Source organism: Eptesicus fuscus, chromosome 2 (assembly GCF_027574615.1).
Source record: "Eptesicus fuscus isolate TK198812 chromosome 2, DD_ASM_mEF_20220401, whole genome shotgun sequence".
Lineage (NCBI taxonomy): Eukaryota > Metazoa > Chordata > Mammalia > Chiroptera > Vespertilionidae > Eptesicus > Eptesicus fuscus.
In genome coordinates this window covers 112799424-112871512 of record NC_072474.1, presented here as the reverse complement: position 1 = coordinate 112871512, position 72089 = coordinate 112799424, and the positions used below count along the sequence as shown (strand labels likewise).

At 46.5% G+C, this 72089-nt stretch overlaps 1 protein-coding gene across 1 annotated transcript; it reads right to left on the bottom strand.

Moving 5' to 3' along the window:
* Positions 1-11770: 11770 nt before the first annotated feature.
* Positions 11771-41213, bottom strand: HS3ST1 (heparan sulfate-glucosamine 3-sulfotransferase 1). The gene is made up of 2 exons (XM_008150876.3): positions 40800-41213; positions 11771-13128 (listed from the first exon to the last, which is right to left on the bottom strand). Exon 2 carries the CDS (start codon positions 13017-13019, stop codon positions 12084-12086), a length of 936 nt encoding a protein of 311 aa, XP_008149098.2. The 5' UTR covers positions 13020-13128; positions 40800-41213; the 3' UTR covers positions 11771-12083.
* Positions 41214-72089: the final 30876 nt, after the last annotated feature.

The window sequence follows — 72089 nt, the reverse complement described above, 5'->3', positions numbered from 1 at the left end:
CTATCACATCTTCCCAGCTCAGGCCTCACACTCACTCCTCTCTCTGGTAAGAAGCATCTTCCCCACCATTAACAGATCTGGCCCCTTCTCATCACGCAGACCTTGGCTCACCATGTGAGAATCAGGGGAAGTCAAATTCCAGAGGAGGTGTACCAGCTGGGCTCTGAGAGTTACACTGGCCACCACTGAGTAGAAAAGGGAGGAAAATGTTTTGAGCAAGTCATAGAGGCATAAAAAATTATGACCTGTTTGGGAATCCAGGCTACTGTGTCCGGCACTTCTGTGGCTTGAAATGTGGCCCAAAATGTAGAAGAGTAGAAAAGGAGGGCAGGGAAGTAAAGTTGGCCCAGCTTGCAAAATCCAAAACCCAAAAAGCAAAATTGCCTGCCATCAATGGGGCAGCCATCCAAGCACGAATGGGGTGATTTCCCTGTGAAGGTCACAGCCAGCGCAGCAAACCTGAACTCGGTGCACACACTGTCCAGCTACCACTGCGGAGCAGGGCTCCAGCTTCATTCACCTGCCTTCCATATGGGAGTTCCTGTCTTTTATGAACTGCCATTTATCTTAACCTAAAAAGCCATTCATGTTTATTAATGACTCTCTATAGCACATTGCAAGTGTGACATTTCAAAACTTGAGGTTTGAATTACAAGATTGCCAAAACCACAAAAATTCCTCTGCATTTGACACCCTTTCAAGTCTACCAGCCCCTTCCCCAGCTTCCGAGCAAGAGCTTAAGGGTTTTCAAACTCCAAAGGTTCTTCATAGGAAGAGAAGCAAGCATGAAATATTCCAAATACTAGTTATTGTTTAGCACACGATGAATGTGGCAAGGCCTTCAGCAGGAAAGACCCGCTAGCTCTCGTGAAGGGAGAGCCAAGTACAGAATGTGGCAGGATTGTGCGGGTGTTAAAAGGCTGCACCAGGGCAAGAGCAGAGCAAACTGGAAGACAGAGTCAGTGCCTTGTGATGGGGAGAACATTGGCCACCACATGAGACGGTCCTTTGCTCAAACCCCAGCCTCAGTTTGCCCTCCGCTAAGGAATCGTTGTCACAGTTCCAGGAGACAGAGTGCACCAAAGACATTAAGTCTGTGTCTAAACAAGGTCACATGTACAATTAATAAAAAATGGTAGTGCCATTGAACCCCCCAGCCTGATGACAAGGCCTCAGCTTCTCTCATCCTCTCAGTTCCAATTCTTTCCTGGGTCCCCAAAAGGCATATATCGTGTGCCCACAATTATCAGCTTATTGTCACCACCTGTCAATTGTTAATCTGGTTAAGTTTGGGTTGCTTCATACAACTTAAGGTTTCTGCCATAGCTACACCCCAGAATCTCAAAGACTTCGTAACCCCAAATTTGTCTCCAGCTCACACAAAGTCCATGGAGAGACAGGTGACTTTGGCACAGGTGTCCCTCATTCCACTTGTTCCCAGTCTGTGTGGCTGCTTCCCCTGGAATTCCATCAAACCCCTCCCAAAACCAGCGCCCTCGGCTTCCCACTTCCATGCTTTCTCTCCTCTACGAAATCTCAGAAAACAAACTTTTAAACACTATCTTTGCTTCTACAATGATAAGGCACAGTTTTCAAAACATCCTAAATCAATGTTGTCTCTAGCAGCCCCTTGCCAGGCCCCAGCGCAAGACCCTGGCAACCTGACGTAGCCACACCCCACACACACATCACTGATCAGTGTCACGTGGGGAGTGGAAAATGGGTCTGTGTTGCTGAACCCCTCTGCCTAACCTGTCAGGGTGCAGGGGTGGACGGTCCAAGACCTGAGACTGGTAAATAGACGGCTCTTGGGACAGAGGAAACATGTCCACAGAGGAACTCTCAGTTTTCTCCTCTGATAACATCACCAAATGGTTACAGCTCAGAAGAGATTATTTTTCTGGCTTCTGCCCAGAACAACTTCAGACATTTAAGGTATTCATTTCAGTTAGAACAGCCAGTTACTTAAAATCTTGGCACATGAAAAAGAGAAGAAAAAGGGAAAAGACAGAGAGGAAAATAGAAGAAGAGAGGGAGGGAGAGGAGAAAAACATGGAGAGAAGAAAAGACAAAACTTTCCTTTATTTTTTTTTTTTTTTTTTTTACTTAGGAAAAGTTAAAATGCATTAGAACTTGCCAGGAACTTAAAGATCATCTAATTCTGTGACCTTCGTCAGAGAAGGGAATCTGAGGCTCAGAGAGGGCAAGATATTTGTTTAAAGCCACAGAGCCAGCAAATAGATGGACTGAAATGTTGTGCAGCAGATTCACAAGCCTGTGTTGTCTAAACAACAGCTTTGATGAGAGGAAGATCTTGCTGGGCTTTATGGCTCCCAGTGTTAAACCAGAGAATCCAGCTGCCCACCTGTATAAATTGACTGCATTTCTGTGAAAAGAGAATAATGTTTGTTTAAACATCTGGCCACCTTCCAAAGAATTGGGGCTCGGGAAAGGATTTGGGAGGGGAGGGTGGCAATGAATGGGAGAGGGGTGGGAGAGGATCTTGGCTCTCCACTGAGGAATGCGTAGGAATCTTTTACAAGGAACTATTGAGAAATCCTTCCAGGATGGTCAAAAACAGCAAGTGCCCAATTGTTGGCCAAGGATAACATACAGAGGTGAGCAAAAAGCCAATTAAATGCCCTACTTTGTTCCTTTCTTCTTTCCCCCAACCTTTTTCCCTTTCTTTCATAAGCCCCAAGGTGACTTATTTTTTCAGGTAAACCCAGAAATCCAAGCACCTATTTTACATGGAGTGTGTGGTGGAGCCCGCAGTGCAGAGACTTTGTGTGTAACTGAGGTCTTTACCGACCCTTTCGTATGTCTTCTGGTCACTAACTGGTAAGTGTGTGCTGTTCTGAACAGATGCAGTAGATAGAGCATGGAGCCGCTGGACTGGGATTCAGACTCTGACCTCTCTGGCTGTGTGTCTCTGAGGAAGGTATTTGATGTCTCTGAGTCTCACTTTCCACAGATGGCCATAGGGAATCCTGAGGATGAAATGTGAGATGCATTCCATCACCATTTCTCTGTCAGTAAGAGATCTTCAAGGCTGGTCCTCCTTTTCTCCCTGGTGTCAATTTCTGACACCAAATAAAAAGATGATCTTTCCATTCACTTGCTAAATTTTGATAGGATGGGCCAGAAACTGTTCTAGGCTCTGGGGATTCAGGAATGAACTGAAGACAGAACTCTCATGGAAATGGGATTCTAGCAGGGAAGAGCAAAAAAGTCAACACCAGAATAAAAGCTTCATGACAGAAAGAACTCTGTCCTTTGATTTAATGCTTCAATACCAGTCCCATGAGCAGTGGCTGGCACATAGTAGTTGCTCAGTTAATACCCATATTGTAATTGAACAATTTACATTTGGCACAATCAAATTGGAATAAGGGAGAACATTTAAAGAAAAACATTTAATCTACAAATGAATATAGATCATTGATCATAATCAGTTGTTTGAAGAAAATATAGTAGAGTAAAAGAAGTAGAAGGTTATATGAGTTATGGGGTAGGGGAAGTCCCTGTTAGGGTGGTGGTATTTGAGTTGATCTCTAAGTTAAAGTGAGGTAGCAATCATAGTGAATATTTACTAACCACGTAATTAAGCAAGTCCAGTTCTTAGAGTTTTCCACGTGTTCAATTATTCAGCTCTCAAATTGCCCAGTGAAGAGGTATCATTATCACTGTCTTTTAAAAAAAATTTTTTTCTATTGATTTCAGAGATAGGAGAGAGAGATAGAAACATCAATGATGAGAGAGATTCATTGATCATCTACCTTCTGCATGCCCTTATCTATTGGGGATCAAGCCTGCAACCTAGGCATGTGCCCTGACCAGGATTCAAACTGTGACCTCCTGGTTCATGGGTCAACACTCAACCACTGAGCCACACTGTGGGCTCCTCCAGGACTGTCTGAGTCACTTGTCCCCACTTTATATACATCAGATGCCTTGTGCAATTTATTAAAAGAACGTCCAAGAGTACATATTCTAGGATTTTGGGATACGGCCCAGAAGACACAAACTATGAAAAGGAAAGACAGGATAGAATGATTTGGGTAGGAAAGAAACTGAGAGAAGACAAGCCCAACCCCATCTCTCAGAAACTTTGTGCTTACTGACCACTATTCTTCACTGCTCTCTCCCTCTCTGGCCCCTGATAACCTCTGACTTACTCGTTGTCTCTGTGATTTTCCCATTCTAAATATGCCATATAATTGGAATCATATAATATCCACCCTTTTGTGTCTGGTTTATTTCAGTTAGCATAAGGTTTTAAAGAGCATCCATGTGGTGGCATGCATCAGAACAGCATTCCTTTTCATGTGAAGAACACTTCATTGCATGGATGGATGGCGTTTGTCTCCTCAGTCATCTATTGAAGGACACTGGCCATGCTTCTACCTTTTGAAGATTGTGAATGAGAATAAGTTTGAATTTTAATAAATAGATGGGCATGGCTAAAATATTTCTTGAATTTGAAAACTTGTTTAAATTCAAGAGATATTTTAGCCATGCCCATCTATTTTTCTTTTTCCAAAGTTGCCATAACCCCCATGGTAGGGAAGGGAATCTATGTAGGACATACATTGGGGGAGGGGAGAAACTGAATTTTAAAGGCATAATTTTGTAAAAAAATGAGAGAAATGATAGCTGATTGAAAAATAGTCATTTTATGTACTTATAGAACAAAAGCTTTCTTTCCAAAATGGGTACATTTCCAAATGATTAGTAAATTTTTTTTTTCTGTTCAAATTACCTCTGTTCTGTATCTGTCATGTGCAGAGAAGAAAGGAACAAAGAAACCATTCAACCTCCCTTCTCCTTCTCCTTCTTCTCCTCCTCCTTCTCCTTCTTTTCCTCCTTCTTCTCCTTCTTCTTCTTCTTCTTCTTCTTCTTCTTCTTCTTCTTCTTCTTCTTCTTCTTCTTCTTCATTTGAATATTTCAGAAAAACATAAAGATCTTTATCACCCAGACAATTGTCTCAAAAGTTGTGTTTGTTGATGGCTTGGATTTATATGAAAGTTTGTTTGGAGGTACACACACATAAAATCTCATTGATTTTGAATGTGTTGGCCTTGACATTCACAATGAACAGTGATAGCTGAAGAACTGCTCTAATACCTTTAGTGAATTCCTATTCACAGACCCTCCAGATGTGTCCACAGAAAGTGCATTAAAAGAACAATGAGTGCACATGTACCAGTATTGCACGACTGTGTGCCTGGCTGTGCTCAGAGCCTTTATGATGCACAATAACTCCTTAAATATTGTCTTATTCCCATTTAATATATGAGCCAACTGACTCTCTGAAATGGTTAATCAAGTGTGTCCAGTGTTACCCACATTTTAAGTGATAATGTCAAGATTCAAAGCCCAGCATTCTCACTGGGAAGCAGATAAACAGATAAATAGAGAAAAAATGCAAATCACAGCTGAATTGGATACTTGAAGTGTAAATTAGAATAGGTACAGTCTTTAATTGTGTGGAAAATGTAAATTGCTACTAAAGATAGAACTTCCAAATTACGGGAAGTGGAAATGGAATCTGCCACGCTTCCTTTTTTGAGCGCTGTATTCAGCTTTTATCATGCAGTGTGAAAAGTCTCAGCAACACTCTTTCATGTTTGACAAATTATCTAAGAGGTTTGTAGGTCTGCCAGGGTTTGTGCCTGCACAAGACAAAGTCTGCCAAGCTGACCTCAGTCTACAGTTTGTTCCAAGTGTACCTTTTTCTCAGATGGTTTGGTTGGGCTATAACAAAATACAGGGAAAGCATCACATTGTCCGTGGCAGTATTCTACTTTTGGGACAAAAGGTGTTGGCAAAATCACTTACTGCCACATGTTATCAAATGATTGGACTGAATATAGTCAAATGCCTTAGGTCAAAATAGTTGAAATTACATAGTAGGCCCAAGGACTTATAATAATGACAGCTTACATTAGTATAATGGACTCATGAGAGCGTACACCTGTATTAATCTCCTTTTTAAGTATGATCAAAGGTCCATTCAGCAGGTGTTCTGTCCATTTTATTTGTAAAGGAACAATCAAGTGTAGCACCTAGTCTCTAAAGAGGGCCCAACCGTGAACCACCCCTCCTGTGGTGGTTCAGCTCCTCATGTGGTTCTTTCCTACCCTGAATCTGGGCTGGCACCACTGAAACAATAGAATGTGGCAGTAGTCTCACATTGCACCACTTGCAACTTCTGCTTTGGTCTTTGGGGGCATTCACCCTGGAGAAAGCCAGCTGCCATATCCAAAGTCCCACTAATGACACCAAATCTGCCATGCTGTGAGGAAGCCCAAGTGGCCACATGGAGAGAGAAAGAGAGGATGATGCCTAGGCAGTCCCCAGGTTTTTCAGTCACCCCACCTGAGGCATCTAACATGTAATCAGAGGAGCCATCTTGGATCCCCAACCCTCTCCAACCTTCAGACAACTTCAGTACTAGCCACCATTTGGCTACAACCAGGTGAGCAGCCAAACAAGACCTGCCCAGCTGTGCTAAGCTCCCCACAGAAAACTATGAAAGATACTAGACTGTTACATTAAATCACCAAATTTTGGGATGGTTTCTTACACAGCCACAACTAACTGGAAACCAAGTCTACCTAGCTTTTATCATTTTTCCCACTGCACTGGTAAGTGAGGAATATGACTTCAATCAACACTATCAACTGGTATCTTCTGCAAGTAAAGAACTGTGAAGCCACTGGTTTCTACCTGGAGAGCAAACTGTCTGGTGGGGAGTTAGACAGTAATTAGACAACAAAAAATGCAATGTAGAAAGTATTAGGAAGTAAATTCAGAGTTCTCATCTCTGAAATTCATGGAGAATAAAACAGTTTTGCAAGTTGACTATCTTAGATCAGATGCCCTAGAAGCAAAGCCTGAGATGCAGATTTCTATATTCTTGGGCAAGTCATTTGCTGGGAAGGGAATTACAGAAGATATGGGCAAGGGAGTAGGGACACAGGATAAATGAGAGTTCAGGCCTCACCCTGATCCATGAGGATCTCTGGAACATGGGTTTATGGGTTGTATAACAGAGATCATCCTGCCCAGAGACTAGGATGCTGGGCTGCTACCCCACAGCCCAACCCTTCATCTCACATCAGTCATTAGTCACAGGCAACCCTAAGGAAAATGGAGAACATGGTGAGCCTAACTTCTTAGGCACCTCCAGGTAAGGCAACTTCTGCCGACTAAAGGAAATTCCCCAGAAAAGAGTGCAGGGTGAGCTATTAGCTGCAAACTCTCCTGGTGGTGGGGTGGGAATACTTCCCTGGTAAATGGGATCTGGATGGGACACTCCTAGTGATGGCTACAGTCCCATAGTGGAAGTGGATGGGGAAACAGAGGTAGTAGGTGCCTGCTCTCTGGTTTAAAACCAGTTTGGGTTTGTCTGCCAAAGTCCGAAACACTCTTAGGCACTAAGCCACATATCCAACGAATTTATAGTTTCTACCTACTGGAATGTATTTAATTGCCCCCCCCCCCTGCCCCAAACACAGTTAAGTAAATACCAGCCCATTAAGATTGACAAGAAAATTGTGATTCTGAGAATGTGAACCTTAAGGCCACATGGTCTATAATAAATCAGTAGAGTCGGGACTCACCCCCAGGTCTCCTGGCTTAACTGCTTTTTCTCTCAAGTTACCTAACTGGGAAATTGGGGAGAAATGGATCTTGATATGAGAGTGAGGAACCAAGACCATTTCCTACATCAAAAACTTCAGTAAAGCAAATCAATCAGAGTGTCTGTAGCTTGGTCCTGTTTGTTGGCTATTTGAAGAGATGTGTTGCTTTGTTCCCTAGCTCAAGTCCAGGCTTCCTCCATGAACTTCTTCCAGTAAGGAACATGTTTTGTCAGGCACCAGTTATAGCCAGTCCCAGCCAGTCTTTTGCTTGAAGATGTTGTGATCTGGTATAAACCTTTCTGTGCATCCCCACATCCTGGATGTCCATCACTTCCCTTATAGGCTTTGCCTAATAGGCAGATGCTCATGTAATACTTCTTCCCCTTACCTACAACTGCTTAGACTTTATTGCAGCAGGGAAAGGATGCTGGAGACGAAATTCCAGTTCTAACTATCAGTGTCTCCTCCATCATGGGCAAAACCTTTAATCTCAGAGTTTGAGTTTCTGCCTCTAAAATTAGTACCATGCCATTTCCTATTTAGAACTGTCATGAGGATTAGAAGCAATATATTTAAAATACCAAGCACATAGCTGGTGTGCAATAAATGATAGTTATTTTTATGTGACAGACACACCTGCACAGGAGACAGAATGCACGGGTGCTTGCTAAGTAAGCTACCACCATTTGGAAAGCAGATGTCAAGGCCACAAATGTCTGATGGGTAGTGAGTTCTCAGTGCGTTTAACCTATTTGCATGTCAGGTAGACAGGTCTCTTGCCTGCATGTCCCCTAGCTCCTTCCCCTTTCCCATCACCACTGTCTTGATTCCTCTAGCTGTCCTTGTCCAGAATGTCCTGCTCTGGTTCCATCCACCACCCTCCATGCTCTGACTCACTAGCACATCTTTCAAGAAGCTTCCGCATGGAAAGAGCAGGGTCCCTGTAGCTCATCAGGTCATAGCTCTGCCAGGCAACCTTTGGGAAGATTGTTCATTTGTCACTACTCCTAAATAATGGCATTATAAGTGACATCTCTGCCATTTCTCACCTGCTGCTTATGATCCTCAATGCCACCATTCCACATCTCTGGGATAACTATTCCTCTGGCATGAGTAGCAGGCCTATCTTTCTTTGGAAGCAATAAGGGAGGTCCATTTCTTATACCTCACTTTCCTCCTCTCTATAATGGGACTAGTTATTCCTAAATTAAATGAGAAAGTACTGGCCAATTAACATTTATCACACCTTCATACCTTCATGATTCGTGCGCACGTGTGTGTGTGTGTGTGTGTGTGTGTGTGTGTGTGTGTGTTTAATTTAAACCCAAAACAGTTAATAAGTATCAGTTCCTGTTGCTGCATTTTCCTTTATTTTTTTAAGGGCTTAATAACACATTAAGTGCAGAGTGGGGGCTCCAAAGAAAAATACAATTTTAATGAACGTTTGAACTCTTAGTCGTGATTTCTGATTCCTCTGTAAGCAGTAGGCACCCTGGGCATTGGCCTCCTCTTCCTACTCCTCCCTTTAGTCTCCCGGGACAGATGGAGCAAGCACCCTGCACTCAGAGGCGCAGCATCATTTTTGCTGAATGAGGAAATGTTCAGGCTGTGAGCTGATAACAACTTAACAGGATTTCAGCTCTATCTGAATCCTGGAGAGAGGGTGGGCAGGAGCTGTCTTGACTCAGAAGCTTCAAGCACCATGAATATTCTAAGTATAATAGCTGAGGCTCCATTCAGCTGCTCTCAGCCACCTCTCCCAAAGGACCCCACCTGGAGGCCCTAGGTTGCCCTGGGCCTGATCGGTTCAGACAGGAACCTCACTCTGTCCAGTTGGCATCTCTCTCTTTGTTAATAGAATTGGTATTAGGTGTGTTTGGGAAGGCACCAGGTTTCTGAGTCATGGCATTTGGCAGGCACAGGTCAAGTGCAGGGCATCCTCTGAATTGGACAGTGTTCAGATGAGATATAAGTGCCTGGGTTAGGTCTGCAGCCACGGCTCTGAATCCTTGTACCTTCCAAACAGACATAGCCAGTAAGACTCCAACCCCTTTCCCATGGTCCACCTCCATGAAAACATCCTTAGTTAAGACCAATTATTGAATTTATACCCACTGACCATTTTACACTGGACCACCCCCACCATCAGCTGTGCCAGCCCCATGTTCCTGGTGCTCGGTCCTTCCTTCCTCCATTCCTACCCAACACCTCGTGCCCCAACACTCCGCGCCTCAAGCATACCATCCCTATGAGCACACAGGCATTCATAGGTATTTTGCAAAAGCCATCCTCTTGGGACTTGGAAAACTCACACTAGGGTCTCCATGGTCGCCAAATTTCTGGGCAGCCTTGGAAACTCGATTTAACCTTTCTGGGCCTCTTGTTTCTTCAGCTCTTAAACAGGGGTAAGTAAAGCAAGATCCAGTGATGTGCTGCAGAGGGAAGTGCTGTGCAGACTGCAGTGCAAAGGGGGGTCCTGCTACAAGGATTTCTGACACGCCCTCTGGGGAGCTGAGGTCATTGACAACTTCAGTGGGTTCTGAAGAAGAGGGAGGGCCTTCTCTCAGATAGCCAGGCAGGGCCTGGGGTGGGGCGTGGGCCATGCGAAAGTCAGGCCCTGGCTACAGATGCTGATACAGAACCAAGGTGACTCACTTCCCTGGTAGCACTCCTGAGAACGCAGGCTCATTCTTGCCCCTTCCCTGTGACTCACTCACACCTCCCAGGATGCAAGACCTTTGGCACCAGGGAAGGAATCTGCCGGTTGAATAGGGAAGAACTTTCCTCAATCTGGGCCTTTTAGTCTGAGTTCAGAAAGAATTGTGTAGTAAGAAATGAAATGTGTGTGCTTTAGCTATGCAAGGACTCCTAGCCTGGCTGACGTACAGTCAGTGTGAACTTGGGCACGGTCTTTATCTTCTTCGTGCCTGTTTCCTCCTTTTTGAACCTGCCATAATGATTCCTACACTTCCTGAGGTGACTTGGGGCAACATTTCAATGAGGTCCTGTTTGCAGAAAATGATCAATCATGTCCACTTCACTCTTTTGCCTTAGTTTAAACTATGTCAGGAAATGGCTTTATTTTGCCTGATTGTATTTTTTGTTTTACCATAATGAATATGTTTTGCTTTCATGAGAAAAAACTCACAGAATATATTTAATCCTGTAAAAGGCCGACTGAAGGAAGACAGCAGAGAAAACTGAGGCTCCTCCAATGAACCAGCTGTTTGGGGGCAGAAGTCAAACTGAAATGGGGTTCTCACATCTGGACGGAGGTGGGCAGGGCTCCTTCCGCACTACCCTCCGGGGTTTGTGCTTTTCTTTTCTTGTTTTTTCTTCTTTTTTTTTTCTTTTAACCCTTGAAGTTTACATTCAGGTCTCCAAGTTAAGAGGGGATTACTAAACATACACATATCTCTGTCTCAAAGCATTTGGCATATGTGTCTACAAATGCATTGTGAGCTTTCAAGAGATAGATAAACAGACACCAACCTTAGCAAAAGGCTTCCCCTTTAACCAGCTTTTCCCAGAATCTTCAAGTTGGGGACACACATAGATTTTGCAACCCCTCTTTTCTATTCTAAGTGGCTCTGCAGAGACCCATTGCCACCTGGGGCAGTATACAGAGTCCCAAGGTCATTCTGAAGGCCAATGCTTTACAGCACTTTATTGCAGGTTTCGCCCACCTTCATTGTAGGTTACACCCTTTGCTGAGACCAGTATTTATACAAGTACCCTCTGAGTCACAGGCATATCACAGAGCTTCTTACTCGTTATTAATATTGCTTTGTCCACCTTGAGTTTACATGGAATTGAAATCCATACTCAGGTATGTGCTGAAGTCAGGAGTGGGCAAAACTGCCTCCTCCAAAATAACAGGGGGTCTCAGTGAAGATAAATCTTACAATGCAATAAAAAATGGTAAATCGGATGACCACAGCAAGACAGTCAAAATTAAAAAGAGCAATGAAGGAAAGAAAGGAGGAAAGATGAACATAATATCCGTCAAAACTTGTTTGTGGTTTTTTGTTTTGTTTTGTTTTGTTTTTTCAGTAACAAAGGAATATGGGTTCTCCAATGGGTGTAACATGGACAGCTATTTTGAGTCAGGGGCAAGTTAATTATATTCAAAAAAGACAGCGTCTCCAGAATTTATTATTCTTTCTTTTTGCAGTGAAATCTTTTAGTTCCTTCATATAGAGACATATTACACAATGTTAACAACCATGAAAAACAATACAAAATGCCCTCAATTTAACAAGTAGAAAAATATAACTAGTATATATGGCAATTGTGAATCTAATACTGTACAGAAGTCATTTATGGATCTTACAAATAAATTATAGCTTAAATGCCTTTTAAAACGTCTTCCCCCCCTAGATGTACACCAGAACTTACAGTATCGGAAAGGTTCGGAGCCTAGCTTATTGCAAATCAGTGCCAGTCAAATGTTCTGCCCACGAGCTCAAAGAACTTCTTATTTGGCTCGTGGAAATATTCGTGCAGTTTATGGAGGAGTTTGGGGTCCACTTGGGGGTGCGCCCGGCCTTTGGACTCATGCAAGCAGCGATCCCGCCCGCTGTCCCGCAGGCAGTAGAAGCCCTTGGTTTTGTTAAAGTAGAAGTTTGAGGCGTTGATCTGCGGGGACAGCTTCAGGAACCTCTCCACCTTCTGGATCTCGGGGAAAGGGTCCCTGATGAGGCGGTCGCCGTCCACGATGTGGATGCGGTGCAGCGGGAAGAAGCGCAGCCAGTTGCGCATGTGCACGTGGTAGAGGCTGCGGTTGAGCGCCTTGTAGTCCACGTTGAGCCGGCCGTCTCGCACCAGGAACTCCTCGATGGACGGGTAGGGCTTGTGCTTCTGCACGTGGTTGTACAGCACCTGCGTGTAGTCCGACAGCACGCGCTCCGACGGGTCCCGCAGGATGAGCAGCAGCCGGAGGGCCGGGTTCATGCCGTGGACCCGCTCAGGCACTTTGGGCGACGTGAAGTACGCGGGGGTCTTTTCCACGGTGAGCTGGTGGGGGGCAGAGAGGGGCATCTGGCTGAGGTACCAGCCCAGGCCTTGGCTGTAGTGCTCCTCCCAGTCGAAGAAGTGCACCTCGTTCTCGGCGGCCGCCACGTCGGGGTGCAGGCTGAGCATCTCCAGCAGCGCGCGGGTGCCGCCCTTGCGCACGCCGATGATGATGGTCTGCGGGAGTTGCCTGGCAGAGCCATTGGGGGCCGCGCCGTCCAGGGCCTGGTCCTGGAGGGTGGCTGCTTTCCACACCAGCTCCTGTGGTCCAGGTTCCGCCCAGGGCGCGCCGGGGCGGGAAGGCACCAGCTGGAGCTGTGCCACCAGCAGCGCCGCGCCCAGGAGCAGCGTGGCCATGCTGGACACCACGGGGGCTTCGCTAGGCCGGACGTCGCTGGGTCATGAAGCGCCACCGCAGGAAATGCCTCCTGGTCAGTGACACATGGGCGTCGCAGGCAGCCAATTACTAGGAAACAAAGAAGGGAAAATATTAACCCCAAATCCACAGGCTTCATGGAGCGGACCACTCTGTAGCCGTGGGCAGGGTGTCCACCTCCCTGGGGCTCTCTCAGGTTCCTGACCTGTAAAGCAGGGGCCGGCGGCGGCAATATTTCTGTGCAGGACCAGGTAGGGATGGTTTAGGCTTAGGGACATACAGTCTCCATGGCAACTCCAAGAATGCTGTTTTGCTCTAAAGCACCCATGGACAACACACAAAGGAATGGGTGTGGTTATGTCCTGATACAACTTTAAATATTATTTTTATTTTGTTTTCCAACAATGTATATGTTTAGTTCTATGTTTGCAAGAGGAAAGAGAGAGGGAGAGAGAGAGAGAGATAAAGAGAAGAGAGAGAGAGAGAGAGAGAGAGAGAGAGAGAGAGAGAGAGAGAGACTTGGCTCTGCAGTCATAGTTTGCCAAACTCTGCTGTAAAGGAAAGGGTTGGAAAGGCCTTTTGGACTTCAACAAACACCTAGCCCCAGGCCTAGGGGTAGGTGATATAGGAGCAGACATTGTTCCTGCTCCCTGCCCACCCCCACTCCCCTTCCACCATGGGGCTCCTGATCTAATAGGGCAGGTGAACCTGTCGAAAGATTGATCCTTTAGTTCCAATTCTTCACCCCACTTCACCCCACCCTCCATCCAGTTCTTGCTGTGGCCTCATTGTGAGGGCACTGCCTCACAATTTGGTTTGGTTTGGCCAATGGCCTGTGGTCAGTCCCCAGCCCAGGCAGTGAAAGGCCACGTGTGTCTCCACTTGCCCTCTCGCCACGAGAAGAATGGGCCCTGGCAGCCCCTGCTCCCAGGAGGAAGAGGGGAGACAGGTGCAGCAGAGCCACCCCGGCTCATGAGTGAGAATGCACTCTGGTGCTTGTCAGCCATTGAGTTTTGGGGTGGCTTGTACAGCAACATTCATATGGGAAAGGTTAACAGATGCAACCTGACTGCAGGCATCGACACGATATATGTTATGATTACACTCTAGGCAGGGTCCCATGAGGGCATATGGTCATTCATTTGGCCTGAAACAGTTGGGGAGGGTTTCACAGCAGAGGAAATGTTTGACGTGGAGCTAGAGGGATAAACAGGTGAGGTTATTAGAAAGGGCAAAAAGCTTTCCTCTGTGCAAAGCCTTACTGTTTATAACAGCGGTTCTCAACCTGTGGGTCGTGACCCTTTCACAGGGGTCGCCTAAGACATCCTGCATACCAGATATTTACATTACGATTCATAACAGTAGCAAAATTACAGTTATGAAGTAGCAACGAAAATAATTTTATGGTTGGGGGGGTCACCACAACATGAGGAACTGTATTAAAGGGTCGCGGCGTTAGAAAGGTTGAGAACCACTGGCGTAGAGACAGGCTGGGATTGGGCACTGGGGTTTCCAGAGCCAGTAAAAGTGTTCTCCATCAAGAGGACCCATCATCTTTAGACCAGGTTTAAAATTCACTTAGTTTAACTCTTGTCCAGAATGTGTAAACAAAGAACCATGCCCAGGGCTTCCATTTTAATGACCAAACCAGTTGATCTATTTCCCTCAAATATCAACTGTTTGGGGAAAATGTATATGAAATAACAAGCAATTAAATAGCTGGAAACCTCTAGAGAATCCCAGAAAGCTAGAGAAGAGACTTGCAAGATTGGGTGGCATAACTGTTTGGAGAAAGGAAGGGAAATGTTTAAGGATGACTGTTCAGACAAGATGTGGTTCAAGGTTGGTTCTACTGATTGGATAAGCTCAATTTAATGGGCCATTTGCTTTAATCAATTGAACATTTCAGTGTGTTTCAGGCAAATTTCATTTCCTTCTCAACTGTTCATGTGGGTCAACAGAACGGGCCGGCTATGCTTGCCTTGTACATGTTTTTATGTGTGTGCTTTTATAAATTTGCGCACATGTACATGTGTGTGCTTTTATAAATTTGTGCCCGACTCCAGGCCCCAACCCACCCCAACCCTGCTACACCTGAGTGACAGAGTTGGAGGCCAGATCTGCAAGTCACATTGTCTGACCATCCTTCCCACCCTGTTAGGAGGTATCCTGGTTAGCACCGTGCACATCGGAGATCTTTCTCCTAAAGGGGAATTACCAGCAGTCCCAGAGAGAAGAAATGAAATGTAGTTTGCCCTTTCAAAACAGAAATGAAAAACAAAAAATAAATAAACTGTGAAGTCAGTAGTTTACAAGCTCCTCATTTCTACTTTAAACTTTCTAAAAATGTATTTACTTATTGTAATCCTTTCTTCTACATTCCAAAAATATTTAATATTCAAGCTATATGGAAAGCAAAAGCTTAGCTACTAGTAAAATCTTATATACACAGAGAGAGACAGAGAGGGAAACAGAGAGAGAGAAAAGCACACACACACACACACACACACACACACACACACACACATATATGAGCTATATATAGAGAGAGCTATGTATAGAGCATGTGCATGTATGAAACTTTAGCCAATTAATATGTATACACATGTACACTGAGTGGCCAGATTATTATGATCTCTGAACGCATAATAATCTGGCCACTCAGTGTATATCCTATATAATAAAAGGCCAATATACAAATTGTCCCCTTGACCAGGAGTTCGACCAGCAGGCAGGCCGGCCAACTGCTCATGTCCCCTCTCCCTGGCCAGGCTGCCGGACCCCAACCATGCACGAATTCATGCACCGGGCCTTTTATTTATACATATACATATATATATATGTATATATATATATATATATATATATATATACATATATATATATACACACACACACACACACACACACACACACACATACATACACTGAGTGGCCAGATTATTATGCGTTCAGAGATCATAATAATCTGGCCGCTCAGTGTATATCATGTGTATATGTATGCACACACACACATATATATCTGTATATGTAAATTTATATATATAAAATATATCACAAACACAGTGGCCATTAAGAGCCACAGTCTTTCTGTAGCAGTCTTTCTGTAGTAGTCTGATAATTGTTCAGTGGCATAGACATAATTTCTGGGCCTCTTAGTAACACTCGTAGAAAAGCAAAGATCCCCACGCTCAGGTGAGCCTATAAGCCAGAACATCTGAGCTGAATGGATCCTGACAGTGGGATTCTGAACATCAAGGCAAAAGAGAGCCATTGAGCCACTGCCTTTCATTTTGTGGGTGAGGAGGCCCCGAGATGACTTGCCCAAAGTCACATGGAGAATCCAGGCTTGAACTTGTGGCTCCTGAGTTCCAGTTCTGTGTTCTATCTGCTATTACTGCTGCCTCCCAAGCGTGGGGTTTCAACATCCACTAATGGCAATGGTTTTGGGGTCCTAAACCAAAAGATCCCCAAAACCTATCCAGCAATGACAACCCCATGGCTACCAACTCCAGCATCAGTTGATACCCACAGGGTGAAACTCATTCCCTAGTTCTATTCAGTAGAAGAGTCAAAGGACTTACAAAGGTGATGGGGTCAGGAGTCCTTATCTAGGTTTGATCTGAGTCTAAGTGACTTAACCTCTCTTAGTCTCAGTCTCCTCATCCATAGAATAGTAATAATCCCACCCATCTCCAGTGGTTACCTTTGGACTGTGTATCAGTGACATGCCGAGGATCAATAAGCACCGTCCAAAGAAATCCACCGTGAGCCACATATGCACTTTTTCCCTTATCAAACAAATACTGACTGAATTTATGCTACCTATCGAACATTTTACCTAAGCATTGACACGGGTGCCCATTTTTACCAATGCCTTCTCCCTTCCATAATGTCAACCATAGTCTCCTCCACAGCAGGCACACAGCATGTGAATTGTATAGATGAAAGTATACCACAGTTTTAGTTCATTCTCAGAAAAACTCAAATCTTCACTGGCAATCAAGAGGTGCTCATGAAGGTGAGAGTAACCCTTCCCTGAGGTGACGGTAACCACTATTCATTTATGTGTCTCTGGTACTTAGTCAAATCTTGCCCTATGTCAAATGTATTATTACCACTTTTATTAGAAATGCGGAAATGACCCACATGTGCGCTTTAAAATTTTCCAGGAGCCACACTAAAAACAATGCAATTAAGTGCCGGCTCCTGGTCAGAGTCCAGGCCCCCCTGCTGTACCCTTCCAGGGCCTGGGTGATTTCCGGGACACAGTGGTTGCTGGAGATCCTATTTGCTGAATGGACATGTCAAATGTAATCGAAAGCAAGACACATGTTCAAAGGTCCTGAGAAAGACTTTTAATTCAGTATAAGGGAAACCCAATAGTTTGTCTATAAAAACGACTGCATCCAAAGTGAGTTTTTCAGCCCCTGGAGAGTCAAACAGAAACCAGATGTTGAAAGGCGGGCTCAGCATTTCTAATGATAGTTGGACAGGGTCACCCGAGAGTCTAGAAAATATTTTAATTAAAAAAGGAGGGGAAGCAGTGAAATAACCCTTCAAAAATATTTTAATTTTGTCCTTAAGTTTTCTTATTCCATGATTCACATCATGACCTAGATTTCAAATGTAATTAACTACAATATATTCTCCAAGTTCCACCCCCCGAAGATTCATGATAGAATGAAATACCAAGAGTATTTCACAGGAGGGGCATTCAGTGCGTCGGGAACAGTGGTGTCAGTGATCCCTCTGCAGGACACCTCCCCGGCCCTAGCACATGAGAGAGACACAGCTGTCACAGGCAAGAGTCTCCCCCAGAGAACAGGGATGAGCAAAGCACTCAACCACACATCCTTTAAGGGTTTAACAAAAGGGTTGGGAAGGAAAAGATTACTTACTGAGTGTCCATTGTGTGCCAGACGGTAAGTACTCATATATAAATGACCCCTTCGGATACTCGCAACAATACCAAGAGGTGGTTATTCTCATTTTAGTTTACATTTAAAAATATATATATTTTTTATTTATTTCAGAGCGAAAGGGAGAGGGAGAGATAGATAGAAACATCAATGATGAGAGAGAATCATTGATCGGCTGCCTCCTACACGCCCCCCACTGGTGATCGAGCCCACAACCCGGCATGTGCCCTTGACCAGAATCAAACCTGGGACCCTTCGGTTCACAGGTCGATGCTCTATCCACTAAGCCAAACCAGCTAGGGCTTATTTTACATTTTTTAAGCAACAAGAAGATAGCATGCAGATGTGGAAAAACAAAGAAGTGTTTGCAATTGGAAAGATCCAGGCTAGAATTCTTACAGCTGCCTGACCTCTGATAAGAAGCTTCTTACCTATTGGGTTTCAATGTGCAATTCTGCACAATGGGCTAAAACCTACTTCCTATGGATGCCATCATGATTAAACAAGACTCCCCACACTGAATAAATAAATCACAGTGCCTTTCTCCCCATGACAAATAGGAAATCGTGCTATTCAGGTTGAATGACCTCCTCAAGGTCACAGACCCAGGAAGTATGAAAACTAAAATTCTGCAGGCCATCTCTGAAGCCCACTGCATCCTGCCCGTGACGGGTGATGCCTCTGTGGGCAGTGGGAGTGTGTTCCAGGCCGGGGCAGCTTAGCAAGAGCAGGATGAGCAAGCAGAGAGGACCAGAGCCTTTCTACTGCAATGCAGGACTGCCTCTCTCCAGCTTCGGGTGCTGAGTGATCTCATTTTCTGGAATGCACTGAAACCTGGTTAAAGACAGTTCGAACAACGGAGCTGTCATTCTCCTATCCAACCGACTTCAGAGCAATCAACAGGATAAGATCATTTGTTCACTTTCAGAGTCACACACATCTTCACTTTTGTCCTTACACAACTACTGATGAATACTTGGCAGGGGTGTCAAATGTCCCTCCTGGCAGGTCTTCTTGGAAACAGAGAAAGAGGAAATAGGTTTAGCTTGTGCCTGTCAGTCTGGGAAAGGACAGTGGTATCTCAAGGCTTGCATAAATATTTATTTTCTAGAAATTGCCTACACATGACACTTTTCTACAAATGCTGACATTCGCTTTTGTTTGGATTTACTGATGGCGATTGTTGCGCGGTAAGATGGAAAGGACCCAAGGTCAGTCCCGGGAATGCTGGTAAGTTTCCCTGGGCCGCATTTACCATCTTGGACAAAGAAGGGTGTGGGCCCATTTTCCCCTTGGAAAGGGGGTGGACCCTCAATGCTCCTCCTCCAGCCTTCCATGCTCCCCTGCATCTACGAAATGCTGGAATGTTCCTCCCTGTTTCAAAAGGGTGACTGGATATTGAGCAGTACTCCCAGGACTGAAGGAATGAAATACCCAGGCAAGCCAGGAAGGGCAGCGTGGTGTGGGGAAAGGTGCAGGGATTCGGGGTCACCAGAAATAACTGGTAATGTTGTTTCTGAGCCTCTGAGAACTCCAGGATGCACTGAGGATGAGCAATGTGGCCTGTCCCACAGGGAGTCTGAGTTCAACCCACCCGGTCTTCTCCAGATAAGGTGAGAGATTAGGGCAGAAGGGCCTGGATTAGAAGCTGCAGGTGGGAGGTGACTGAAGCTTCCCTCCCAGGAGCTCAGCCCAATGCTTTCCAAACTCAGAGGCACACTCTAATCCCCTGGAGATCTACTTCCAAATGCAGATTCAGATCTGAGAGGTTGGAGAGGCCTGGGTGTCTGTGTTCCTAACAAGCTCCCAGGGAAATTGGCTGCCCATTTGGGCCTTTGGATGGTGAGGGCCCCATGATCTTGCAACCTCCGGGCCCAGCTGTGATATTGGAACCCCTGGGCCCAGCTGTGAGCTTGGAATCTCTGGGCATATCTGGATTTGGATTCTAATCACCTTGGCCTTGAGCAGGGTGGCCAATTTTCTTTTGGTTTTTGTTCTTACTGTTCTTTGTTTTTAACTGCAGGATGAAAACAATTGCGGAAGACAAAATAGAGAGATCGGTCTGGCTTCAGAGGTGGTGTTATCCCCAGAGCCAGGCAGAGGGGAGATGCTGTATTTCACAGAGGATTTGGGGCCCAAACCTGGCTCAAATCTCAGCTCTACTGCTGAAAATCCTGCAGGCAGCTTTGAAGCTCATAGTCTTAGGTCGAATGCACTGGCCCTACATTTCACCTGTGAGGCTTCAATACAACAGGCTGTGTGGATGCTGAGGATATTAGCATATCGCCTGGCCCATGGCAAGCCCTCAAATCCTGGGAGCTATTTTTGTCCCTAAAAAAGAAAGCTGTGTGGTATAAATGGGATCCAGGCATGATAATTAGTCAAACTCATTTGTTCACGATCCACAGCACTGCAGTGACTCAACCAGACGGAGGCTCGAGGAAACAAGGACAGCATCGCCTGGACGGGGTGCTGGCTCTCTGTTTCTAAGGGGCACACAGCCACTGAGTCCTTTGTGACTGCCCCGCCCCCTCAGGAATAATGGGCAGCCAGATCCATGAGTCTGGGAGGGAAAAGGAGGAACAGCTACCTCTCCTCAACGTGTTTAATCTGCACTGCTGTGCACAGGAGGCAGCCTTGACCTAAATAAATCCTTCATTAGAGGCAGCACACGTGGAGCTTTGTGACAGAAGGGCGTATGGGCCTCTCTTATTACTTGGTGCAGCTGAGTGGAAAGGGGGGCTGTGCCAGCAGACAAGGAACGGGAGTGGCTGCCTCAGTGCATGCCAGTGTGCATGGCCTTCTGATCCTGCTCCAGGTGAGACCTAACCGCCACACTGGTGCCCTCTGAATGTGGGAGTCTCCTGGCTGGAGTGGACAGTTGACATCACTCTGTGGATGGGAGCACCCAGAAATCCCATACATCTTACCAGAAAGAACCAGGAAAGACACAAGGTGCATTAGCTGCTGAAGGGCCACGAGTCATCCCCTTGTCTTGTCCAGATCCCTGCAGAAGGGAAAACTGAGGCAGGCAGAGAACAGAACCCCAAGGTCAAGCATGAGGCAGCAGAGCTGAATCAGAAACAGAGGTCTCTGGATGCCCTTGCCAGTGCACAGGACATGGAAGGCTGGGCTCCTTTTGTGTTGGGGTAGAAAATATTGAATAGTTTGTAACTAAAAAATAAATACATACAAACCAAACTAAATTCTTCCCCTGGACTGGTAAAGGCAGGGGAGGATTGGCCTCATTTCTGGGGCTAGCCTGTAGGGACTGAATGTTTGTGTTCTCCCAGATGCTTGTGTATTTGGAGATGGGGGCTTTGAGAGGGACTCAGGGTTAGAGGAGGTCTTGAAGATGAGACATATGATGGGGTTAGTGTCCTTCTAAGGCAGGGGTGGGGAACCTTTTTTCTGCCAAGGGCCATTGGATCTTTATAACATCATTCAAAGACCATACAAAATTATCAACTTAAAAATTAGCCTGTTAAAACTAAAACCATTTCACCTAAGAACAGGAACGAGGCAGGGATGCCCACTTTCACCACTTCTGTTTAACATAGAAGTGCTAGCCATAGCAATTAGACAAGGAGAAGAAATAAAAGGTATCCAAATTGGAAAAGAAGACATACTAGTAAAACTGCCATTATTCGCAGGTGACATGATACTGTACATAGAAGACCCTAAAGACTCCATCAAAACATTATTAGACTTAATAAATGAATTCAGCAATGTAGCAGGATACAAAATTAATGCCAAGCAATCTATGGAATTTTTATACACCAATAGTGAACTTACAGAAAGAGAGATTAAAAAAACTATCCAATTTACCTTTGCACCAAAAAAATTAAGATACCTAGGAATAAACTTAACTAAGGAGGTAAAAGACCCATACTCTGAAAACTACAAGACACTGAAAAAAGAGATAGAGGAAGACATAAACAGATGGAAGAACATACTGTGTTCATGGATTGGTAGAATCAACATCATTAAAATGTCCATATTATCCAAAGCAATCTATAGATACAATGCACTCCCCATTAAAATACCAAAGGCATATTTCACAGATCTAGAACGAACTCTCCAAAAATCATCTGGAATAAAAAAAGACCCCGAATAGTTGCACCAATCCTGAGAAAGAAAAAAAAAGTAGGAGGGATCTCAATACCAGATATCAAGCTGTATTACAAAGCCACTGTTCTCAAAACTGCCTGGTACTGGCACAAGAACAGACATATAGACCAATGGAATAGAATAGAGAACCCAGAAATCAACCCAAACCACTATGCTTAATTAATATTTGACAAAGGAGGAAAGAACATACAATGGAATCAAGGCAGTCTCTTCAATAAATGGTGTTGGGAAAATTGGACAGATGCATGCAAATAAATAAATAAATAAAACTAGACCACCAACTTACACCATACACAAAAGTAAACTCAAAATGGATAAAGGACTTAAACATAAGATGGGAAACCATAAAAATATTAGAGGAATCCACAGGCAGCAAAATCTCAGACATATACCGAAGCAATATCTTCACTAATACTGCTCCTAGGGCAATGGAAACTAAAGAAAAAATAAACAAATGGGACCACATCAAAATAAAAAGCTTCTGCACAGCAAAAGAAAGCATCAGCAAAACAACACGAAAGCCCACTACATGGGAGAACATATTTGCCAATGTTATCACCGATAAGGATTTAATCTCCAACATTTACAGGGAACTCATACAACTTAACAAAAGGAAGATAAACAATCCAATCAAAAAATGGGCAATGGACCTAACTAAATACTTTTTGAAAGAGGACATAAGGAAGGCCAAGAGACATATGAAAACATGCTGAAAGCCACTAATCATCTGGGAGATGCAAATCAAAACAACAATGAGATACCATCTCACACCTGTCAGAATGGCTATCATCAAAAAATCAACAAACAGTAAGTGCTGCTATCATCAACAAATCAACAAAAGACAAGTGCTGGAGAGGATGCAGAGAAAAAGGAACCCTTGTGCACTGCTGGTGGGAATGCAGACTGGTGCAGCCACTGTGGAGAACAGTATGGAGTTTCCTCAAAAAACTAAAAATGGAACTTCCATTTGACCCAGTGATCCCACTTCTAGGAATATATCCCAAGAAACCAGAAATACCAATCAGAAAGGATATATGCACCCCTATGTTCATAGCAGCACAATTTACAATAGCTAAGATTTGGAAACAGCCTAAGTGCCCATCAGTAGATAGTGGATTAAAAAACTATGGTACATCTACACAATGGAATACTATGCTGCAGTAAAAAAGAAGGAATTCTTACCATTTTCAACAGCATGGATGAAACTGGAGATCATTATGCTAAGCAAAATAAGCCAGTCAGAGAAAGATGAATATCACATGATCTCATTCATTTGTAGAATATAATGAACAACACAAACTGATGAACAAAAACAGATCCAGATACAGAGAAGCATCGATCAGACTGTCAAACCTCAGAGGGAAGGTAGGGGAGGGTGGGGGTAAGGGGTGGGGGTAAGGGGGAGAGATCAACCAAAGGACTTGTATGCATGCATATAAGCCTAACTAATAGACACAGACACTGGGGGGAGATGGGGGAGGGCATGAGTTGGGGGATGGGGAGCCATGGAGGGATAAGGACACATAAGTAATACCTTAATCAATAAAGGAAAAAATTAATTAAAAAATTAGCCTGTTAAATTTGATCAAACATTTAATTGACCCACCCCTAATGCCTTGGCAGGGCCAGACCAAATGATTTCATGGGCCTTATATGGCCCTTGGACTGGACTTTCCCCACTCCTGTAAGGAGAGGAAGAGAGACCAGAGCTCTCTCTGCCCCAGGAGCACATGAGGAGATGACAACCACACGCGAGCCAGGTGAGAGCTCCCAGCAGGAGCGGAATCATTGGCATCTTGCTCTTCACCTTCCCAGACTGCAGAGCTGAAAAATCAATGCTGTTGCTGTTTAAGCCCCGGGTTTGTGGTATTTTGTTAGGGCTGCTGAGCAGACTAATACTCAGCCCTCAGAAGACACAGTAAGTTTCTGCTATGTACGTCTTTCCAGGGGGGTGCTCACCTGTCTCCTGGATTCCGGCAGGTGACATCAGCCTATGAAGCTGGTGTCCTGGGAGGGACTGCAGCCAGAGGCTGTGCATGTGCATGTGATCTGCGTAAAACTCCAGCTGCCGACAGCTCTGCAGATGCTCTTGGAGGCGAGGGACCAATGCCCTCTGATCTTTTGCTTTTACAGATCCAACCATGGATATTTATGTGAAAACTCCTGATTTTTATGAATGGAATAAATGGGTGTTAGTTGCCACATAAGGTGAACATGAGAAAAATAAAAAGACTGGAGGGCAAGTCTGCAGAGACTGATGTCTGAGGTCTATACTTGGCCCACACGTGATCGCTTGAACTTTTACATGGCGCTATGACGTTTCTAAGACTGCACAGCATTCCTGGGGATTCAGAGATAATGCAGCTCCTGTCCGTAGGAGCTCTCTGTAAAGTAGAAGACACACGTGCAAGGAAACCAGCCACCATGTGGGTGTGAGCAGCGATCCAGTCACAGGTACGTGAGAGCACAGAGGAGAGGATGGAGCTGGTGGAGGAGCAGAGAGGGCCTGCCTGGTCTGACTCCCTGGGAAAGGCCTCCAACGTTCAGGCATAATCTGGGAAGAGACTTGGCTTCTGCTGGGCAGGGAGTCCCACGGGAACATGAATGCCAGTAGGTCTGCAGCAGGACCAGGGCTGGGCGCGTGCCGGCACTCGGCTGTGCTGGGGTTGGCACTGGATACAGTCTCTGGGAGGCAGTAGGGATATGCGGATGCACCAGCCAGGAGGGCCATGACCTGAGATTTAGGTACACAGTAGACTGGCAGAGTGACTGCCAAAAAAAAAAAAAAAATCAACAAATAACAGTGCCAACGAGGAGGAGGAGAAAGGGGACTCTTCAAACGATGTCAGTGGGATTGTAAACTGGTGCAGCCACTATTGGCAAACAGTATGAAGTTTCCTCCAAAAAAAGAAAAATTGAGCTTCCATACAACCCAGCAGTTGCACTTCTGGGTATTTATAAAAAAAACAACAAAAAAAAACAACAAAATAAACCACACAACAAAACACCACAATAACAACAAAAAAAACTCACATTAATTCAGAAAGATATATGCACCCCTATGTTCTTTGCAGCAATATTTACAATAGCCCAAACCCAGAAGCAACCTAGGTGTTCATCGATAGATGAATGGGTAAAGATCTCATATTTCTCACAATGGAATATTACTCAGCCATAAAAAAGAATGAAATCTTGCCATTTGCAACAACATGGATGGACCTAGAGGGTATTATGCTAAGTGACACAAGTCAGAGGGAGAAAGACAAATACCATCTGATTTCCCTTTTATGTGGAATCTAATAAAACAAAACCCATGAATAAAGTAAACAAAACAGAAACAGATCCATAGATACAGAGAACAAGCTGCTGGTTGCCAAGCTGATGGAAGGGGGCTGGGGGGAGGTGAGAAAAAAAAGAAAAAAAGAAGAAGGAAACAGTGGAAAGAAAAGCACCATGGCAACAAGACGAAGCACAAAGTCCTGCGCTCGAAGCCCAGCAGGCGGCAAGTTGGGGCAAGGTAATGGAAAATCGTGGCAACCACAGGTTTGGCCCAAGGGCTTCTGTTAGTCTTTCCTTTGGATATGCATGTCCTTGTTTAACCTGATCATTTACACAGAGACGTTTCAGTGAGCCCTGAGTACTGACGCGTACGGTGAACGGCACGGGGGATGAAACACTGACTCACACATCCCTGCCTGCAAGGAGCTGACGGGAGACAGGCATGGAAGCAATGAAAACACGGATCGTAGCTGGCCTTGGTGTTATTATTGCCCGAATTTTATCCTTTTCGGAATTAAAGCATTGCCGTTCATGCAATAGCCCTGGATAAAGCCATAGCACATAGCATTATCCTCCACCCCACACACATCCACACATGGCTGCAATTTCTATTTGTCCTTTACTTGAAAATTTTTAAAAATAGTACTCAAGTTAAATATTCCTAAAGTCTTAAGCTCCAGGTTCTGCAAAAGGAATTAGTATTTCATTTCCCTCTGACACGAGCTTTAACTTAGCCAGAATGAATTTACTTTAAACAGGGCTGCCTGCCTTATTATCTTACTCATCTTCCAATCTTTAAATGCCACCTAATCCATTCAGAAGAACACCACCTGGGTACTGCACTTGACACAGCCATCGCCGGGACCTCCCGTTAACTCTTCTTACAGTTTCAATGTCATCCGATTAAATACAATACTACGTGTTAAGGTAAACCATCTCCAGACTGGTCAAGTATTCTTTCTGGATGATTCATGCCTTATACTTTTAAAATAATACACATTTATTATAACAAACTATTTGAAACAAGCTGGCCCATAAAGTACATTCGAGTAAGAAAAGGCAGCAGGTGAGGGCAATTCTGAACACAGGGGACTGCTCCCTCAGCAGAGCCAGTTGGCCTGGGAACCAGAGTGCGGGGGGGCTCAGACACAGGCAAAGGCAGGCTCCTCCTTCAAGACCACAGCCACAGACATGGCCCTGGAGCAGGGGCCCGCAAAGCTGGGGAAATGCCCACGCAGCCACCATGAGAGAGTTCCGGAAAGGACAGGACACGGGCTGACATTGACTTTGCCCAGAGAACATTTTCTCAGGTCACTCTGACCCCTGAGTGGGGCAACAAAGCCTGGCTGCCCATCTGAGCTCTGGGAACCTCAGCCCAATTGTCCTCCTTTCGGGAAAGACTGGTGTTTCTAGATATAATGATGGTATTCCCACTTCCCAACTACCAGGACCTGAGATCCTTCACCCTTCAAGCCACAGTCCATTTGGCCGAAAGTTCTGGATTCCTGGATCAGGCACAGGCAGGGGGAGCCCTGCTCTGGAGCCAAGCCCACAGCATCCTAACAATGTCCCCTGTGCGTGAGGAGCCTCCCAGGACAAGGGAAAATGCAGAGCCTGACTGCGGGCACGCCGGGCTAAGCTGAGACAAACACCCATAGCTCAGAGCCTCCGCCCTGTGGCTGCTCTTCCCCAAGGGTTGGTGGCAGGACTGTGCTCACTGAGCTGAGGAGTGCAGGTGGCTGTGCCAGAGGGACGAGAATGTGCAACGCAGAGCGCCGCTTAAAGCTCCAGGCTGGGATGCACCTGAGCTTTCTCAACCACAGAAAGCCACAGCCACGCTGACCTTCTGATAGGAAGGAAGGTGCAGCCCTCTTCCATGCCCGGTGCCACGAAGAGCACCGTTATTTATCACCGGCCGGAGAGGAGGTGGATCGGGAGAGCATCCAAGACAGACCTGAAAGAACATCACATTCCGACCTGGAGGAGAAAGGGCAGAGGTGCAGGATGTGAGGTGGAGGGAACAGCATGTGTAAAATGTGGAAACGTCCACATTCCGGGCTTATCCGGGAACAAGGGGTGGTGGCCCTGAGGTCAGAATATGAGGTGTGTGCACAGCGGGGAGGGTGGGGAGAGACGATGCCTGGAAGATGAGGATGCGGCTGCCAGGCTGCGGGATTTGAATTCCATTGTGACTTTTACTATGAAACAAAGCAGGCAAAGATGAGCCCGCTTTGAGCTCCCCCGCATGCCTGCCGCGCTCGGTGTGAAACACCGCGTTTAATCCTAAAATCTCTATGAAAAAGAGGGCACTGGGCCCTTAGACTATGTTTTTTTCAACAATTATTCCTTGGTGCCAGGCACTGGTTCAGGTTTGACCCAGGTTTGGGTGCTCTCGACTACGTCCCCATCCTCCTAGAATTTAATCTACTGAAACAGATTAAATAAGGGTATGAACATATACAATTAGGCCTAGTCAATTTGGCTAAGTGGATAGAGCATTGGCCCATGGACTGAAGAGTCTGGGCTTTGATTCCAGTCAAGGGTTTGATTCAGTTGCAGGCTTGATCCCTGGCCTTGGTAGGGGCACATGTGGGAGGCAACCAATCAATGTGTTTCTTTCACATCAATGTTTCTCTGTCCACTCTCTCTAAAAATTGATGGAGAAATACCCTCATGTGAGGGTTAACAAACAACAACAACAAATACATGATTAAAAATCCTGAGGAATATGTGAGGTTTAGAGTGACTGTAACCTTTCCCAAGGGGATATGGTCATACAGTGGAGTATCTGAGCTCAGATATCTTCTTGGGTGAAGAGTCCTGATCCTGTAAATAATGGGGATCTGTGGGACATTCTGCATCAGGGGACAGGAAAGATGCCTGCTGATGGTTTTCAAAGTTTGCTCAGGTTCGAAGGAGAGATTAACAGAGAAATACAGGGGTGGGCAAAAGTAGGTTTACAGTTGTGAGTACATGAAAGAGTTTATTTATTCTTGTATTATTATTTATTAACTAGTGGCCTGGTGCACAAAATCCATGCACATTAAAAGGGAATTAATTAGAGGAAATATTTTAAGATTGCTATTTGCCCTTTATAATAGAAGTGTCAGAGATGAAAGAAAATTAGTAAAATCTATATGAAAATCTTCCTCCTGTCAGAGTCTGGGGCTCACCACGGGACCCAGAGTCAAGTCCCCACCCACCCACGTGCACCTCAAAATCATGAGAGACCCAGACCCAGCCGGCCCTACCCCCATTGGGCGAGATCCAGACCTGGCTGGCCCCACCCCATCAAGCCCTGCCAAGTGGGGGGAGCAGCCTCAGGTCCCCCATCAAGCCCCGCTGGGTGGAGGGCATGGCCTGAGTTCCCCCTACAAGCTCTGTTGGGTGGGGGGTGTGGCCTGCAGACCCCCACTGGGCTGGGGACTTGGCCTGAGGTCCCCTGGCCTGGTGCCGGGAGGGCATGGCCTGAGGTCCCCCATCAAACCTCAGCAGGCGGGGGGGCACGGCCTGAGGTCCCCTGCCCTGGCCCGGTGCCACACAGCCTCAGGTTCCTGCTGATGGCTCATTATGGCTTGTTACGGGAACCCAGCCTCCACTGTGGCACAGCCATTTCATGAAGGTGTGATGGAGTGAGGGTTAATTGGCATATTACCTCTTTATTATATAGGACTAGAGGCCTGGCACATGAAATTCACACATGGGTACAGTCCCTAGGCCTGGCCTGTTACCAGGGACATCTTTCCCGGGTTCCCACAGCTGGCCCCGCCCCCTGCTGCCACCCACCCCTGGTTCATCATTTGCCATTGGGTGATCGGTGCCTGACAGCCAGGGGAAGGGACCTAGAGGTTGGCTGTTCCCGCCTGCTCGCCAGCCCCTCCACCGCCGCTGGTCACCCTCTGTGTGTGGGGTGACCAGGAGGGCAGGGCCTTGGCCTGGCACCCTGCTTCCCCCAGTTCCCCGTTTGACATCAGGTGCTTGGAACCTACTGGCTGGGGAAAGGGACTGAGAGGTGGTCAGTGCACCTCATAGTGACTGGTCTAGCAGTCATTCTGGTTGTTCTGCCATTAGGGTCAATTTGCATATTACCCTTTTATTATATAGGATAGAGGTCTGGTGCATGGGTGTGGGCCAGCTGGCCTGCCCTGATGGGGGCCCTGGATTGGGTTGGAGGTCCCCGCTGGGGGGGCACAGCCAGCCTGGGCAAGGGGCCATGGCCCCAATTGGGGGTGGGTGGGTCCCGGCAGGCCTGGGCAAGGGGCTGGTAGTTCTGGTCTCTGGTCGTTCTGCCATTTCGGTCACTGGGCTTTTATAATATAGGATTATTACATTATTTTCCATATGAACAACTGTAAACATACTTTTGCCCACAAGTTACAAAGCTGGGGAGGAAAAAAGAAAGGGAAACCAGAAGAATATGATGTTTGTATTTCAGCTGAGGCCAGTGATAACACAGACCTAAAGCTGAGCAGGATCCAGCACACTGCAGTATACAAGCACAAATGTGAACAGTTGCTCAAGGGGACAAGGGATCATTGTAGGATCGCTGTATCCACTAACCGTCCTCGTCCACTGTTTCAGATGTCTGTATGCCTCAGTTTCCCCTTCTGTGATTTTGGCCTGTGAGCATATGACCTAGTTTTTGGGTGATGGGACCTGCAGGCTTTTGAGAAAGATTTACTTCTCTGATGAAAAGAAAAACGTCTCCCAATCTTGCTCTCTTCCCACACTGGAGCAGATGAGGGAGGCTGCAGGGGCACACCATGGCCCTCTCTCCTGCTGGACAGCCAGCAGCCAGATGGACAGAGTGGACTAGAAGACACCCCACATCTGGATCTTTAATGGCATTCTTGATATGCTTTTCAAACAAAATCAGGTTTATCAGAGAGAAAAGCTAATGAAGACTACTAAGGGGTGTGTTATGGACACTCAGTACCAGGCTCTCAAATGGGTGTTTAGCATACATTACAGCATGTGATTCTCCCAGCAAAAAATAATGAGGGCGTACAATTCCGTTCAGCAGGTAAGGCAACCAAGATTTGGGAAAACAAAGTCATTTCCCCAGTGCCAAATAGCTTTGGGAGCGGGGCTGAGTCCCCAGGAACTCCTCCCTGCTCAGGGTCCATGGATGCTCAGGCCTCCCAGAAATGGCCCTTTCCTGGCCTGTGTGTGAGGATGGGGCTCAGGGATCAGGAGGGGGTCAGCATTTCACAGGGAGGAGTCAGGGAGGGAGAGATGTCTCCTTGAAAAGCTCTCTAGTAAGAGCTGATGATGAATACGTGGAAAATTACAACCAAGCCAAAAGAAACAACCAATCATCTGGAAGTCCGAGGAGAACAAGGGGCACCGTGGCCAATCCCAGCACAAGGTGGCACGTGGGTCCCTTGTCTTCAGCTGTTACTGGTGATGTTATGCCATGGAAGAACGCTGTTTACATCATGTTCCATATTCTTCCCAGTTTCACTATAACAGACTCTGTGCCCTTCCCTCAAGGTCAGGGGCTTGACATTGGAGTCCTGAGAAGCCTGGGGAAGGGGAGAGGGTGTGGACTTACTTAAATGACTGTGTCAGAGGATATAAGCAGGGAATCCCGACGCTGGCCTTGCTACTAAATGTCACTGGATTTCCATGCTCTTCAAACCTTTGGTCTGCTTGGAACAGTTTTCCCGCCCGTCTTCTCTTCTGTTTTCTTTTCGTCCCTGCCCTCCTACCCTGGATCTCTCCCTCTCTCCCTCCTTTTCTCTCTCTGTACGTTGTGTCTTCCATCCCTTTTCTACATTGCTCCTTCTAATCTTTTGATCCAGAAAATGAAAGCATGATCTTGGCTTGAATTATATAAATGAAGACTTAAAGACACAAAGGGCACGGGACTCAGACACTCTCCCATGAATATGGTGAATTTCATGCATGAGTTCCAGTCTGTGGTCTCTGTGACGTGACACCGAGTTTGCAAGCTAGAGGCCGACATTGCTTCTGTCATCTCAGTAACAGCACCTTTTTGTCTAAGGTGCCCTGTAAATGTTTGACATAACTTTGTTTTAATGCATTGCTAAGTGACCCTCTGCTATAATTTTAATTATGTCCATTCTGCAGCCGTGGAAGCTGAGGCTCAGAGATGAGAAGTAACTCACCTCTTGTTATGTGGCTGAGAAGTCGCAAAGTGGACTTTACTGGATCTCTCAGGCTGGTGCGGCCTGGATGCTAGCCTTTAGGTGGCTTTGCCTTCTTTCTGGTCGATATTCCACATGAATACATTGTTAGGAAGCAGCTCAGGTTACATGAGGGGTTAGTAATATTATATGCTACAGAAACTGGTTATTTTGGCAGAAGCCATATCTCACCACCTAAGAAAGCACAAAACTCTTCTTTTGGAAAAGTGTGCATGCAACAAAAGTCTTGTTACTTTAGTCCTTCACCAGGTTACTACCTGGAATGGAAACAGCCATTTCACAGCCACCCTCGGAACAACATACTCCAGCAGCCTTAGGGGAAACCTGCTCAATTTTACAACCTGAGGTCATGGCCTTAGGAGGAACCAGTCTGAAAGGCCCTCTAACAGCTTTATAAGCCTTGGGTTCAAGGAGGAGGGAGCAATTGCAGGTGTGAGTTTGCAAAGCACAAAGCTCCCCTTCAGTGAACTCACTGGGGCCCTTGTGTGAGCCTCATCTTTCCACATCCGGCCCCCCAGAGATGAGGTGCTGCATTCGTGGGCCAAACGCTGCCCTGGTGGCCTCACGGGTTTGAAACACCTCCTCCCCAGGGGGTGTTGGGAATAACCTGTGCATGCCTTCCAGACTTGGGAGAGAATCTGGCTCACTTCTTAAAGGCACTGAACATTCTGATTTGGCCACAATCCTTTTGCTTCTTTCAGCAAAAAAGTAAGACTGCCTTGCTCTGATCTGTTACATAGCTCATCAGAGCAAACGACCCTCCCTTTTCTCCTTCAACCAGACTCTGGCTAAGTCATTTTACCTTCAAGTTTACTGGACTCTATCTGCTCTAACTTCTTAGGGTTCTATAACTTTCCCCAGAGTAATAGCTCTCAGAACTGTCAGCACAAGAATAGGGATGTTTGCCCTGGCTGGTGTGGCTCAGTGGGTGGAGCATCGTCCTGTGCACTGAAAGGTCACCAGTTTGATGCTAGGCCAGGGCACATGCCCAGGTTGTGGGCTCAATCCCAGGTCCGGTGCATTCCCAAGACAAGCAATCAATGCTTCTCTCTCACATCAACATTTCTCTCTCTTTCTCTCTCTCTCTCTCTCTCTCTCTCTCTCTCTCTCAGAAAAATCAGTAAACACATACTTTAAAAACTATTTTTAAAAAAAAAGAATAGGGATGTTTAAGAAACTATAGGACTTTCCATTAAATTTAAATTTCAGAAAACAATAAGTAATTTCTTAAGATTTAGTGTCTTGGATAGACCTGTACTAAAACAGCCTATGTTGTTGATCTGAAATTGAGATTTAATTGGGTGTCCCCTATATTTATTTGGTAAATCTAGCTACTCCACAGGAGAAGAGTATAAGTTTTCTTGAGCATTATGCTAGCCACTTCATACTGGCAGCCCCTTTTAGTCCTCATTAGAATGTAGGAAAAGTGAGGCCCCAGAAAGACTGTCCATTTCTCAGGAAGACACAGTCAGTAAGCAGGAGATGAAAACTTCCAACAGATGTGACTTTGAAAGCCATGTCTTTCCCCACATGAATAACTCCAAAATCTAATCTGGAAACCTGTCATTGATACCTTCTCCCTCCTTCCCACTCAGGACGCAGAGAAAAATCTGGTTTAAGACATCATTGAAGGAAAGTGCAAGCAAGTTTTCCGGAGGAGGCGCTCAGCGCTTTCTCTCTGAGCCACTGAAGGGTTTCTTTTTCTGAGCACAGCGAGGCGAGCTTGCTTTTCATTTCAGCTGCATCTGCAATCCACCTTCCTCCCCTGTATTTTAACTGCTGATACAGGACTCTGATTTACTCTCCTAAACGAAAGAGTGAGGACATTTACATAAAACCATCTACCGCGCGGTGTACCTAATCTGCAGGAATTCTAGGGGAAATTCAACAAGACACAAAATGCAGCCCGGAAAGTGCTGAAATGGAAGTTCCTGATGAACAAAGGACAAAGGGAAGTGTTTTAAATCTAAATATTTCTCTCTGCTTATAGAAAATGTGGGCCACTTGGTCCTCCCAGGATCTCAGGAGCCTCCACCTTGAGCCGTCCCCTCGAGGCCGGTGGAGAGTCTCGGCCCTGGGTCCGGGGTCTGCAGCCTTCGTTCTGAGGGTCTGAGGAAAGTCCTTCACTTCCAGACCTCAGTTTCCTTAAGCAGAACATGGAGAGGCTCCAAGCTTCCATCTCCCTTGAAGGACTGGGTCGAGGAGGAAAAGGAGATGGTGGGTATTATCATACTATATAAAAGTAAGCAATAGTCACTGTCATTCTTTTTATTCTTTTTTTCACTCTTCTTCCATTGGTTTCATTCTTTTCATAAGCAAAGTGCTTTTGCATGGCCAGAAACTACTCAGCGAAGGCTTGTGTGAATGGGCTGACCACATTGGGAATCCCTGAAACGGACAAATGAGTTCTCAGGAAGGGTTTGGGGGCTCCCGCAAATTTGATTCTATTTGATCATCTTTCTTTGGCTTGTCTCTCTATGTCCCTGTCTTTCCTTAAATATTTCTTCCCTCTTTTTTAAAAAAAATATTTTTATTATTTCAGGGAGGAAGGGAGAGAGAGATAGAATCAGTGATGAGAGAGAATCCTTGAGTGGCTGTCTCCTGCACGCCCCCTGCTGGGGATCAAGCCCGCAACCCGGGCAAGTACCATTGACTGGAATGAACCAGGGACCTCGCAGGTGATGCTCTATCCACTGAGCCAAACCGGCTAGGGCTATTTCTTCCTTCTTGAAGCCTTCCCAAATTCTCCCAGGCAGAAATGCATCCTCTTGTTTATTTTCTGAATAAGTAACTACTAGGAGCACAGACACAGTGTCCCAGAAAGTGGTGTCAGAAATAACACCCCGTCCACATCCTGCTCTCAGAGGGCACGCACCTACTCTGAAGTGGGGGTGAGGGATAGTAGCCAGGGGAGCCCCTGAAGTAACAAGGTAAACACTATTGTACAAAGGCATGCCGTGGAAGAACGTGTTGCAATGAAAGAAAGCAGTGGGTGACTGGAAGGGATGGGGTCTTGACAAAGGTCTGCCCAATGACACAGGCAGAGGCCCAACCATTATGCACTGACCCCCCCACAGGTAAAGCTCCCAGCTCATCTGACTGCCATGCTAGGCTGCAGGTTCCTCAGCAAGAACTGTGTTTTACCTCGTGCACAGCCTCCCTGGCAACAACACTCAACAGCAACGCCCGGGAAAGAGCTGAGACAGGGCGTATCAGACTTTCAAGGGCGTAAGTACCTTCCACACAGACAACAGATTTTTTAAATACTTCATTTTCGTGATGCAAAAATGAAATTGCTTAATAAAAAAATGTCTTTGCCAGGTAAAGAGATTAAAGCTTTAAAAAAATATCTTCACTAATGATAGGGTGCTGACTTCAAGTTGAAGAGCACATACCTAAACAGTTCCTGGTACTAATCAGATGCTTGGTTAAGAACATGATGGAGCTCTGGCCACTGTGGCTCAGTTGGTTGGAGCATCCACCCAAATACCAAAAGTCAGTGGGCTGAATTCCCAGTCAGAGCATATACGCAAGTTGCAGGTTCAATCCCCAGTCGGGGCAGGTAGGGGAGGCAACCAATAGATGTTTTTCTCTCACATTAATGTCTCTCTCTCTCTCTCTTTCCAAACTTCCTCTCTCTAAAATACACTTTTTTAAAGTTATAAAAGAAAAGATGCTGAATGTCAGAGTTCTGAGAGTCAAAATTCAATAGTAAAGACCTCCTTCCCACACTCTTCACTCACCTTAGTAATCGACTTGTTTGGGATCATATATTAATGTTTCCCATGCTGGTCTATCATGTCCTAGAGGGCTCGCCCTTGTTGGTTTTGTTTGTTAATGTATTCCAGCACTTAATTCAGTGACTGGCACATGTGCTCAATGAATGTGCTCAATCATCAATCTCATTAAAATTAAGAGTATAGTCAGTTATCATGAGTTTACTCACAATAGCGACTCCCAGAATATAATCAAAGTTCCAAACTCCCACACCTGAAAACCTTTCCTGTGGGACCATGAAACTTGACTTTGGTTATATGGACTCAGAGACTGAACTCTGAGATCCCTAGTTTTACCCCAACCCCCTGACCCTTCCTATGGTCCTCCAGCGACTTACTGTTATCCATGGCACATCACTCTCTAACATGGAATAGATATTACTTATCCATCTCCCTCATATCTGTCTCTTCCATGAGAAGATATGAACAAGGGCACCCCCTGTTTTACTCCCTAGGGTGTCCCCAGAGAGCAGAACATCACTTGGTACATGGTTGCAACTCAATAAACACATGTTAATGGAATACATTTGATCGTTGTAACTACTCATTAGGGCAGGGAAAGGAACACTGCACACATCTGTAAACAGGAAGGTTGCTCACTGGAACACAGCCTACACTGTACGCCCAACACAATCTTGCCCTGATATTCTGGGTAACTGATTTCGCTAAGTCTCACATTGCAACCAATTTCTTCTCTAGCCCCCAAAACCAGAGGCCGCATATTGGGGGCCCTTGGGACAAATGGGAGGCCTACCTACATAGGTGTTTTGTTTGGCCCATTTGGTATTATTTTAAAATATTGAATTAGCTGTGAGTACTTGAAAGTCAGTAGATCCTATGTAAAATTGTGAACTTACAGACTATGCTGAAAACACACACACACACACATACACACACACACACACACACAACAGATTTGGCAAGACTGGGCCTGAGGCCCCACTGGGAACCCCTATGCTGGATCCTAGCCATAGCACCCTCCCCTCCTCCCCGGCTCTCCAGTACCCAGGCCTGTTTCTAAGGTTTTTACTTGCTGGGTCACTGAAATGCATTTGAGTTTGCGACCCCTGCTGGAAAGCAACCAGAAAACATGCAACACAGAGGAAAAAAAGTAAAGAAAAAATGCCCACTGGGATCTATTTCCATTACGTTCAGGCTATTCCTTGGAAGAATAATGTATTCCTTTCTCTAGAACTCTCATGGTTCCACATAACTATTGACAAATTATGGCCCCGTAAGTATTATTCTAATGGCCCGAAAAAGCTAGGAGCTTATTCCCTGTGGGTAGAGGAAGCCGAGAATACCTCACGCCAGAGGCAGGCCCAGAGATGAATGGTGAGAGCCTGGGCGTCCGCTCGTGACAGATCAGGCTAACTCAGAGAGAAAGCAAGTTTACTTGGAGACCAATTGCCTCCAGGGATTGATGAGAGGCTGCAGGGCCAGGGCTGGAAAATGAGAAGGATGAAGGGAACCTAGGCACTAAGGAACGTGCCAGGTTCACGCCACGGGACTGCACCCCGGGGACACCCTGCGACACCTGTGCGGCTGCACATGCCACTTGATTCATGACCCACGGTGGTCAGCAAGCACTCCGCTGCCCTGTGTCCTTTAGCTCATTCCTCAAGGCTCCAGGTCTCAGGTGGGATCACCCACGGGGCTCTGGCTCAGGGCCTGGAGATATGGACAAGGAGAAGGAGCCCACGGCCACTGCAAAGTCTCTCCTGGAGAGGAAGGCTGTGCCCCCTGGATAAGAGCGCTGCTTGGTTGCTGGGCACCTCCCAGAGCGCAAAAGTCCCCCTGGGTTCGGAGGAGTCTCGGTGGCGGTGGGAGGGAGAGGGCGAGCCAGCACAGGTGCGGAATGAGAACAGGCAGACCTGAACTTCCGTCTGGAACCCTTTGTACGTTCAGAACGTTCATTAACGTTTCTGATCTGCAGATCCCAAACCTTTAAAAATAGAAAGGATGCCATCTGCCTGCGCACAGCCCAGGGATGCCGTGAAGATGCAGTTCAAGCATCCGTGCGTGATTTCAGAAATACTTATCAGACATCGATTAGGTGCCCGGCACTTAGCTATGTCCTGGGGACAAACTCTGAACAACGCTGCAAAGGCCATCGAGAGCCAGTCCTTTATGCCGATGACAGATTTAGACCGGGGAGACCCGGGTCATCTCCCCAGACTGACCATGTGTCACTTCTCCAATGGATACACTCCTCTGCAACTGTCCTTCTTTTCTGATTCATCAGTAGCAGGCCCCTTCCTCCAAAAATATATTATCTTAAGACATTCGAAGTGCATTAAGCTAAAAAGAAAAAGAAAAAAAAACAAACCTCTAAAACATTTTACTCTGATCCTAAAACCAAGAAAGTAGTGGCCTGAGAAGCCGTGGGGCCTGGTGCTGGTGGGTTTCAGGTAGAGCGCTCACAAGGCACCTTGCGTGAAATCCTCTCCATTCAGACTATGTAATCCACACAGACACATGCAGACTACAGTGAGCACTGCAACAAACGAAATCAAGTTTGTAGGAAAGGCAAATAGCCCTGCGCATTTAGAATCAGCAAAAGGCTCTTCACATGCATTGTCTCGCTTTCTCATAATAGTCTTTCAATCTCTGAGTTGCAGAGGAAGAATCCAAAGTTCAGAAGGAGGAAAAACCATTTGCCTAGCACGTGGGGGAAAGAAGTGGCCTCCAAATTCAGCTAGCACCCCGCCATCCCCCCACTGGGAAAGGGCAGCCATACTAGACAGCACTTGGCCATTATTGTGATTTGAAAGAAGATAAACACTTACCCCAGGTCTTTCCCAGTACCACCTGGAAAATGATGGCTTTCTACAAGAGCTGGAAAGTTCCAGCACTTCCCACCAGCAGCTAGAAAGCTGTAACTACTCCTCACTCCTCCAGGACTGTCTCTCAAGGAGGTTCCCCGGCCGAGAGGCACGGCCTGAAACCTGGTGCCTGGGCCATGACCCTGGATCCAGGCTCAGTCCCATGGGGACATCAATACATGTTACTGTCTTCCCTCCATCCCCCCCTCCAAACGCTAGCCTCAACAGAGAGAACATGACTCAGTACTCCAGGCTGGCATGTGCCAGTCTGGGTGAATGCCATGGTCTGGGAAAAGCAGGGGCACTGATCAAGCCGTTGCCCCCCAGCCAGTCCACCTGCCTGGCCCCTTTCTGATCACCAGCACATTTTCATTCAAGACAAACGTCCGCATTACCTTTTCTTTCAAGAGCTTGGGGGACTTTTCCAGCAAGAGAATTTCTTCTTTTGACAACAAAAGCACAAGCCCCAACTAGACTGCGGGAGCCCAAGCGCAGGGTTCCGGGGCCCCTACACCGTGCAAAGCACTGCTTTACACACAGGCACCCAACGGAGCCTAGAGCCTGGGGGTTCCCTGCTCCCATCCGCAAGCTCAAGGTACCACTTTCTCACCAGTTTTCCAAAACAGAAAGAAAATCTCCCATCTTAAAGTTACAGTGTCTTGCTCACCAGGCAGCCCCGGCCTGGATCTGCAGCCCAGATAAAATGCTCCAGAATCCTCAGGAAGGGACCCTCGGTCAAGCTACTGCCCTAATTCACTGCGGGCTTAGGAGTGCTTCGTCACAAAGTCGCCCCCTTGTCAAACTCCGCTGGCAGAGTTAGAGGGCCCTCCTGACGCCAGGAGAGGCTCCTTTCAGAGTTGCTCTCGCTCTGCCTGGCGCTGGGGGGACCTTATGTAACAGCGTGGTCCATTTCAAGGTGCTATTTCTGCAGTCCTAGGGGAGGAACGCATCCCAGCCCTGGAAATACAAAGCATAACGCGGGGATTTCTTTGCAGCAGACGCGTTCCTGTCCTGGAATTTCACCAGGTCAGGCGGTTGCTGTTCCCAATTGTTACTGGGAAAGCAGAAAGCAGAATCAGAAGTCCCGGCGCAGAAAGGTGGGCTTTACAAACGCAGGGAGGCAGAAGTTAGGGTGTCTCCCCCTCCTTTTTTTAAAAAAAGATGGAATTCCTGAAATTAACCTTTGAGTGGAAGCTGGTCATTGGGTTTCAACAAATTAGGGTGAGATCTGGCTGCAAAGCAAGAACTCAGGAGTCAGATCCGGAGACTCCTGCGTGCGCGCGGGCTGCTGCCGCGGACGCCCTGGAAGCAGGGCGCCGGGGCGCAGGGGACCGGCTCCCCTGGCGGGCGAGCCGCGGGCGGCGCAGCGGAGCCAGCGGTACCCGGGTTCCCAGCACTCCCGCGGCTGGAGGAGGAGCGGGTGCGCTGTGCTCCTCCGTGATCCCCGGGCCGCTCCCGGCGGCTGCTCCCAGCCAGCGGTGGACCGCTTTTGGGATCGCAATTCAAAGACAGTGGATTTGGACTCACCACCCCAATCGCCCTCCCTCCCCCAAAGCAGCTTGGTGCAAGTACCGGATAAAAATAGCCGGCAGAGAACTGTGGGGGAGGAGCAAGACCCGCGCAAGGCGAGGCGAGGATGCGACTGGTCGTGCCAAGTAGGGGGCCGGAGGAGGAGGGATGCGCCCCCGCTCGGGAGAGAGGGGCCCGCGTATTCAAGGAGGTGCCTGGCGAGTCCACGAAGGGTAAGACATACAGCGCCAACCCAAACCGTGGCACCTAGCACACCCTGTGCCCGGCTCCTGACCCCCCAGCTTCCCCAGCCCATCCCGGGCTCTCCCTTCTGTTCCGGGGCAGGCGGGGCCAGCAGGGAAGCAGCGCGCTCTGTCTCCGGGCTCCGGAGCGCACCTGGAGAAGTCAGCCTCCTCGAGGGCGCCCGTCCCTTGGAGCTGGGGCTCCGGCTCCCACCGCGGGTCGGCGCCCCGCCACCCCTCACCCTCATCCGCTGCCGCCACCCAAGTTGCTCGAAATAGAAACAGAGGCAGGAAAAAAAAAAAAAAAAGAGGAAGATGTAAAAAGTAACGGGAAAAATCAGGATAGTGTATAATTGCCATTCGGGGAAAGAGGCTACTTGCTGTCAGGCCTGCAGCCTCAGTCTCCCCGCTCCCAAGCATCCCCGCCCCTCGGAGATGCCCCTTCTCTTTTCCACTCCAATCGGACAAGGTTTCCCCAGCCTAGATGCTCCCTCGACCCGAGGACTTTCTGCTGAGTGTATCCCCGCCCCAGTTCCCAGCTCCAGTGGTACCGGGATCGCTGCGCTCTGCCCTCCGGCTTTCCCTAATGGTCCTAGGGAGCATCGGCGGCCAGGATCCAACCTCCCGCTCTGCGAAGGCAAACACCATCCAGTCCACGAATAGTCAGAAACCCCGATACCCGCCAGCAAAAAATAAACTGTCCCTCCGGACTTGCAGAGCTGGGGGTGGGGGCTTTGGGGGGCAGGGCGGGAGGTGAGGAGGATAGGAAAACCCCGTCTCTCCTTCCTTGTCCCCCTACATCCACTACACTTGCTCCAGCTCCGACTCACCTTGAGCCCTGAGCTGGCACACTAAGTCCAGGACGCCCGGTCGGAGCACCTGGCACGCCCGGTGTCTTGCCACTCACCTGAGCTGCGCTGCGGTCCAGCAGGTCCGCCCCCCGAAGTCGGCTCTCGGGCTGGGCCATGGGCAGCGCCGTCGAGCAGCGGTGGCCGGCGGAGCGAGGTTCGGGACACCCCGGGATAGGCAGGAGAGAAGAAGGGGCGCGGGCACCCAGAGACGCGGCTGGCTGTGGCGTCCGCTCACGGTTGCCTGCGCGCCGGCGACTTTGCAGGCGGGAGGCTCGGAGCTGAGTCCCTCCGAGGGGAGGAGCCGGAGGAGGAGCAGGAGCAGGAGGAGGGGACGCAGGAGGCCGGGCCCTGGGGGAGAGCGCGTCGGGCAGAGGAAGATCGCGAGCGCCCACTGCTGCCAGGCCCGCTCTGGTGCTGCCCGAGTGCAGCCCGCGGGGTGCTGGGCTGTCCGCTCGGCGCTCCGTGCAGCCAGCGGGGCCAGCACCGGAGCTCGGTGTCAGTCGGCAGGTGTAGGAGGCCTTGGCCCCGCCCACAGGAGTGGCCGTCCCAGGGGGAGGGAGCCAGCGCGGCCGGGAGGGTGGGGCCGGGGGAGGGTGGAGTGACTGTGCCTTCGCTGCAAAACTGGCGTGTCCGGTTCACGCCCTTACCCTGCTGGGAAAGGGCAGGTCCGAACCCCGAGGCCACCTCTTCCCCACTCTGCAGTCCCACAGGGTCCCCGGGACCCGCGCCCCTTCCTAACGGGTCTGCACCGCGTTTTCCCTTCCCGGTCGGTGACCCACCTGAGGCTCCGATTCTCCCCGCACCGCCTGGGAAGCAGAGGGAGACATCCGCTCCGGCTCACCGAGGGGCCTGGCTGGGACACCCGCCGCAAGGCTGCCTGAGCCAGCATCCGCGTGAGGAGCGGGCTCCCCAGCGCTCTTGTCGCCGCCATTGAACACGCCCCGGTTCGGTTCGGTTCGGTTCGGCGCCTGGCGGTGGGTGAGGATCTTCCACGAGAGCTCAGAGAATTCAGCTCTGCTTTGCTAGTGCGCTGGATTGCAACCTCAGCTCTGACACTGAGTAGGGTCTCCCTGCCCTTCCCCCGTTCCTGTAGGTGGGAGGTTTTCTGTGAGAATGACTAGCATTCAGTAGTTCACCTTCACAGTGAAGATTTCCAGGGGCTTGGGGTTGGGAATCTCCTTGGAAAAGCGGGGCTGCCTGCTTCCCCACTTACCCAACACAAAGCAAGTCACTTCTCAGGCAGGTCATCAAACTTGTTTTTAAAAAATTCCAAAGAAACATCAAAATACAACAGTAAATTTTTTTTAGATGAGATTCCATGTCTAAAATAGTGGAAGATACATTTTTGGACGAATTCAAATATGTCACTAGAGTTTTGAAAGTCTTTCATTAACTTTGCTTAGTTTGAAAATACTCTTCCATCTAAAGAATGGTTCCCCATAGTGTTCGGTAGGAAGTTACCCATGAGCAGCTGGGGTGGGGCCTGCCCTGGGTGCTGGCAGCTGTCAGACCAGCGTTGCCTCTCTATGGGAGGCCCAGCACCCAGCAGACCTCCAGGGGGCAGGTTCCAAACCTGTTCTTGAGCAAGCTCAGAGCAAAATGACACGACCTCCATGAGACCTTACTAAGGCCCTGGACTAATTATAATAAAATTTACACTGAGGTTTTGACACACACACACACACACACACACCTTGTGGGTTTTTCCGTATGCATTCTGGGTAAGGACATGCGAACAAGGAATATTGTTACAGAGCATTTTTCTGTCAATCATCCCTGAATGCAAATCAAAGTCTCCACCCAGAAAATACCTCATTTAAACCATATAACCGGGAGTTCAGGGCCATTGACTCTTCACTGGCCTACTCCTTATTTGGAATGTATCCCCCATAAATCCCACTTTGCTTTACTTTCATTTGGTTGGCCTTCAAATCTTTTCTGCATTGATGAGAAGGACTAAGGTCCTAGCAAATAACCCCAATCAGTAACATCTTTTTGGCTCCGTGACTTGGATTGCACAAACCATAAGTTCTCTGGCCACAAGGCTGGAGAAAGGGCTTCTTGTCCAGGATCAGGAGGAGGGGGGGGGGGCGTAATTCTAGTTAAAAGGGGATAACTGCCTGCAAGCGGAAAACTAAAGTAAAATATGAGTGCCCGGCAATGAACGGGCACCGACGATATGAGGCACATCTTCCCTCCAGTCTGTGCAAGCAGTCACTCTCAGGAGACTGGGGCCTGAGGGTCCTTGTGCAGGTATCGGAGGGTCTCTCTCGTGAACTGCCAGTGCCTCCAGAATACAACTGTAATTAAACTTGACCCCTCAGGGAAGGTATATAAGGTTTGGTCGCCCAGCATTCTGGGTCCCCACGGTTGTTTTAGACAGTTGGGGAGAGAAACCAAGACACGTCAGCGGATGGAGGATGAATATTAGGTTTCACGGCCTCTGGGCGCCTCTTCCAAAAGCAGCGCACTCTGACCCACCACATTGATCCCCAAGAATTCTTCTCGCAGTCATGACTTCCCACACCCACATTCTCAGTGTATAATCCTAGCATCCATGCGTTGCTACAATTTAATACATCTCACCTGCCCTACTGGGCTGCTTGACCTACACTCTGCTTGCCTCTTTGCTACTATTGTATTCAAGGACATTGTTGCATTTGTCAGTAGGTTCAAAACTTCACAGGAACTCAGTTAGACAGGATTCACTTTTTAGGATGGAAAATAGAATCTCCTCCTTACCTAGGACATTGTAGGGAACATCACTGGCCTAACTCTTTAAATTGGTACCTGATAACTTGTATCTTTTCAGGAAAGAAGGGAGGATCTAATACTAAAGTTCTCCATCCGACTACCTGGGAAATGGAACTCTTTTACTCTACCCTTACTAGACTGGCTGCCCTTTCAGAAAGCAAAGCAATGACCATCATTTTCTGGCTGATAAAGCAGAAGCCAGGAGCATCTGTGAAGCCAAGGCCAAGTCTTATTTTGGAAAATAAGATTTTAGGAGTTTTAAAGTCTTTGGCTACTTCTTTGAGCCAGGTTAATGTTGACATGCCATATATACAATCTAATAAAAAGGGAATATGCTAATTGACCCTCACCCTGTCACAAAGATGGCAGTGCCCACAGCCAATAAGGAGGGAATATGCTAATTGACTGCCATGCCCTCAAAGATGGCAACGCCCACAGCCACAAGATGGTGGTGCCCAGTCCCTTCAGCCCCACCGAGTCCCCAAGTCCTTTTAGCCACGCCAGGGGGGTGGGGGTGGGGGTGAGTGGCAGGCGAGCAGTGTGGCCGGACCCACCCTCAGCCCCCAGCCGCCCAGGGCTGGCCTAAGGCGCAGGCAAGCCTCGGATGGTGGCTTCCCAGCCTCCCAGGGCCGGCCCGAAGCACAGGCAACCAGGTCCGGCCAAGGCTTGCACTGCCGGCAGTGGCAGCAGCAGAGGTGTGATGGGGCGTCACCTTCCCTTGATCGCCGGGTCACCTCCTGCCCTTGAGGGCTCCCAGACTGTGAGAGGGGGCAGGCTGGGCTGAGGGACGCCCCTCCAGTGCATGAATTTTCATGCACCGGGCCTCTAGTCCTAATATATGAAAAGCCAGGGGCTGTCATGACTGAAAAAAACGAATGGATGACCAAACACAGACTGCATGGGGTGACAAGGCAGGCAGGGGGGTTAGTGAGGGACAACCAAATGACTGAACAGCAGGCTGCATGGGGTGACCAGGCTGGCAGGGGAGGCAGTAAGGAGCAACCAAGTCAGTAGGGGGGGGGCAGTTAGGGGTGACCAGGCCAGCAGATGGGGGCAGTTAGGGGAGACCAGGCCAGCAGGGGGGGGCAGTAAGGGGCAACCAGGCCAGCGGGGGGGCCGTTAGGGGCAACCAGGCCAGCAGGGGGGGTAGTTAGGGGTGATCAGGCAGGCAGGCAGGTGAGCAGTTAGGAGCCAGCAGTCCGAGATTGTGAGAGGGATGTCCGACAGTTGGACATACCCTGAGGGATCCCAGATTGGAGAGGGTGCAGGTCGAGCTGAGGGACCACCCCCTCCCCCATGCATGAATTTCGTGCACTGGGCCTCTAGTCTATATAAAAGCCTACACAACCATTACAGCAGAATGACCAGAATGACCGGTCATTATGATGCGCACTGACCATCACAAATCAGATGCTCAGTGCCGGAGATGCTCCTGGTGATCAGTGTGATCCCATAGGGGGAGCGCCGCTCAGCCAGAATCTGGGCTCATGGCTGGTGAGTGCAGCGGCAGTGGCAGGAGCCTCTCCTGCTTCCACAGCAGCACTAAGGAGCAGCGAGCTGAGTGGTAAGGAGCAGCAAGCAGGCAGGTGGTAAGGAGCAAGGAGTCCCAGATTGCAAATTTTGTGCACTGGGCCTCTAGTGTTATATAATGTTAACATATATAATACACACACACACACACACACACACACACATACATGCATACATATGAATTTATATATACATATATGTGTATATATATGTATGACTTTTAAAAGTCAACTTAAAGCCCCACTTTGAAAAGCCTTAGCATTTAAATTTACATTACTTTTAAAAGAAGTGCTTTTTCCCACATTCTATGAAGCTGTGTAAAACCATGTACGAGGTTGTGTGGGTCAAATGGTAGTCGAAGATAAGCCCTTGCCAATTACTGGTGTCCTTAAGCTCCTACCAGCAGCTAAGCCCAGTGCAGATCATGAGCTCTTCAAAATAAGGAGCTGCTTTGATGTCCTAAGTCGCTATGATTATTTTTCCACGAGAGTTCAAAGTGCTTTTGTGCTCATAGTCTGAATCTCACAGTTCATTTGCCAGATGCTAAGGGAGGCGGGCCATGTGATTTGTACTCAGGGAGTCAAAGGCAGGTTAATGAATCTGCTTAGTTCCCCACTGCAAGTCCCAAAAAGGACCTAGAACCCAGGTCTCAGCCCTAAGTCTCTGTTGGAAGCTTCACTTGCAAGAAGTTACTCTGAGCAGATCTGGCAAGCGACAAGAATTTGAGGACTGAACTTTGAGCTTCTCTCATTTTTTTCCTTTCAGCCAACATTCATTGATCAAGGATCAATGGTCTTATGGTTTGATAAATAAGACAGTTTTAATTGGCTCTTTTGTTCTTACTTAGTTTTATGTCTCTGCCAAGACACTTGTCATTTCTCCTAAACCCCCACCCTTGACCTCTTCTGGGCATGAGTTAGATTTCCTAACAGGCATTTATATATCACCAAAACTCAGCTCTATTATAACATGAACGTTTTATTTAAAATGTCTGCTTAAAAATCTGTCTTCTGCACTAGATTAGAAGGGCTTTGAGTGTAGGCACCATAATTTAGTTATCTCTCCCAAAATGTTGCATGCTGTCTGAAACGTAGTATACTCTCCAAAAAGGGGGTGGGCTTCTAAATGAACTTTCCTTGAGGAGTCATGGCTTATGGTTTAGGTCAGACATAGTGGTCATCAACTGGAAAAGTGGCTGTCACTACTCAGTGTTTGGCCTGAGACCCTCTTCCTCAGTGTCATCAACAGGAAAATCAAAGGGTTTTAATAGACGACCTCTAAGCTGCTTACATCCTAACATAGCAAACTATTTATTGAGCATCTAGTACATGTTCTAGATGCTCAATAAAGACTCTGCTATGTTAAGTGAAGACATCACCATTGCCCTAAGGGAGCAGAAAATTGCATCTCAAGGGGAAGCAAGATTAACACCCACAACCTATTACTACCCAAACTCACTGACATCAGTTCGGTTGCAAATTGCATTCTGCAGAAAACAAAGGCTGAAAGGGTAAAATGGAAACAAAGCAACTGACCTAGGAGTTTGGTCCATCATCAGTCATCACACCAGCGGACAGGTATTCAAGGCTTTTGTGCCAGGCACTGTGCAAGATGGATTACATGGGTTGCACATTTTGTCCTTGCCCCAACCTTCTTAGAAGGTATGATTTCTTCATGTAGCAAAAATGGAACACGGAAGTTTCAAGTCATGACATCCGTGAGTGGGAGTGATTCCCGCACCATTGGAGGAGGCAATTTATCCAAGGTAGCTGCCCTTCCAGTGAAAACTAAACTCTTTGTTTAGTGCTCTCTGTATTTGAATGGCTTGCTTATGTTTTCTTTTTGGTTGTCGACTTTTTCCCTAGGTACGTGATGGAAGAGGGAGGCCAGGAGAAGGGGAGGTGGGAAGGGAGAGGGAAGAGCTTGCTCTTTGGGGAGATGTCCAGGATCCACATTCCCTCTGCCGGCCAGGACTCCATGTGATTTTATCTGTAACTCCTGTGTGTGGGGCTCGCCTGTAAAGCCTTTCCTCCCATAATGGCCATTTGAATCTTTCAGGTTAATAGCATGAATATTAAGCAGTCCAGTGGGATTCTTTATAAACAGAGGAAATTGGGATCAGGTTAAAAATCCAATTTTAATAAACTTTCCAAGTCCTGATTTAGATGGTACACTAATGGCTCTTCCTGCTGAATCACCCGAAAAGTCAAGTGGGTTTTTAAAAGGTCCGTGTTGTATGGGAAGCTTGATGGGTATTGTCGAATGGTAATTGTGGTTCCCTGTGTTCATAGAAGAGATTGTGTGTAAAACTGATGGGAGCAGCTATGAAATGCTGCTGTATATAGAACGGGTTGGGAGGAGGGGAGGGCATTGGGTTTGAAAGATATTTTTCACTCCTTCGACCAAAACAAAGAGAGCATGATTACACTGTGTGAACGTGGTATCCTCAAATAACTCCCCTAATTTGATGGTGCTGAAGTTTAGAATTTTTTCTATTTCTTTTGATTTGCTAATTCCTAGAGCACTGGGCTTGTGAGAGGAAAAAAAAAAAAAATGAGGGTCATATTCCCCAAACATGTGGTTTGTGAAGGACTGTGGTTCATCCCAACTCAGCTTACCCATCACATGCCTCCTCCCACCAGCCCCACCCTACTACCCCAAATTCACCTGTATGTCTTTGAAAAGAATCCAGCCCTCTACAATTAATAGATTGTTTGATGTTTTTCTGAAAATGGGATTTTTCTCCCCAAAATGACACCAATCTACTCCTGGCACATGTGGTTACTGGGTGGAATTATAACCTTTGTCCTTGTGGGAGCTATCCTTCAACAAAATTGATAAGTTAACTAAAAATTACGTATCATGACTGCATTGATGTAAAGATGAAATATTATTCTTATTTATTTAAATACTAGAGGCCTGATGCATTAAGATTCATGCAAGAATGGGCCTTCCTTCCCCTGGCTGCCAGCACCGCCTTCACTCTGGCCAGATCTGCCTTTTTGCTCTGGCCCGGAGCTGCCTTTCCGCCTTCCCATGCTGCCCAGAGGCCCTGAGCGGCTGGGGCGGTGCGGAATGCCTGCATCATCACCATGGAGATGACGAAAGCTTCCCGCCCCACTCCCAACCAGGCCACTGGCACCTGTGTATGCAAATTAACCCATCATGTTTGTTGGGTTAATTTGCATAATCACTCCTGGTTGGCTGGTGGGCGTCAGGAAGGTACAGTCAATTTGTATCTTACTCTTTTATTAGTGTAGATTTCCTGAGGCCTAGAAGCTCATTTTCCTTCTGATTTAAAAAGGAATTAAAACATTTTGGAGAGCCCCTGAAAGTACCTGGGGCTCCTCTAACATCTGATGGAGAGGTCGGCCCTGCATAGATGAGACGTTACAGAGAATGAATGCTTCATGGATTCAGGTGAGGTATGTATGATAAATGCAATTTCATAGCCATGTCTCACAGTCCGTTTCTTGTGTTGGATAAACAACTCTAGACAACACATGGCTTTCATTTCTGATCACGTGTCCGACTTTGCCCTAAATTACACAGATTGGTACTGCAAGAATTGCAATATTGCACGCCCAAAGTGGCCCTGCTGAGCACAGGATGCCTTTATGAAGAAATTGTGGCGCACTCTTTGATTCCAAGTTTGCTGGGAATAAAACTGACTGATGCGTTGATGAGCAGGTCTTGATGCTTTTCTCTTTTAGGCTTTATTCAAGGATACTAGGAGGTTCACACTCTTCAGAAAGAGAGAGAGAGAGGGAGAGAGAGAGGTATTTTTCTCTCTCCAGCCACAGCCCCATCAGTTCCATTGAAACACTTTCTGGGTGCATCTTATATAGCAGTCCTGTGGTAGGTATATGGGCAAAGATTTATAAAAATAAATTGAATATATAAAATGATTTATTTTATTAAATTTAATAAAATGTAACCCCTTACCTGAGAGAGCTCACAGACATGCAAGAACAGAAAATTTACAATTCAGTCCAATAATCATTATGAACTCCTTGTCCTCTCTATACTAGGAAGCTCCAAGGAGCATTTGGACTGTGGTTCTCACACTCCCGTGTCTACCCTAAACTCTCAGCTTCAAGTGCATATGATTTTTCTAGCAGCTCTCTCCTCTTGGAGTCCCCACTGAAGTCCTCTGGGGCATGGCCCTATTGTCCTTGAAAATCAACAGAATTCCCTTCCCCTTTCTAAGCTTTGGTTTCATTCCAGATTTAAAATAGAGCCGAAGCTCAGAGAACTCTCTTTCCCTACTTTTGATAAACTTGTCTTATGAAAGCGTTTACAATGACACCCATAGGAGCTACCTATATATAGTTGGGTTTTTTCCCTTTATGGTCATACTACATATTTCACAGAATGCCTTGAAGCTGAGGCAACATAGCTCTTAAATGAAAAAAAAAAATAGTATTTTATATTTAAAGTGATCAAGTATCATTATTTATTGTAGCCCTAGCCGGTTTGGCTCAGTGGATAGAGCATCCACCTGTGGACTAAAAGGTCCTGGATTTGATTCCTGGTCAGGGCACATGCCCGAGTTTCTGGCTCAATCCCCAGTAGGGACCGTGCAGGAGGCAGCCAATCAAAGACTCTCTCTCATCATTGATGTTTCTGTCTCTCTCTTCCTCTCCCTTTTTCTCTGAAATCAATAAAAATATATTAAAAATATTTATTGTAAATGAATGTAAAGATGGCTACAGTATTCTTCTGTGCTCAATCCTCAGTGAAGTGTGTCAAATCCAGCCTCTCTTTGCACGGAGCTGACGTGCATTGTTGCTCCAAGTGGCATTGTGAGTACACTGAACGTCCTCGGGCTTCCCACTGTCAATGGCATTTGGGTGTTTCCAACTTGGGACCTTCCCAAGTCATGCTTCTGTGAACACCCTTGTGCATGTTTTAGGAGCACAGGTGCAGATGCTTACATTCGCTTTATACTTGGGCGTGGGATTGTTGCTTTGCAGGACTTCAAATGTCCAGTCTGAGTGGTTAATGCCAAAGAGTTTTCCAAAGAGGTTAAACCGGCACACTCTCACCAGTAGCATGTGAGTTTCCATCTCTCTGCTTCTTGCCTAGAACTTGGAAGCATTGTCTGTTTCGTTTTAGGCATTCTGTTAAGTAGGCAGCCTAAGTCATTTGGACTTTTGTGTGAATGAAGTTGAGCACATTTTCCTATGTGTAAAGATTATTGGGATGTCCTCTTTCATGAAGTGCTTATTTATGTCTTTTGCTTATTTCTGCATTGAGTTGTTTATCTTTTTGTTATTAATAGAAGACCTTGACATATTGGGGCAAGTTCCTGTGCCTTTATATACTATATAATAAAAAGCTAATATGTTAATTAGACTGAACAGCAGAATGACCGTCCAGACATCCTTCCGGATGACATTCTGTATGAAACAGGAGCTGTGAGGCTCAGCCATGGCAGCTGGGGCTGCAAGGGCCAGCTGAGGCTGCGAGGGAATGCGAGGGGCTGGCCGGGGCTGCGAGGGATGAGCCCCTTGCACAAATTTCATGCATCGGGCCTCTAGTTCTTATATATAAAATGGGAAGAATAATAATGCCTATCCCACATAATGTTGCTATAAGGATTATATGAGTCAATACATGTAAAAGCTTAGAATGGTATGCGGCCCACAGTAAGGGCTCCATAGACACTTACTGTGGTGCTTAGCCAAGATCACAGTGCTAGCAGGTTGTAGACTCTCAAGAGGCCTAACTTCCATCTACCAGACTTCACCTTGGGCAAAGCAACTTTACCCTTCCAGGACAGGAACTCACCGTAGCCACCCCTAATGATGTCCAACCAGGGCCCTCGGGGTAGCTTTACAGAGAAATGCTGCTGTGATTTTCTTATCATCACCTCACTGCCTTTAAAGTAATAAACCTGTTCTTTTCCTCTGAGAAGACCAAGGTGGTGGCATTCAAATTGAAAATGACTGAAGAAGCATCCAGCTCATAGCCACTGCATGGAGCACCTGGCAATTTGGCCTCTTCATTCCCAAAGTTTTAACCGAATGATGTTGAACCAGTAGGTTAACAAAAACAAAACCTCTCCGAACTCAGATATAAAGTGCATTAAAAATTAAAGGATGTGCAATGTGATCAATGAAGTGTTTTAGGCTAAGTGTCCCTCTCTGCCCCATCCAACTTCCCTTGGTTCACCAGCCACGCTTAGGAAAACAGGGACTATTTTTCTTTTTCCCTGTTGGGAATTGCTGTGCTCCCCGTGGCCAAGGCAGCAATGATTTCTTAAAAGCAAACAAATAAACTGTAATCACCCGGCTTTTCTCCCTCCATGTGTGAAATTTTCACAAATACATTAAATAAACTCTCTTTTGAGGAGGGAAGCGTGAGGAGAACCATAATTTCCTCCTTTACAACCTCAAATGACAATCTTTCATTTATTATTCCTCAGGGAGAACAGCCACTAATATCGCCTTTCTAGGTCCCTTAATGAAATTCAGTTTCTTATATTCCTCTCTTGATTTACTCTTTCCTTCCTGGATTAACCTAGTCGTGCGTCGTTGTAATTTCTCAACTGTTAAATTTCATTTCCCTCATTTAAATGTCTATAGAGTTCCCTTCCCCAGTGGAAAGTTTGTATATTTTTTCACTTCTCTCTTGAGGCAAGAAAACCGGCCCACTTAGATCAGAGCTAGCTAACTTACAGACCTTCACACTGGAATGTATTATCCCATTAATAAGTATACAGGCATGGGCACAACTATACACCTACTTTGTATGACAACTGTAAACTTACACAACTATATACCTACTCAGTATGACAACTGTAAACAAACTTTTGCCGACCACTGTATGTGTGAACAGTGATTTTACAAAGGAGAATGGTTGGCCCAAAAGTGTAGCAAAAATGATCTTCTCCTTCCTTGAAGCCTCTTGAAAGAGTTACGTCTCTCACAAATCGCGTCCTCTTAACTTCCACTCCCAGGGCATTGTAGAAAACTGTTATTTTCTGGTTATATGCTCTTGTTTCCTTGTAGGGGGTTATTCAGCCCCACCTATCTCTGTATAGTGCCTCCCTGTGGCAACTCTCTGTCCATTGATGGGGTTGGTGTTGTGACATGCTTCAGCCAATGAAATGTGAGCAGATCAACATTACCTGAGAGGAAATGTTCTAAGGCCTAACAAATTTCCACCAGCTTTATTTCTCTTCTTCCATTTGAAGTTCCTTCGTCCCGATTCCCAGGATGAGAATGCACACGGAGCCACAGGAGCCCAGCAGTGGCCTCCTACTTGTGACATGAGGAAGAAGCAAATGTCTGAGGCTTGGGGCTCATTGGTTACTTCCCATCTTTCATCAAAATTTCTTTGTTCACTTGTCTTGTTCAAGGACCTTCCTAGAAGACAGGGATGCACCTTCTTTTATGATTTTCTAGTCCAGTGCTTGGAAGGCAGTAGGAACTGATCAATGTTTGTTGAGTAACTAAATGACTCGATGAAGACCTCCAGTGATTAGTATCTATCCTTCACTAAGGCAGCTCTGCCTACTGGGAGATTTTTGTCACCCTGAGCAAAAATCTGATCCTACCAGGCTTCCATTATGGGTATTGGTCCTGTTCCTTGGGCTCATATAAAAACTCTAACACCTCATTTGTAAGAGAGTTCTTTAGGGTTTTAAAACAATGCTACTACTCACTTCAGAAGTTTGCCTTTGCAGACTAAATATTTCTGTCCTCACTGTTTTGTTACCTTCCATGGTTTTAGCCTCCTCTACCTCCTGGGGACTCTCCTTCAGAGGTGTTCTAATTTGCCCATGTCTCTTCTCGAATGTGGGATATGGAATTAGCTCCAGCCTTCATGTGGGGTAGGAGCACCACCAGTTAGAAAGGGTCATCTCCTCTGTACTAATCCTCTGTCTGGACTAATTACACTGAATCTAACATAGCCTTTGCTATTTTTGGCAGCCACTTCTCAAGGCTGACTCATATGCAGTCAACCAAATCCCTTAAGCCTTATTCACAAGCCTTTATTACCAAGCTCTGCCTCAACTTGTGCAATAGGTTTAGGGGCCTCCAATGTACATCCTAACACTTTTCCTTGTTAAATTTTCCACCTCATTTCACTTGGTTCATTGGTCCTGTCTATTTGGGAAAGAAAGACTTTATTTCTGGGAATGGTCATTCAACTACAAGCCAACAGACAGGAAAAACAACATTGTCCCATCAACTCTGGCATGACTAGTGAGCCCCAACGTCAGGTTCAGGAGCATGTACTTGACTGCATTGCATACTGTGGTGTCTTTGCTTCATTCCTCCAGAATAGAAGAGTAGCATTGAGATCTAACACCAACAAGCATCTTTATTTATGGGTGACAGACTTGGCTCCCATGATCTCTACTACCTAGTATTCATGCCTTTGCTAATTCCCTTTACTTGAGTGTGGCTGTGTCCTCTAACTTGCTTCAATTTACTAGAATATGGCAAATGTGGTAGGACAGGTGTGATTGCATGTGCATGGTTACATCACATGAGATTATCGCATTGTTGGGTGAGGAGACTCTCCTTGCTGGCTGTGAAGAAGTCATGCATGTTGTGTGCTGCCCTATGGAGGAAAGCAAGGAACTGAGAGCAGCTTTTAAGTGACAGACAGCAAGACACTGAGGTCCTCAGTCTTACAGCTTGCAAGAAGTGGATGCTGCCAATAGTCACATGGACCTGGAAGGGGTTCCTTCCTCAGTCGAACCTTGATGTGAGGCTACAGCCCTGGCCAACTCCTTGATTGACACTTTCAGATGAGACTCTGAAGCAGAGAGCCCAACCAATTCAGGCCTGGACTCCTGATCCACAGCCACTATGGTACAATAAATGTATGTTGTTGTAAGTAGCTAGGTTTGTTGCAAATTATTACTTAGCAATATGTAACTTATATTCCATGAAATCATATGATAGCAACCAAATTCAGTTGGAATCCAATGACATAATGAAGCCAAGAAAACACACCCATTGTCTCTTTTTTGCAGGTTGAGTCAACTTACAGAATCTTAGATGAGCCATGTACCACCCCACCAGGATGTTAAAAGACCACCTAATATCTCAATTGCAGACAATAGAGACTTCTTTCCTATTATTTGTCCAGAATGACCTTCTGCCCATCTATCTCATTCAGTGGTTCAGCTCTCTTCTTTTCCTGCCTTTTGGATACCTTGGTTCTATACCTAGGCCTGAGTATTTTGTTCCTGCCCTCCCAGCCTCTGAACTTTGATACTCTATTGAATCAGTGTTCCAAGTCTTGATCTCTCCCGCACTCTCATTGGGAGGCATTTCCATCTTGGTTTTGTTATACCTGTATCTTCCAGGTCTATTTATACCAGACCACCTGCCAAAGGAGAAACACCTAATGTTCTTGGCCTCTTAATGGTGAAAAGCCTCCTGCCTTTGACACAATAATAGATATTGGTGATGTCAGTGGGGTCAACTCAAGCATTTTGTTATTTCCACTGGGGTTCTTTTCCGCTTTGAGCACCATCCTTGTCATTGCCATCATCATAATAAAATTCTGTGCACATCTTCACATGTAAAAAGAGACTTACGAGTACCAGTGGCTATGTCTTAAGTCACTTGCATACATGTACCGATGGACCACTGGTGAATGACCTCAGGCCACGGTTTATAGTTCCTGGGAAAGTGATAGAAGTCATAAGGCTCACTTAAATCCTGCTTGTCACTCTGATGGCTCAGAGACTGGACACTGGGGCCTGAGGGAGAAGCTGATGACTCGGCCTTTGTGTTTTGACCAGCCAGGCTATTTTTACATGCAGCTGAGCTGCAGAGACAGAAAGGGCTCCTGGATTCCCTTAGTCCTAATGCACTTTAAATGCAATGTATTTATAGAGAGAGAGAACCCAGGAGCCCAGGTCCCGCTCACTCAGGTTTGTTCTTTAAAATCAAAAGGACCTTTGAGCTGGGGACATGGGTCTCCTCTTAGACTTGACCTTTCTGGTTCAGGCAATTTCCCTTAATGTATTACTGCTGAGGCAAAACATATGCTATGAGCAACTTGAATCACACCCAGGGGAAGCCCTAGATTTATAGAGATCAGAAATAGGACTAAGCTAGCGACTATTCAAACCCTGAATCTTATCAACAGAAAAACAGAAACTCGGAAAGGTGAACTGCCTAGATCTAATTTATGCAGTGAACTAATGGCAGCATCCAGATTTGATTTCAAGCGAGGTAGCCATGCTTTTCTTTGAAAGTTCATAAAGAAATGAAAGGCCAGAGAGGACAGTCAATCACTCCAAATACTTGGAGGAGAGGTGACCTAGAACAAAGGATGCTGGCCCTGAGAAAACAGGCAACAGAGCCAAAGATGGAAATTCACCATCTCTGTCTAGACTGTGAGGAGTCTGGATAACTGGTAGGGATGAGAATAGTACCTGCTAAGCCTGGGGAGACCACGGTCTAGGAGGAGAAGTCAGGCATGGAATCTGTCCCCAGGGCCTCCGTGTCGGATGGCAGCCTCTTAGTCCAAGTTTTGATATTATAGGACTGTTTATTTTCTTGTTTCTTCTCCTGAGCACTTAGTAAAAGGCCTATTGATTTCCATTATTTCTAATTCCAGCCTCACCTTGACTGTGCAGTGGAGGAGTTAAAGGAAAGGTCTTTTCTGTCTGGGCCAGTGTGTGAATAAGATTACCACCCTGGGAGGCCACTGGATGGTGATATTGGGAACCAGAGGGGGATGCCAAGAAAAAAGAATTGGAGAAAATGAAGCCAGAGCCTCAGCATCAGCTGATTCTTCCTCCAAGACAATCTGGTTCAAATGCCAACCTTGAAGGGACTCTTCAGTTATTTGTTTATTTATTTATTTATTTATTTTATCTATTTTTTTTTCTTGCAATCCATTTAGGACCTAGAATAAAAGCCTCCTCTGTCACCTTCTCCACAACTTGCCATCTACTCTCACAATCCCCTCCTCTGCGTCCCCATTGCCTTCAGTCAGACAGAAACATCCATACTCATAATCAGCCTTGAGTCAGTGTTAGCTGTAAATGGGCTGTCCATCTTTCCAGACTAAAATCTTTCTCAAGTCAGAGAGATTATCTCTCTTATTGCATATCATCCCTTTTGTCTAGTTCCGACCCCAAGTGGCTGAAATAGGAACCTGAAGGCAGCAGATGGTTGGAATCGACAGTCTAACTGCCTCATTTAAAGTGTCCCTCAGATATTTCAGACGTACATTCAAAGTGGAATTCTTTATTATCCACTCTATGGTGTTGATATAGTCAACATTGGTGAAATGGAATTTTGTTATTTTTTAATTTAAAAATGAATGGAAATAAACCTTCTAATATTTTTTCTCCTGAATCTCAATTGGCTCATCTTGGTTCCTCTCTAAAATCTAAACAGCCCCCTTAAAACCAGTGTTTGCATTTGCCAAAATCATAGATGATTGCCTTCTCTGGGCTAGTAGGAATTTTTTTTTTTTTAATTCAGAAATGCAACAGAAATCCCAGGCTTCAAGGAGACTTGGACAATAAAATGTTTTTCTTCTTTATATCCAATGCAATGTTACATATCAGTTAGCTAGTATTCACCTAACTCCTCCCCTCTGTGGATGAGGCTTTAAAATAAGGTCCTGGCATACCTAGACACTACCCACCAACTCCCACATCATTGTTTATGGGGAGAAAAATGAAGATTTTATTGCAACCAGTGACTACATCAAAGTATTTGGGGGGCAAAAAAAATTGAATTCTAATAAGAGACATATATAACTATTAGAGGCCTGGTGCAAGAAATTCGTGCACAGAGGGGGTGTTCCTCAGCCAGGCCTACACCCTCTCCAATCACGGATTGGGCCTAAACCGGCAGTCAGACATCCCTCTCGCAATCCAGGATGACTGGCTCCTAACCACTTGCCTGCCTGCCTGATCACCCCTAACCCCTCTGTCTACTGGCCTGATCACCCCTACCTTGCCTGCCTGCCTGCCTGATCACCCCTAACTGCCTCTGCCTTGGCCCCCCACCACCATGGCTTTGTCCGAAAGGAAGTCAGACATTTGGAAGATGGCTGGTCGACCCAGTCTAATGTGCATATTACCCTTTTATTAGTATAGATAGAAGTATAGATAGATTATATAGGATAGGATTGCTTAAATGGAGAGGGGGGGGGAGCATGAGGAGATGCTCTTAGAAGATTGGCAAACAAAAATACATAATCCCTATCTCTGGACTAATAGCCAGCCAAATGCACTATACCACCAAACCGGTCATTAAAAAATTGAATCACTTTCTTACACCTTACACCAAACAGCTGTTGCCCTTGAAACCCCTCCTCAGCCCCCACCTTAGGTTCTGCCTTCACAGTTCACCTGGATTAGATTCTGATTGGTTGGTTTCTATGCCAGTCAGTGTCAAAAGCTCTGTCTCTTAGGCAGCCATTGGCTCCTCACACTTCACACAGATTTGGTTCTGATTGATCGGTTTCTATGCCAGTCAGTGTCAAAAGCTCTGCCTCCTAGGCAGCCATTGGCTTCTCGCACTTCACACAGATTTGGTTCTGATTGGTCGGTTTCTATGCCAGTCAGCATCTCTGGGCCTATCTCTGGGCCTGATCACAGAGGCGGGGCTGATCAGCAGGGCTGAACTTCTGACCTCTGGGAGAGAGAGAGAGGCTTGGCTGTTGGCAAGGCTTCTCTCTCTGTCTTGCCAGCAGCCAGCTGCTGCTGATCAGCCCCGCCTCTATCTCTCTCCCAGAGGTCAGCAATTCAACCCGCTTCCCTGCTGTGCATGCAGCCTGGTGTTCGGTCGAGCCTTCGGTCGTTACAACCCTGGCTCTTTATATAGATAGATTTCTTCATTGGAGTGACTTCAATGGGCAGATCTCTCTATGTTTCTTAGTAGCAAAGTTAAATGACATGCCAGCATAATTTCTGGATCAATATTTGGTACAGAGACTCGTGATATACCTGCTCAAGATCTACCAGCATGCATTAGGCCCTAAGGGAGAGATGTAATTATCACGATATATTTATTAATTTCGTGTTTCTTTTGCTTCCAAAATAAAATATTTACTTATCTAATGAGTATTGGTCAGCTTTGGTGTTATACAAGGAAATGTGAGCCAGGATCTCATAGACTCTTTTAGTCAAAATGTGATGCAGACACCAGCAGCAGCAGCATCTGGGAGCTTATTAGAAATACTGATGCTCCTAAGTAACAAAATACACTGATGAATGGAGTGGATCCAGAGACTCAAAGCATAGAACAAAGTGCAGAATCTCAGAGAGAAGGTGAGGGAGGGTGGGTGGTGGGTGGGTGGGAAGTAATCAACCGAAGACTTTGTATGCATATATGCATAATCCATGGACTCAGACAATAGAGTGCTAAAGACCTGGGGCGGGGGGGGGGGGGAGCCAGAGCAGCTGCGGCTGAAGGGGGTCAATGGGAGGAGAAAGGGGACATATGTAATACTTTCAGCAATAAAGAATAATTTAAAAAAAGAAATAAAAAATAAATAGAAGCTCTAGAGTAGTGCAAATGCATGAAAAAAATTTAGAGGGCTGAAAAAAATACAGATTCTCAGACTCCACCCAGACCTACTAAGCACAACCTACATTTTCAACCAGACCCCCAGATGATTCATGTAGACACTAAACTTTGAGAAGCATTGTTCTAGAACTGTGAATATTTGGCCTCGTTAAGACATAGCTTTCTGTTGCTATCATTAATCCCAATGCTGCTGATAATAATCTCAGTATTTGCCTTTTATTTAATAAAAAAATAGTTAATGAAAATGTTAAGCTTAGAAATCATTCAGTGAACCCAGGAACAAGAAAATAATTAATTCAAACATGGGCAAAAGGTTTGAAGATAAATTTCACTGAAGAAAAATATGGCAAGTAAGGACATGAAAAGATGCTCAGCATTAGTCATAAGAATGCAAATTAAAACCAGAGTTAGAATTGCAATAAAAATAACAATCGTAATAATACCTGCCAGTGCTACTAGTAAGTGTTGGTGAGGCTCTGCTTCCTTGGACTAAGTATGCCTTGGTACAATGCAGATGGGAATGCCAACTAGTCCAGTCACTTTGAATAGCAGTTGGACAATGGTCTTAGAAAGTTAAATACATACTCTTCATATTATTCATAGCAGTCCTACCCTTTGGTATTTACCCGGGGAAGTAAGTAAAGTTATGGCACACAAAAACTTGTATTTAAATGTTCACAGCAGTTCCATTAGTAATCACCAAAACCTAGAAACAACCCAAATGTCCTCTAACTAGACACATACTGTTGCATCCATAGAATAGAATGCTACAAGCACAAGAAGGAACACATTACTGATACACACAAGTACATGGACCCATCTAAAATACGTTATACATTATGCAAATGAATGAGGCTATAGGGATGAAGAGCTGATAATGGTGACCATGGTTACAGGGTAGGCGGAGTCTTTGAACACAAAGCACCTATGTGGGGAAGGAGCTGTTTCATATCCTGATTGTGGTGGTGGTTACACCGCCCCAGGCATGTGTCAAATCTCATAAAACTGTACATAAAAAAGAGTCCTTTCATGTATGCATATTTACAAAATAAATTTACCAAAAAATGTACTGTTTGCAATGTATATGCTTCACTTTTCTGCCATTCCAAAGAGACATGGCTTAACCAAAGGCATCCCACAAGGCAGTGTGGTGAATGGTGCGCATGATGGATGGCACCTGTGGCAGCAAGTTGGTGGCCCTTCATCCCTCACCACCTTTCCACCCACACTGATGTGGAGGATGCAGACTGCTTGCATTGTTTGTTTTCATTCCCCCTTTCCTGAGCTGTGTTCTCCTCTCCTGTATATAGGCACGGCCTGTGACACAGGACAAACAAGAGGGAAACAGGGCAGTTTGCATACTCTGCTTGCATTGCTGTGTCTTGACTTTGCTTTCTTGGACTGTATGATAATGGAAACAAAGGAATGCCTCTAATTCATTTTGGAGGCTTGTCCCAGGACACCAGAATGAATAACACAGGCCAGGAAGGCTTGCATGCCTCATATCCCATGCAGCTCTCTGCTGCGGGGCCTGAGGGCACAGCACCTGGCCTCACAGTCCTTAGCCCAGGGCCCTTTATCTCAGGTAAGTGGGGCCTTTCTGGTTGGATTTCTTCCCGACAGGTGTGCAGGAACAGATAAGAGCCTGGCCCAGGGGCTAGTGACTGCTTCTCACCCATGGAATTCATTTTCATAATTGAAATGCTGCATAATCTGGTGATTGAGCACCGAATTGGAGACCCAGGCAACTTGGATTTTGTAAGGACGTTGCTGCCTTAGGCTAGCGCCTTAGCAGCTTAATGCCTGGAGGAACTCAAGCATTATCATGATTGGTAATCTATACTAATAAAAGGGTAATATGCTAATTAGACCGGATGTCCTTCCGGACAAAGCTGCAGTGGCTGCCTGAGCCTTGGCCCTCGCAGTCAAGGCTCAGGCAGCCGCGGATGGCGGCGGCTGCTGTGAGGGCCGAGGCTCAGGCAGCTGCAGTGGTGGCAGTGGCAGCAGCAGCGGCGGAGTGATGGGCACGTCGCCTTCCCCTGATTGGCCCAGTCACCTCCTGCAGAGGGAGGCCAGAGACAGCAGCAGCGAGGGGGTGATAGGGGCGGTGCCTTCCCCTGATCGGCCGGTCGCCTCCCACAGAGGCCAGTAGGTCATCCCCTGAGAGTTCCCAGACTATGAAAGGGGGCAGGTTGGGCTGAGGGACCGCCCCCCCTGCCAAGTGCATGAATTTTTGTGCACCGGGCCTCTAGTCCTATATAATGAAAGGCTAATATGCAAATTGTTCCCATGAGTGGGAGTTCGACTGACCAGGAGTTAGATGTACACTGACCACTAGGGGGTGGCGCAGAACATGGTGGGCATTGGTGATGCGTCACTGGTACTGGGCAGCAGTGGAGGCACTGCTGGTCCCTATGGGCTCTGATGAGAGTGGGACTGTGGCAGGATGGTGGAGCAGGTGAGTGGGCAGCACCAGGCCAAGGCGGGTGTGAGCGGGGGGGGCCCCCCAATTGCCCTGCTGGTTGCCCCACAGACAGCGACCAGCGGTGGTGGCAAGGGGTGAGGCCGGTGAGCGGGCAGCACCAGGCCAAGGCAGGTGAGAGTGGGGGGCCCCCCCAATTGCCCCACTGGTCACCCCAGAGATTGGCCCTGATCGCCAGCCAGTCCTAGGGACCCTACCCATGCAGGAATTTCATGCACCGGGCCTCTAGTTGGTAATAAAAATGCAATTTACACAATTTTAGGTTTATATGGTGTTTTCACTAAGTCTCACCCTTTCAATCTCCAGTTCAGAGGGAAGGACTGGCTGATGGGTCAGCATTTGGTTCCCAGGACTGGGGGTTCTCAGGGCTCTCTGTCCTTCCCTCCATGTTGCTCCTGTAAAGACTCTCAGTCCACGAAGCAGATTTGACCCTGGACCTAATTCACTGCAGAATCACAGAATTTGAGATATGGCCTTTTTTTTTTTTTTTTTTTTTAGTTAAAAAAAAAAAAATAGAGTGTCCCCCCAAAATGTATACACACTGTAAAACTGACAGCTCAAAAATTTTGAAACTGAAATGTATTTTAATAAGCACTGCTTTCATAATTATTCAAAGTGTGAGGATACATTTTGGGGGGGCACCCTACATACACGGTAGATGAGTTAAGTAAGATCCAAGAGAGGGGAAGAGAGAGGGTAAAGTTTATTCAGCCTGAAAGTTATATCCTTGGGCAATTAGACCTTAAGCTCAAGAAACAGCACTCTATGAAACCTAAATGTGTGCATGTTTGCCAAACACACACACAAACACACACACGTATACATATACACATATATACATATACATATATATATATATATATATATATATATATATATATATATGCATAGTCATGGAGCTGGAGGTGAGGCATTTGGTCAACTCTCATCTATGTTATGCGTGGAAAATTTGACAGGTCACCCAATTTGTTTATCTGGACAATATTGTCCTCTTGCGATGTTACAAACAACAATAAAATCCACTTACCTTTGGCTCCTCCAAGCAGTCAGAGTGGAGAGAAGCTGAGACATTTAGTGATTGCTTCGAGCGGTGAACACTGAGTACATACCCCTTGGTTCCTCCGAGACCATGAAAATGAGCATCCGGTCTTCACAGGAGGGGGACTCCCCTTGGACGTCAGCAACACACCCACTGAATGACAACAAGACCGCCTTTTACTCCCAGGACATAAGAAAGCTGGGACGGACCCTAGAATCTATCAAGTCAGCCTCATTGCACTGAGCACCAGCCCTTGATGCTCTTAGCTCTTAACTGCTTTGTATGGTTTTCAGTAATTTTACTGTTGTCATCATTTAAAAAATAAATATAATTGGTGCTCTCTACATGGACTGAACAGGAAGAAGTACTGTTGTTCTGGCCACAGGTAGGAAGAGAATAAGGAAGCCGGAGAAAGAGTGGGAGAGCGAGAGTGACTCACTGGGAAGCAAGGAAATAACTGACTATGAAAACCATCCAAGGAGCTGCAGGTGAGGAAGCTGTAAGACACCTTTTCTCTACAGAGGAAAGAAGTGGGTCTAAGCATGTGTGGGCCTGCTGGATGCTTGGGGATGTTGCCCCTCACCCTCCAGGCACTGCCGATTGCACTGCAGCCTCTGCCCTGGCCTCCCCCTCCTGCCCCAGGCCTCTCGATGGCACGCCCAGTGTCGCTGTGGTGGCCCTGCTCTGGGAAACCTTCTCCAGGCCCAGCACTCTCACAGGAAGGAGCTGAAAGAGACCCATGGTCACCTTCTCAAAGGAACGCTCTGCAGTTTAGGAACATCCTCCCTACAATGGTTTTTGAAAGCGGAGGAAGCCTCATTCCCTTGCCTGGAAGGTGACCCTCTTCCTGTGATCCTGGGGGCACCTAGAGGACCCGGAACATGACAGGCCCTTCACAGTTCACGTTAGAGAAGCCTGTGTTCCCATCCATGATTTCTGTCAAGCCTCACGTTCAAGTTTAGTTAGGAAAGGGGTGAGGGAAGGGCATTCAGGAGCCAAACTAGATAGTGGTGCGCTACCTAATGTGCCCGGGTCAGTGTCGGGAGGGGAAAGTGAGGCTCCAGGAGGAAGAGGTGGTGGCAAGAGGCCTTCTCTTCCCTCAGCGTCAGGGAGTTCAGATCCCACGGGCACATGGCTGGGCAGGGGAACGGGGGAGGGCATGCCAGAAACTTCACCTTTTAGGGATTTTGAAAAAAAATATTATTTTTTCTCTCCTCTTGGACCAAACCATTGGGCCTTTCCATCACTACAATGGTTTAGCCAAATCCCGCAATCACAGGCCCTAACATAGAAACCAAAACAACACCCAGGAGGAGGCTTAGTCCCCACTCTGCCTCTAATTAGCTTTGTGGTTTTAGGCAAATGGCTTCCCCTTCTGGGTCTTTACTTTTACTTTTATTTTATTTTCACAGGTATTGAAACTGATCAGCAGTCTCCAAAGTTGCCCCTCCGCCCTGCTCCCTCCCCCTTGCTGTAAGATCTGGTTTTTCAAGTGAAATCTGAGCTGGGACTCCAGTATGTGGGACCAACACAGGGAAGCAGCTCCCCTTGGCATGGTTGGCTGAGCAGAGGGCAGAGCACCAACCAGCTGGGCTTCTTACCCAGATCAAGCCCCACCCCCACCCCAGCCAGGGACAGGTCAAGGCATTGCCACAGCTTCCTGGGACTTCCCCAAAAGGGGTGTGGAAATCCCCGGGGCATTTTATGCATAAGGGTCTCTAACATTCTGCAAGTCAATTCCGGAAGTGAAAGGAGATCATGTAAGGGCAAGTGCCCAGGAAAAGGGAAAGCATATTGTTTCCTGACTATGACCACTGTGATCTTGGGACCAGTGGAGAGCCCTCGGTCCTCATTTAAGGGCATGCGTGCTGCTGGCCTGGCATGGCATGGGGGCAAACAAAACCCAAGGTGCAGTTTCTGGAAGGCAGCTTTGTTCTCCTCCAAGAGAATAGCAGTCCGAAAGGGTATTGAGCAACTCAGGAAAGATGAGAGAGAGAGAAAGAGAGAGATTGCTCTCTGAATGGTTTTTCTTAATCAGGCCTTTCTCCTCATCTGAAAGTGAAATGCAGAAGCCAGGGAACCCCCATGGCTGTGGGTAGTCACCAGGCTGCCACCCGGACATTGTCCTCACAGACAGCTTGCTGGGACTTGCCAGTTCAATGGGGTGACCTGGAAGGATGACAGAAGGGAGAACCTCCTAGACTGGCTCATCCCACTGGGCTCCTACCCTTACAGGTGGGATTCACACATTCACTCACTCACTCAATCAGGAATCAGACAGAGTGCACCCACTGGAGAACCTGTATTACCCTTGTTCCAGATTCACCAACCTGTGAGTTCCCACCAGGAAGAACAAGATTATACTGGTTGTGCCTGGCTGGTGTGGTTGAGCTTCGGCCTGTGAACCGGGAGGTCATGGTTCAATTCCCAATCAGAGCACATGCCTAGGTTGCGGGCTCCATCTCCCAGTGTGGGGCGTGCAGGAGGCAGCCGATCAATGATTCTCTCTCATCATTGATGTTTCTATCTCTTTCCCTCTCCCTTCCTCTCTGATATCAATAAAAATATATTTTAAAAAAGATTGCACAGGCTTCTCCATCTCTGAACATCCATTACAATGATAGTCGGGACCCCTCAAAGCCTGCCTTTCCCCTGGTCTGGGCCTGAGGTCCCCACAGCACTGTGCTGACTAGTGACAGCCATGTCCACTGCAGTGGGACTTCCTGGAGGATGGAGCTCGGGGCTCTGTGGTCCACAGCTCTGATCCCAGAGGGCTTAGCAAGAACACCTGACACCTGGGATGTGTCCCATCAGCACTGGCTGGAAGAATTTAACAGCACTCACCCCACCACTCCAGGGTTTATAGTTACTTGTCTGTCTTCCTCCTCTAGTTACTTGTCAGTCTTTCTGCTCCTGAAGCTGGGGCCTCCCCTCTTGCTGTCTGACATCCATGAACTGTTCCTTCTTGCGGGGAAAGGAAGTGAGCCCCATCTGTGAATCCAGGACCCTGCCATGTCTTGCAGGAAGTAGTAACCTGTTTCAGTTTCCTCGGATCTGAAGGTGACAATGAAGACAATTGCACATCCACAGCTATGAAAAACACTCAGAAAGAACTCAGGTGATCAGCCTAGACAATCAGCGAACGATGGGCTCGCGGTAATTGCTTGCTATTCATGGAAATCTCAATTTGTTTAAACGTCTGAAGCTCATTGAATTGCTGCAAATGCATGCTCTTAGTCTGGATAGACTTTTTCCAGATTCAGCAATTGTAACGGTTTGCCATGTTTGTTTTATCATCTCTCTCTCTCTCTCTCTCTCTCTCTCTCTCTCTCTCTATATATATATATATATATATATATATATATATATATATATACTAGAGGCCCAGTGCACAAAATTCGTGCACGGAAGGGGGTTGTCCCTCAGCCCAACCTGTACCCTCTCCAATATGGGATCCCTCTCACAATCCAGGACTGCTGGCTCCCAACTGCTTGCCTGCCTGCCTTCCTGATTGCCCCTAACCGCTTCTCCCTGCCAGCCTGATCACCCCCTAACCACTCTGCTGCCAGCCTGTTTGCCCTCAACTTCCCTCCTCTGCCGGCCTGGTCACCCCTAACTGCACTCTCCTGCAGGGTTGATCACCTCCAACTGCCCTCCCTTGCAGGCCTGGTCCTTCTCAACTGCCCTCCCTTGCAGGCCGGGTGCCTCCCAACTGCCCTCTCCTGCTGGCCATCTTGTGGTGGCCATCTTGTGTCCACATGGGGGCAGGATCTTTGACCACATGGGGGCAGCTATATTGTGTGTTGCAGTGATGATCAATCTACATAGTACTCTTTTATTAGATAGGATAGAGGCCTGGTACAGGGGTGGGGGCCAGCTGGTTTGCCCTGAAGGGTGTCCCGAATCAGGTGGGGGTTCCCTTGGGGCGTGGGGCGGCCTAAGCGAGGGGCCTATGGTGGTTTGCAGGCCGGCCAAGCCCCCTGGCAACCCAAGCGGAGGCCCTGGTACCTGGAATTTATTTTCTTTCTACAATTGAAACTTTGTAGCCTGGAGCGGAGCCAAGCCTGGGGCTCCCTCCGAGGCGGGCAGCCATTTCTGTTGGGGTTATAATTGAAACTTTGTTGCCTTAAGCGGGTGGGCCTGGCCAGGGTGTGCGGAAAGCTTTGCTTCCCCTGTTGCCAGTGGCAACCCTGGCCTGCTCTCTCAACCTCCATTCTGCCGCCATTTCTGTTTGAATTTGTTTACCTTCTGTAATTGAAACTTTGTAGCTTGAGTGGAGGCTTAGGCCTGGCAAGGGCAGGCAGAAAGCTTGGCTTCCTCTGTGACCTAGGAAACCTTGCTCTCTGTGGCTGTAGCCATCTTGGTTTGGGTTAATTTGCATGCTCGCTCTGATTGGATGGTGGGCGTGGCTTGTGGGTGTGTTGGAGGTATGGTTAATTTGCATATTTGTCTATTATTAGCTAGGATATATATATCACATTTTATGTAGAGCCATATATCTGCATACATGTATGTATATGTACATTATAAATTCTAAAATGATTATTTGTTTTTTGAACCATTTAAAAGTAGGTGACATTATTCTTCCCTTTTAATAGTTGATATTTCAATTCCTAAGACTAAAAATATTCTCTATAATTAATAATACTGTAATAACAATGAGTGGTGCCAGGTGGGTACTAGACCTATGGGGGGAGGGGTCATTGTAAATTATATAAATGTCTAACCGTTGTGCTGTACACCTGAAACTGCTATTGAAGGTCAACTGAACTCGAAAACTATTTTTTAAAAAAGGAAAAGAATAACCTCTTAACCACAACACCGTTACATCTAGGAAATTTAACACTGTTACAATACTTTTATCTAACGTACCTTCCAATATGCCATATTTGCCAAATGTCTCGATAATGCCCTTTACAGAATCTGGTCTGTTCAGTGGCCACGTCTGTCTAATGTCCTTTAATCTGGAATGTTCTCCGTCTTTCGGACTTCCCTGCACTGACCCGGAAGCATGCAGGCTCCTCCCGGTTCTCCTTCAGCGCGGGTTTGTCTGGTTTCTCTCAGGATTAGATGCAGGTGATCTGCCTCCCAGCGCGATGCTGGTCCTCAGCCGTGTTTGCTTCCCTGCGCCACGGGGCAGGTGATTCCCTTCGCTCCTCGTGCTGGGGCCAGTTCTGACCACACAAATGCCATCGCTTTCACCACCGCGCCGCTCTGCATTCCCCCTTTCAACTCACTCGCAGTCTGTGGGGAGACCCTTGCAGACCACGCACGTACCCTGCTCCTCCACCTGAAGTCCATCCATGAATCTCGTCCAGGACGGATCTGCACGGCGACTTTGCTACTCCACCACGCTCACGGGTTTTTATTACGGGCTTTTGACTGTACAGGCAGCCAAAGCCAGCCATCCGAGGCACTTCATGCTACGCTCAGGAGCAGAGCGGAGCCTCGTGTGCTGGGAGGACTCAGGCCGGAGAGGGAGGCGGGTGCGCTAACCCTGGGGAAGCTCTGAGAAAGGCCACAGAGCACTGGGCATGGAGCCGAAGTGACCATGTGCAGAGAGAGCCCGGCACCTCGCAGGCAAAGGCGGCCCCGTCCCGCTCCGGCCACACTCTACATGGTTGGCTGAGCCCAGTCCCAGTCCCGTGGAGCCTGGTGTGTTCTTCCGTAAAACTGTGACCGTTGTATGGACCGCCCAGCATTTGCCTGGGTTTTAGACGGACATTGGAGGTAAAGTGCCAGGCCCGCTGCTTAACATCATGTAAGTGCTCATTAAATGTCTCCATCCCTCCGCCCCTTCCCTGCCTGTTGTTCAGATATTGCCATGGAAACTCACCCCCCTGCTTTCACTGAGGTCCCTTTAAAAATTTTGCAATTACTCTAAAAGCTCAATTTTTTTTTTTTCCCATCTGAAATGAGAAATTCTAAAGGTAATGATATATTACGTTTTCTGCTAAAAGTAAACTAAATGCAGGGTTAAAGCTGATTCTGAACTCAGCCGGGAAGTCTCAGAGAGGCTTCCATTTCCAAACTGTTTCCATGATTTTGGGTCAATTAAATGTAACTATTTAATTATTTGGCGTGATGATAATGATATTCCCATTTCATTATTTTCCCTGAAATACAATAATAATAATTGCTACTTTAAAAATTGAATGGGCAGCAGTTGCTAGACCCTTTTCTGGGTGCTTAACAGTCATTACTCTGATCCGCTCAGCTGCCTTGCTCTGTTGGCGTTCTCTGCACTTTACAGGTGAAGACACTGCAGTTCAGAGTGTCAGTGAGATCCGCCAAAGGTCTTATGGCTGCAAAGTGGCAGGCCAGGCAGCAATTTTACTGCTTCCAGGACATATATACTGTGCACTCCAGGTCACTCCTGGACCATGATTTCAGTATGCAGAAACCCATGCTGTCCGTGTGCCTCTTCTGAACTCGGCCTAGCATAGAACCGAATGCCGTCAATCACGTAATTAACACAGAGGTAGTTATTGCTTACCAAATATTCCATGTCTTCCCCCATTTCCCACTCTCCCTTGCACTTGGGTTGAGGCCAGGTGACTCTTAAGAATTGGAAGCAGAATGACCTCCAGGCTGAGGCAGTTACCAGCCAGCGTGTTTCTTCCTGAACACTCTCCCTGTGTGAAGGGACCTTAGAAGAAACATATTAAGGTGGCTATATTATAAGATGAAGAGAGCTTAGATCCCTGAGTTCCTAGATGGAGAAGCATCCAAAGCAAACCACAATAGATTTTATGTATGGAAGAAATGGACTTTCTGTTGTGTGAAGCCATCATGAAACTTAATTGTTACTGTAGCACAGCCCAGATCAACCTGACTGATACAATAGTGACTCCTTTTTGGTGACCAATTACCATGGGAGGTATAAAAATCTCATCATTTTGGGTGCCAAGGAGGCTAGGTGATGTCATTTACCATCATCAAAATACAAATTCAGTGGCATGGCCTCTGTCTGTAATTGTGTTTAGGCAAATCTAGCATTGTCTTATTCTTTTCAAAGGGGTGGGGGAGGAGAGGAAAAGGGAAATAATCTTTTTCTTTAAAAAAACAAACAAGAGCCCTAACCGGTTTGGCTCAGTGGATAGAGTGTCCGCCTGCAGTCTGAAGGGTCCCAGGTTTGGTTCGGGTCAAGGGCATGTACCTTGGTTGCGGGCACATCCCCAGCAGGGGGTGTGCAGGAGGCAGCTGATGGATGTTTCTCTCTCATCGATGTTTCTAACTCTCTCTCTCTCCCTTCTTCTCTGTAAAAAATCAATAAAATATATTTTTTTAAAAAAGAGAGATTTCGCTTAAGCTGAATAAACAAATCCTCTTCTCCAACTCAGAAGGATAGAGGAAAAATAGTCTGCACAAGAGGCGGGTATTCACTCAGGAGCACATATTTTAAATAATGTTCCCACAAAAGCATCTGCAAACATCAGAATCTAAAAGAAAGGAATCACAACTAATGAGATGTGGCCTGATTAGAGAAAATCCTTTTTAAATCACTGTGGGTTTTCACTTTTGCCCCGGAAGACTAGGCTTTGTCTGAATCTTATTAAGAAGAGAGCGATGCCGAGATAACGAGGACTGATAGGGAATAAACATGACTTGGCCTGATTCAGCTGCAAAAATCACGTTTTGAGAGATTATTCTGAGTGACTTTCAAATTTGTGTAATTCTTTTATAAAGTAAGTTTTTGTTGGATTATGAAAATGTTTTTCAATTTCCCTAGATGGAAAATGGCAAAAGAGGTTAATTAAAAGTTAACCGGAGATACTTAAGCACTTATGCCTGTAATTTCTCCAGCTTCAAACTTAAATAGCTTAAACTGTAAGATTATGATTCATGCCTTTACCCTTTCAACATTGTGGAGTTTTGTTGGTTTTTTTCTTTTGTTTCCTTGGTTTGATTGAAAATTCTATCCTAAAAGATTGCAGAATCTTAGGTGTTTAACAACATGCCCTATGTGAATGAACGAATGTGGCTACGTTTGCAAGCAGAGAGGGTTTATTCCCATCCCTAGAACACTAATTGCAGGTTCAACAGTCTGCCCTGGCTCTAGACCCCCCTATTCCACCACCTCCCCTCTCTGTTGGATTATCCAGCTGTTATCCCTCTATCAGGACCCTACTCATTCTGCACGATCCAGTTCAAACTGTTCTTGACATGGGCTGTCTTTCTGATTGCAATGGTCTCTCCATTTTTTATTTTATATTATATTCTTTAGGTAACCCTCTCAGTTTGCATTTTTCTTGTATTTTCATCATCTGGTATACCCAGTGCCTAGCTTAGAACTAGTAGCAGAAGGTCCTTTCAAGGCTCCCATGTCCTGCCTACATTCAAGATCTATGTTCAGCTCTGTCCCCACAGGGAGTTACTCTTTCTATGAAGCGGATCTGCTCCAGCCCAGCAACAAGATCAGTATACCAAGCCCAAGGTCAGCTGCAGGCCCTTGGAATTGAGAGAGACAGAGAACCCAAGGATTTCGAAGATAGAGAGAGACTCCTAGCTGGGGTTTACAAGTGCGCAGGAGACATTTTCAGAGTGTACTGTAGAAAAGCAAAACCTCTATTAAAATGTAAAGGGAACTTTGATCATGTATTGAAGGAAGTTTAAGGATTTTCTGCAGTTACTAAGACTATGAGAAATTCTATTCATTGTGGACAAGCCATTCATGTGACACAGCAGGGAAGCTTGGCTTTGCTGCCAAAACACCTTTCAGAATTTGAAAACTTGGAGGCCCAAGGTTCTCTCCAGGCTCTGAGTCATTTTACATAACCCCCTCCTCCTGGAACCACCCTTCCCTTAGCCAGGAAAACTTAACCTTTACCGGGAGAACTTCACACATCTTAAACATCACCTCTTCTTGTGAGAAGCAGAGTGTGATCTTTTCCCATCTTTCTTCTCCACCATAAGCTAAGTTTCTTCCATCATATGCGTCCAGTACTTCCTGTGCCTAGTCTAACACCTCCCTGCAATGCTTTACTTAATTATCCCCCTTCGCTGACAGGGGTGGGCTCTCTGAAGACAGGAACCAAGCCCCATCCCCTCTTGCCCAGCACAGTGTGCCTCGACACAACAGGCACTCCAAAAATATTTGTTCAAGAAAGACAAACAGTCCCAAAACTTAGGCAATGAAGAGGAAAAATCCAGGCAAGCCAGAGTTTCCTCTTGCAGTTACCCCTGGCCAAAATGGTTCACACTATGAAGATAATGACATTTACACAAGAAATCTACTGTGCAGTATTTATAGTACGATGCATTCATTTAAAAAATAGTAGAGTTCTCATTTGTAATTGAATTATAGTCATTGTTCACCAACATGGGATGTTATCTTAAAGTATTTTTGTTCAAGAATCTGAGCAAATAGATGTTTAGAAAGATGTTTAGATTCTGTGGGTCACACCTGAGCATTGCTGTCAAATTTTCCCCCAAAATGGAGACTACTATTGAAGCATTCACCTTTCCTAAGGCAGCCATGATTAAAACTTGCTAATATTATTAACACAAACTTATGGTTGTTGAGTACTTATTGTGTGCCAGGAACTGGACTAAGTAATTTGCATTAATTATCAAAGATCACAACCTCTTTATGTGGTCAGCATTATTATTATCCTAATTCATTAATTTATATACAAGATATGTATTGGGTTTCTGCCACGTAGAAGATATTGAAATAGGTATTAGGAATCCAATAGGGAATACAATAAGTATAAATTTTTTTTCTCCTGAAAATAAGAGAGATGTGAGACAAAAATCAATTAGGCTAGATTTTAAGAGCTATAAAGAAGGATAGTAGGGAAATGAAAAGGGGGCACTGGGTGTGCAGTTCTGCGTACAGAGCTCAGGAAAGATGTCATTGACAAGGGATGTGTGAGCAGAGATGAGAGCCCTTCAGCTATCTGGGGAAGAAAATTTATAGGCAAAGGAATGTCACACGTGAAGTCCTGAGGTAGGGACACGTTTCAGTATTTGGGGATCAGCAGTGAAGTCCATGTGGTTAGAATAAAAG

Excerpts from the sequence above, each read along its gene's own strand:
- HS3ST1 (XM_008150876.3), bottom strand. The coding sequence starts at position 13,019 with ATGGCCACGCTGCTCCTGGGCGCGGCGCTGCTGGTGGCACAGCTCCAG.